This window comes from Nilaparvata lugens, chromosome 9, assembly GCF_014356525.2.
Source record: "Nilaparvata lugens isolate BPH chromosome 9, ASM1435652v1, whole genome shotgun sequence".
In the NCBI taxonomy this organism is placed as follows: Eukaryota; Metazoa; Arthropoda; class Insecta; order Hemiptera; family Delphacidae; genus Nilaparvata; species Nilaparvata lugens.
The window spans coordinates 40,609,074-40,681,162 of NC_052512.1; the positions used below are offsets into that span (position 1 = coordinate 40,609,074).

At 34.8% G+C, this 72,089-nt stretch overlaps 3 protein-coding genes across 5 annotated transcripts in view; all 3 read right to left on the reverse strand.

Annotated features, from left to right (window-relative positions):
• Nucleotides 1-16,446: 16,446 nt before the first annotated feature.
• On the reverse strand, nucleotides 16,447-26,386 carry LOC120353151 (neurofilament medium polypeptide-like). Its single transcript, XM_039435877.1, has 3 exons — nucleotides 26,343-26,386; nucleotides 20,120-20,656; nucleotides 16,447-17,988 (listed from the first exon to the last, which is right to left on the reverse strand). The coding sequence occupies exons 2-3, from the start codon at nucleotides 20,615-20,617 to the stop codon at nucleotides 17,167-17,169; spliced, it is 1,320 nt and encodes a 439-aa protein (XP_039291811.1). The 5' UTR covers nucleotides 20,618-20,656; nucleotides 26,343-26,386; the 3' UTR covers nucleotides 16,447-17,166.
• Nucleotides 26,387-32,297: 5,911 nt separating this feature from the next.
• Nucleotides 32,298-43,543, reverse strand: LOC111051924. Of its 3 annotated transcripts, XM_039435880.1 has the most exons (5): nucleotides 43,397-43,543; nucleotides 39,711-39,719; nucleotides 39,242-39,414; nucleotides 35,883-36,148; nucleotides 32,298-32,574 (listed from the first exon to the last, which is right to left on the reverse strand). In XM_039435880.1, exons 3-5 carry the CDS (start codon nucleotides 39,314-39,316, stop codon nucleotides 32,310-32,312), a joined length of 606 nt encoding a protein of 201 aa, XP_039291814.1. In that variant the 5' UTR covers nucleotides 39,317-39,414; nucleotides 39,711-39,719; nucleotides 43,397-43,543; the 3' UTR covers nucleotides 32,298-32,309. The 3 variants fall into 3 exon arrangements, with proteins under 3 accessions (XP_039291814.1, XP_039291813.1, XP_039291815.1); XM_039435879.1 differs by lacking the exon at nucleotides 39,711-39,719 and having other exon boundaries at nucleotides 39,242-39,418; XM_039435881.1 differs by lacking the exon at nucleotides 39,711-39,719 and having other exon boundaries at nucleotides 39,242-39,418; nucleotides 43,336-43,543.
• Nucleotides 43,544-61,068: 17,525 nt separating this feature from the next.
• The window catches only part of LOC111062116 (semaphorin-2A), a 303,344-nt gene continuing 292,323 nt past the window's right edge, over nucleotides 61,069-72,089 (reverse strand). Inside the window, exons 8-11 of the mRNA XM_039435336.1 lie at nucleotides 70,203-70,354; nucleotides 66,417-66,608; nucleotides 63,257-63,500; nucleotides 61,069-61,757 (exon numbers count right to left, since the gene is read on the reverse strand). Of these exons, the coding sequence (XP_039291270.1) occupies nucleotides 61,674-61,757; nucleotides 63,257-63,500; nucleotides 66,417-66,608; nucleotides 70,203-70,354 (672 nt within the window). The 3' untranslated portion in view covers nucleotides 61,069-61,673. The remainder of the gene's footprint in view (nucleotides 61,758-63,256; nucleotides 63,501-66,416; nucleotides 66,609-70,202; nucleotides 70,355-72,089) is intronic.

Sequence of the window (72,089 nt, forward strand, 5' to 3'; positions counted from 1 at the left end):
ATAATTCTCCATGATAAGATGTGAATATAGTATATAGTGAGGTCCATGCAAAGACCTTAAAGATGCATAGACTCACATGCAGCGCTAGTGTCGTATTTGGAATTGAAATCCGCCATTGAGGGGGCAACCCATAAGATTATTACATACCAATGCCACCAATGCCTTTGTGATCTATTGTATTACAAATATATATAGATATAATATCTCGTGCTAAAATACCCCAATGGCGGCTTTCAATTTCAAGTAAGAGCTATCATTGGGAAGGCATAGGTATTGTGGGTCTATATCTCTTTAAGGTCTTTGGGTCCATGTTACAAATAATGGCAGTGAAGAAAGAATGATAGGAGAAAAACGTTGCCAAGTCTCTGAATTTTGCCACTGAGTGTACACAGCTGTTATTCAATTCATCCCATTAAATTTGATCTAACAATAATTATCATTTCCTTGATTAAATGATCAATTTAATGTCAAATTAATCAAGAAATTTTTTTTCCATAATTTGATTCAAAAGTTTGCTTTTATAACTGAGATTAGATTTTTATTTTTATACAAACCTGAAATGGCGGCTAATTTAAAAAGCTGTGATACAACAATCTGAATTTCAAAACAGCAGAAATTGAGTTATTTGGTAGATATTCTATCTCCAATTTCTTTTAAAAATAATAGAAAAATAGAAATTGTACCATATCTCAAATGAGTAATTTCAATGGAAATAGTTCTGAAATAACTTTTCAATATTATTTATACCGGTACGAGTAGGCCTAGGTCTAACCTATACGTGTAGGCTAACTGAAGCATGGATGAAGTCTAGGATGGTTAGTTATCAATATGGAATGAAAAAGACTAAGAAATTGTCAAAAAACCACTGATTTATTGATAATTAGAAAGACCGGTTTTGGTTATTACACCATTGTAACTCTTTGTACAGTCACTGTCAAAAGTAAAAATAAAATATTCTGGCAAACTGACAACATTGCAAAGCTAGAGAGAGATAGCGCTATCAGTTTTGTTGTATGATAGAAAAGGACAGCAACAGTATTGTCAATCGTACACTGCTATTATAACATGGACCTCACTATAGAACCACTTTTACTTAAAAAAAGAACAATAAGTTCTTATGAGTACCGGGGTGACTTTGTCTACCCCTGGGTGACTTTGACCCACCTTGCAGAAAAATATTCAAATCAGTTTATCACCGTTTCATGTGAAAACATTACAGTAGTACCTCAACTTTTGCATATTTCATCGTTTTTCTTGCTGAATATTATTGTAGAACTCATTAGTTTAATATGATCATAGAGAAACAATAACGTAAGTAGATATCCCATGGTATAGGGAGTTTATGTCGTGGCTTTTACTGTTATCTCAAGCCGATAGTCCACGTAATTCTTTCCCTTGAAGCTGTGTGACACTGGTAGTCTCTCATATTGTGCCGTTCAAACACTCTCACCCCAACAAAACAGTAAAAATCGACAATAATCAACAATAATTGGCTTGAGATAACAGTAAAAGTTACGACATAAACTCCCTATACCATGGGATATCTACTTACGCTATTGTTTCTCTATGATATGATTCACCGTGTCATTTTACCGCTGGAACGTAAGTTATGTTATGTTTTGTTAAACACATGAATAAAGGAATCTGAATCTGAATCTCTGTTATCCGAAATCGATGTTCAACATTGATAGCCGTAGCCCTGATCATTATCGAGATTCTACAATCGATATCTTGTCGAATCTCGATATATTAGTTGAATTATCAACATAAAACCAAACTGCTTGCTTCATCTTGTGATTTTGTTGTCGGAAAACTTTGTATTGGAAAACTTATTTCTAAAATATTCATGATATGGGTGAGTAGCCTGCTACATATTATTCTGACCTTTCTATAATATTTCAATTGGTATATAATATCATAGAGAGACTATAGCGTAAGAAGATATGCCATGGTCAAGGGCGATTATGTCGCAACTTTTACTGTTATCTCAAGCCAATTACTGTCAATATTATTGTCGATTTTTACTGTTTTGACTGAGTAAGATTGTATGAACGGCACAATATGAGAGACTACCAGCGTCATAAAGCTTCACAGGAAAGAACTACGTGGACTATCAGCTTGAGATAACAGTAAAAGTTGCGACATAAACGCCCTATACCATGGGATATCTACTTATGCTATTGTTTCTCTATGATAATATCCATAGTTGAACTGGTTAGGATTTTGTTACTATAACAGTACTACTTGTTTCAGTTAAAAACAAGGAGGTTACTTCTAGGTTAAACTTGGGGTGACTTTGTCCCAGTATAAAACTTGTGATATTATGCAGAATATGATGCAAATACAATTCAAAATATGATAAATATAATGTATTCTTCCTAATAAAACAAAATATTCACTTTCTTCGAGATTAATACAATTTTAATATTCATTTTTAGCCGATTCTCCAGCTCGAGCCAACATGCCTTGACGCTAAAAAAGATCTTTACGCAGCAGAAACTAAAATATTTTTCAAAAAATAATTTGTGATTATTTGAAGTAGATTCCATTTTTGTTTTCAATGTCATTATTCATTTTAGAGGTTAACGCAGCTGGTCTCACTTTGTTTAACTCTTGAAAATGACATTTTTTGCTATATATTTTTCAAAGTGAGACAAAGTCACCCCAACTGTTGGTTGACATTGTCTCCTAATTTAAAAAAGTATATAATATCTTTGTTAAAAGTGGAGAAAAATACGAGTTTTTTTATAATGATTAATACGATTTTAATATTCATTTTTAGCCGATTCTCCAGCTGGAGCCAACATGCCTTGACGCTAAAAAAGATCTTTAGGAAGCAGTAACTGAAATATTTTTCAAAAAATAATTTGTGATTATTTGAAGTAGATTCCATTTGTTTTCAATGTCATTATTCATTTTAAAGGTTAACGTAGTTGGTCTCACTTTGTTTAACTCTTGAAAATTACATTTTTTGCCATATATTTTTCAATGTCAGACAAAGTCACCTCAACTGCTGGTTGACATTGATTCCTAATTTGAAAAAGTATATATCTATGTTAAAATTGGAGAAAAATACGAACTTTTTATAATGATAAATACTCTTCAAACATTGCGAATACAATAAAAAATATTGCAAGAGATTTGTTGCAACTCAAGTAGAGATTGCAAGTGGTTGAAAATCTCAACTCTCCAAAAATGGGACAAAGTCTACCCCGGTTTACCGGCATTGAGAATTATTAGAATAAAACATATCCATTTCGGCAACTATGCCATCATCTGATACAGAAATAATCTAGGGTTGGTAAAACCCCTCAAAAAAATTATCCAGTCCGTCATTAGACAAAGTAGAAAGTTCTATCCTTTTCCACCTCTGCACTGTTACCAAATCGTTTGTTGACATTGAAGAAATATAATAAACTATCACAATATTCAATCTTGATTATAAGAATAATATTCATTACTGGATCATCAGAGAATATAATTGACCGAGCGAAGTGAGGTCTAAGATTCAAGTCGACGGTTTGGCATTTCTCTTAATGGTTAAATGTTTTAAGGTTTCGCCGCATTTACGGCGGAACGCGGTAATAGATTTTCATGAAATTTGACAGGTATGTTCCTTTTTTAATTGCGCATCGACGTATATACAAGGTTTTGGAAATTTTGCATTCCAAGGATAGTATAAAAGGAAAAAGGAGCCTCCTTCATGCGCCAATATTAGAGTAAAAATCAGACTATAGAATTATTAATCATAAATCAGCTGACAAGTGATTACACAGATGTGTGGAGAAGCCAGTCTATTGCTGTATTTCCATAAGGTCTATAGTTTCAATCAGGTACTTGTGGATGAGAATACTACGTGAGGTCTACTGTTCACAGAACTACTAGTGTTATCTTGACTGATACATTGTATTATTTGAGGTAGACTTGTTATATTATTAATGAGAATCAGCAATGAACATAATATCAGGTATTATAAATTAAATTGACTCAAATTACATTGAATTAATATGCATTGAATTGGATATTATTATAAATGCAGATAACTTCAATCACAGTTATCTACTAGTAGTTCTGTGAACAGTACACCTCACGCAGTATTCTCATCCACAAGTTCCTGATTGAAACTAGACTTTATGGAAATACAGCAATAGACTGGCTTCTCCACACATCTGTGTAATCACGTCTTGTCAGCTGATTTATGATGAATAATTCCATAGTCTGATTTTTACTCCAATATTGGCGTATGAAGGAGGCTCCTTCTTCCTTTTATATTATCCTTGGAATGCAAAATTTCAAAAAACCTTGTATATACATCGACGCGCAATTAAAAAAGGAACATACCTGTCAAAATTCATGGAAATCTATTACCGCGTTTCACCGTAAATGCGCAACATAAAGACATTTAAACATTCAAACATTTAAACATTTAGAGAAATGCCAAACCGTCGACTTGAATCTTAAGCTGCGTACACATACTCGTGCTTCCAACCCGCACCGAGCACGCTCCTCCCTCGTACCGCCCTCGTACCGCCCTCGTTCCTCCAACGAACCACAGTCGCACCGCCCACGCACCCATCATGAACGTTACGGATGATGTTAGATCTTCTCGCGTTCCCCGGTCGAACCATTGTTGCTCGCCGGTCGATCATCAATCGCTCTGCTGGAGTGACGTTCGGTTGCGGAGCAGAGCGACAGTCTGTACGCACCTTTAGACCTTAGACCAAATATAGGCTACAAGGCGTTGGTAACAGAGAATTTACAACTCTGTGGTCTTATCATTTCAAAATCATGGCGTGATTTTCATTATAAAGTGCGAAATATGCTATCAAATTGTTGATTGCTTCCTCTCAGCTTTTCGTGTACATTTATTTCTGTGAAAATCTGAACTATATTTTCTAAAATTTTGTTAGGAATAGAAAAGGCTATGTCTGTTTTTCTTCCACTACATATTTTTGAAATTGAATGAAATAAATGAATAAGTCTGGCGTGGCACAGCACTACCGCCGTAAACAAAGCCGTAGTGCATTCGTGTGACGTCAGCACAGGTAGGGCTCCCACACCAATAAAAACAAGAGCTGATATAGATCAGCTGAATAAAAATTCATTGATTTCAGCTGATCTATATCAGCTCTTGTTTTTATTGGTGTGGGAGCCCTACCTGTGCTGACGTCACACGAATGCACTACAGCTTTGTTTACGGAGGTAGTGGGCACACTCACACAACTTTCCTTGCCGATATGAAAATTGATCAACTGACGCTAGTGCTCCCGCGCATCTCAAGTCTACTATTCAAAGATCTAAGCCAGCTGGTGACAGGACAAAAACGCTGGAGACGCAAGAAGTCTGCTATCTCTTCATAGTAAATGATTTAATAGAATCGACAGTTGGCAATTTTATGATCTTATTTTCTTGAATTTCGAGCTTATCTTCAATTTTAGGTGAAAATGTTACTGAACATTAATTGTAGAGATTTTTATGCTAAATCTTTTACACTTGAAATGTTTTGTTTAAATTGTATCTGAAGCCTGATAATTGGGAATCTAAAATCAAACTTTGCATAAATGGGGCGGAGCTCCAATGAAATTTTTACAGATATAGGACTTGTGGCAGCTGATGGAGCTTATCAATGACTTTTTTAGGTATAAATTTGATAAAAATCGTTGGAGCCGTTTTCGAGAAAAACCCCTGTTTTTGACAACATTTTAGCCATTTTATCCGCCATCATTCATTGCATTTGATCGAAATTGTTCGTGTCGGATCCTTATAGTGCAAGGACCTCAAGTTCCAAATTTCTAGTCATTCCGTTAATTGCGAGATGAGATATCGTGTACACAGACGCACATACACTCATACACACACATATACAGACCAATACCCAAAATCTATTTTTTTGTACTCAGGGGACCTTGAAACGTATAGAAATTTAGAAATTGGGGTACCTTAATTTTTTTAGGAAAGCAATACTTTCCTTACCTATGGTAATAGGGCAAGGAAAGTGAAAATTTTGTTAGAAATAGAAAAGGCTATGTCTGTTTCCTTCCACTACGTATTTTTGAAATTGAATGAAATAAATGAATATATAGTATATTTCGCACCTAGAGCAGAAAATGAGATTTTTCCGGCTCGAAATCGGTTTTCAAGTCCGAGGCCGTAGGCCGAGGACTAGAAAAGATTGAGAGCCGGAAAAACATTTTTGCCCGTGGTGCGAATGCTATTTTTCGCCACACACAAAAATAAACAATATAATATATGAGAATAGTTGTTTACTAAGCACTTCCGAAAGCAGAAGTGGAAGGTGATAGCTCTAGCAAATCTGAGGTAATCTGAATATCAGGAAATTGTCCAAGTATTTTTATTTTTTATTCTGATTTGTCTAAATAACCTAAAAGATGATGTTCAATTATGTGGGAGGTTATACATTTTTATTCTTTCAAATGACAATAAGATAATATTATTATAAATGTTTTAATTATTGAATAATGAACACAAATAATGAAAAGTTTTTTGATCAGTTGTTTTTTGATCACCTTTCTTAGTTCCATGTTAGCGGCTGGAAAGAGTACTCTTTCCGGCCTAGGCCGGAAAGAAACCTGTTCTGACATCAGACGAGAGTCGTCTGCAGACAATGTCTTTCAGATCTACGTAGGGACTGGAAAACAGCTGCTTTCTGTGCAGTGTGGCGAAAAATAATAATTGTTGAATGTGTATTATGCTTATTGACTCGAATGATCAAATTTTGTGACTCCTGCAATCAGTATTAATTTGTTTAAACTAAATTTACAATATTTCTCCAATTGTAGTCTAATAGTAAATAACTGTAATTATTTACTCACTTTCAGCTTGTCATCCAAATCTGCACCGGTGTCAATAGTGCCAGAGTAAACAAAATGTGCTCTGTTAAGTTTTCCAACTCTCACATTTGACAGGAAATCATATTTTCCTCGCTTTTCACATTGTTCAATGTGATGGAAAATCACATCGTAGGATGTCTGCACAGCAATAGATTAACAAACCAATTAATTAATTGAACGAGCGTCAGCGAGTTCTCACTTTAACCATAGAGAAACAATAGCGTAAATAGATATCCCATGGTATAGGGAATTTATGTCGCAACTTTTACTGTTATCCCAAGCCGATAGTTCACGTAGTTCATTCCCATGCAGCTGTAGTCTCTCAAATTGTGTCGTTCATACACTCTCACCCCAACAAAACAGTAAAAATTGACAATAATCGGCTTGAGATAACAGTAAAAGTTGCGACATAAATTCCCTATACCATGGGATATCTATTTACGCTATTGTTTCTCTATGCTTTAACTTACTGATGGCTACAGTCGTTGTCTGTCTGTTTGTATGCTCTACAATAACTTTAGAAAAAATTGATCAATCAGCTTCAAATTTTGAACACATATTCTTCGAACCTCTTTACAGGTCAAGTTCGGTCAATTAGGGAAAATTCAATTCGGTTATTTGACCTGAATTTTCAATTCAGGTCAAGTTCAATCGGTTACATGTGTCGTCACCAGGTCATATGGGACATAATATTAATTTATCTCATATTGATTAGGATTTTAGAGTTTTTTAATTAAAAGTTCAATGAACAATATTATGTTTTTGAGCAATCTTTTGTCATCGACAGAAAGATTGTTTATTTTATTTGTTGTCAATATTAACGTTAGCTTCTCTCTGTTTTAATAATAAACGTTCGCTTGTGCGATACATAGAAATATGCACTTGAGATCAAATCAACTCAAATCATTCTTTATTGTTGTAAAACATTACAATAATGTTAAGAACAAACGTCATATAAGTTAAAAGAAAGTCAGTCCAAAATTATACAAAAGAAATAAAGACGTCAAATTCCTAATAGCCTGGCTAGTCAAAACAATCTTAAAATATAAGATAACATGAATAGCATGAATATAAGATGGCTTTCATGTTTGGCATTGACTGAGTTTATATTAATACCCAAAATTTAGCTTTTGGGGGGAGCTCGTTCGTTAGGACTCTGTAAAGTCCGGCTGATCCAGTGAAAAAGGCTAGATTTCGTTTCGTTTTATAATACAGTTATTCTGTCACAGATTGGGCAGTTTAAAAATAATTGTATTATCAAGGGAGACAGGTTCTGAACCTATCCATTAGTTTAGTTAATTTTGTTTTTAAATACTAACTGTAAAGTCGCGTTTCAACCAGTGTATGCAAAAGGGGGAAGCCATCTTCGATTACTGGATGAGATCTATTTCTTAATTTTTCATAACCACAAATTATGATTAATTATTATATATTATTATTTAATTATTTCTTAATTGACGAACATAATCATTAATATTGTTATAATTATTACCATTCATTATTATTAATATCGGGGAACGAGCTTCGCTCTGGAGTACAAAAGCATAAAAAATTATTACGAAAGAAGAAATAATTATAATAACATTCAAAGTTCATACAGAAATGTTATATCTAATCACAGTAAATTGAGATTAATTCCCAGAGGAATGCGAAAATTTCCCTCACAATGGCCCGGTTGCACAAAGGCCGTTTAAATTTCAATCCAGATTAATTTCACGTGAACCAAATCAGAGAAGACCATTTAAAAAACTGGAATTAATCAGGATTGAGAAAAACCCTGCTTTTTTGCAACCGGCACTAAGTATCTGATTGAATGATTACAAAAGTTCAACTGCTGAGTCATAATTTTGATACAGTCCCACACACATGAACTCAAAAAGATGGATCCACTGGAATAATTAATCAGGATTGAAAGTAACCCTGCTTTTTTGCAACCGGCACTAAGCACCTGATTGAATGATTACAAAAGTTCAACTGCTGAGTCATAATTTTGACACAGTCCCACACACATGAACTCGCTCACTCACTTCCATCATCAACAGACGACGAAATAATTATTATCAGCTGTTTTTCAAGGATGAATAATAATTATCCTTTTAATGTCGTTCAGCGAGTTTTCCCAGGGATGAGACCTAGTGCAATCGAATTTTTATGTTATAAACCTACTATCATAGAGAAACAATAGCATAAGTAGATATCCCATGGTATAGGGAATTTATGTTGTAACTTTTACTGTTATCTCAAGCCGCTAGTTGATGTAATTCTTTCCCGTGAAACTTTGTGACACTGGTAGTCTCTCATATTGTGCCGTTCATACACTCTCACCCCAACAAAACAGTAAAATTCAATAATAATAGACAGTAATCGGCTTGAGATAACAGTAAAAGTTGCGACATAAACGCCCTAGACCATGGGATATCTACTTACGCTATTGTTTCTCTATGCTACTGTTCTGAATTTCGTGAGAATCGTTGGAGCCGTTTTTGAGATCCGTTAAACATAAATAACCAGATATAAAAATAGCCTGATATAAAAATAACAAGATATAAAAATAACCAGATATATAAATACAGAAATTGCTCGCTTAATATAATAGGATTATTTATTATTGTACTCACCCCCAATTGGCCCAATTCATTCAATATCGAAACCGCATATGCTCTTACAATGAAGAAGAAGACTATCAATGAATATAATTTTGAGAGACTCATTTCCTCAAAATTCTTTGTAGTTGAGTTATGATTCCTTTTCTTACAAATGAACTACTCAAATTATTTATGTGAAGTAAAAGTTCAACAAAAATTTTTATCAAAAATTAAAATCTTGCTCCATTAGATAAAAAATAATTATTATCATTGTCATAACTTGTTACAGCCATGCTATAATAAAGGACGAGAATGTAATAATACACCGGATATCCTGTTAGCAGATTCAAGTTGTAAAGTCAGCATCGGCTTGCTATCCTTGTCTTTCATTAAACACAACATAATTTCTGTATATTTATCCTCCTCTATCCACGCACTGTTGCCAAATCGTTTGTTGACTGTGAAGAATCATCATAAACTATCAAAATATTATATGTAGATTATATGGAAATGTATTATATTTAATCATGGGAAAAGAGTTTTCATTCCAAATAAAATAGAACCGATCATAAATAACAGGAATCAACAATTAATACTAGTAGTTCTGTGATAATATCGCTGAATATGAATATATCGCTGTCATTTCTGTGGTGCTAACATTGTTTTATTTTTATTGTGAAGTGTATTATTATTTTATGATGTAGGCTACCACTGTGATTGCTTGTAAGACTTGTGAAATAAATAACTTCTTGAATTGAATTGAATTAAATTGTGAACAGTAGACCTCACGCAGTTTTCTCATCCACAAGTATCTGATGTCACCTGTTCTAGTTGATTCAGTTGAATCACAATTAACAGTTGAATCATAATTTACTCTTAAAAACTGTAATTTGTTTTCTCCAAGATCAAAAACTCACTTATGATGATAAACTCAGTTCACGTTTTAATTTGCATCCCATTATGATCATTTATCCAGTTCCGTGATAATCTTTCCATCTGATAAGAAATTTCTCAACTATTTTAAAATTAACTTTTTTCAATCAAGAATATAATAATTTCTTCAGCATTATTCAGGCCATTTAATCATTTTATATTTTATTTTCAATCACCTATTAGATTTGTTTTTCAAATGTGAGAATATTGATACTGATGGGCACGCATCATAAAAATGTATCTGGGCACCCAAAGACCTTAAAGATGCATAGACTCACATGCAGCGCTAGTGTCGTACTTGAAATTGAAATCTGCCATTGAGGGGGCAACCCATAAGATTATTACATACCAATGCCACCAATGCCTTTGTGATCTATAGTATTACAAATAAATAATATATAATATCTCGTGCTAAAATACCCCAATGGCGGCCTTCAATTTCAAGTAAGAGCTATCATTGGGAAGGCATAGGCATTGTGGGTCTATATCTCTAGAAGGTCTTTGGGGGCACCGAGCTTCGCTCGTTATTTTTATTTATTGATAAACAGAACACAATTCTCTAAAATGATCGTATTTATATTTCACAGCTGGCTATATGTCATCCTATGAATTTTGGGGATGCGATATTTTGATTTTTCACATACTCACTTTTTTACTATCCACAGCTGCTTCAGCCAAGGATGAATCATCCTTTTAATGTCGTTCAGCGAGTTTTCCCAAGGATGAGACCTAGTGCAATCGAATCTTTATATCATAAACCTACTATGTTCCAAATTTCATGAAAATCGTTAGAGCCGTTCTCGAGATCCGTTAAACATAAGTAACCAGATATATAAATACAGAAATTGCTTGCTTATAGGATATTGGTACCCTACCTTATAGAAATAGACACGGCCAGACATCTGTGTAATGCATGCAATAAATAATCCACTTGTCTGCTGATTGATTATGAATAATTCTATAGTCTGATTGATCCTTTCTTTAAAGTAGATTATCTATATCGTGATATCAGAGTATGGAGAAATTCCTTTTATTTTCATATTATCTTAAAATGGAAAATTTCAAAAAACCTTGTGTATACATCGACGTGCAGTTGGAAAGGAATATTCCAGCCAAATCTCATAGAATTCTATCAACGCGTTTGGCCGTAATCGCGTTACATACAGACAGACAAAAGAAAATCAGAGTTAAAACATAGACCTCACTACGCTCGGTCAATTATATCAGACGATGGCGTAATTGCCAAAAGATATGTTTTATTCTAATAATTTTCATTACTCATAAGAATTTATTGTCATTTGAAGTAAAAGCAAAAAAAAAACTGCTACATCAAGTGGAATTATCTTCTCTTTCAAAATTTATCTTTTCGAAATTTCTGAGGAAACTTGGTCAGAATTAAATGTTATTTGAGAATTGATAATATGTAAGATTATAAAGAAGATCTCCAACTTGAATACCACTTGTTTTTCCTCCGAGAGTTGTAACTTCTTCTACATTTTCCATTTCACAATCACTTTTTCTCCTTCTATCACACACGGCCCCAAGCAGTTCATCAATAGAGGCAACCGACTTCTACGAGTATCTATAATAAGAGAGAGTATGGTCGTGTTTGTTCGTGTGTTCGTTTGTTCGCATCAAAACATGTCAACTTGTGGATTGCGTACCGGAAAAACGGGAATGATTTAGATCTCCAAATTTTGCACATAGATTCTAAAAATATCAATCTCGTGCATCTGGAAGCCCAAATTCTAATTTTCCTTCTAGATTTTCCAGAATTAATGTTTAAAATTCATTAATGGTACATTCGATTTCATTAAAAAATCACCAAATCATATGGTCGAAAAGGAACATCTGTTTCTATATTGCTTTCTACCTGAAAAACATAGTTTTGAAACTTCGTTTTCCTGATGCAATGTTTAGGCCTACACGTTGCATGGATTATTAATTTTTCAGCTAGAACAATTTTTGAGACAAAGTGCTAAATAAACGTCTACAGTTTCATCAATGCTGTATCGGCAATATGAAAACGCATGCAGTTAATATGTCTTTGAATGGAGGTGTTGTTATTTACATAAAGAAATTATATTCTTCCATTTTTATTTAATTAAAATTTCAAAATTATTCGAGGCCTGATAGAATGACTGACTCACTGTACAGTCAGTCGAAAATTTTAATATTGGAATGAGGGGTATTTTGGCAAGCTGAGCAAAAAAATAAGGTCATATGCACCTTTTCGTTGTATCTTCAAATGAAAAATGAGTTTTGTGGGTTGTCAAAACTCCCTCTGATAGGGAAACTATTCAAGTTATTCTATCTTTTAGTAAAATAACAATGATCATCCATCCATGTATCATCTTCTATACTATAATAAAGGAAAGAACTGGATTATAAACGTGGCATATACAGATGTAAAGTATAGGGAAATTATGTTTGACGCATTATCACGTCAGAACTACTGGACTGATTAACTTGAAATTTTGCATATAGATTCTTGCTTAACGAGGGTGGTTATAAACCAATTTTAAATTCTTCAAGATTTGATTACATCAAGTTTCCAGTTTGTCAAGTTTTCAATTATTTGTCATGCTTCCAGTTTGTATGGAAGCAGCAGAAGATTTCTCTTAAAAGGGAAATTAGAACATAGGTATGATTGGGGATCCTTTTCGAATGATAAAAACATGTTTTCCGTCACACCCAAAATTTTTCCGCCATTTTGAATACAACTTCTTTTTTTAATTGAAAGGTGGTCATACTGATTTACTTGAAATGCAGCATATAAATTCTTAATCAACCGAGGATTCTATTTTGAATTCTTCTAGATTTCATTACGACAAGTTTTAAGAAAGACCCTTGCGAAGCACGGGTTACCTGCAAGTAATATAATAAAGGAAAGAATTATTGGCTATTAATAAATTATACACGTACGGGACAGGAAATTCACGACTGACATATCATCACATCTCAACTACTCAACTGATTAACTTGAAATTTTGCATATAGATTCTTAATTTACCGAGGATGGTTAGTCTATAGGCCTATTTCAAATTCTTCAAGATATCAGTAGGTCAAGTTTTCAATTAGACACTTACCAGCTAGTTCTGAATAAACTCTTCAGAGTAGATATGCTTTTTAAAATAGTTCGAATTAAGTTATAATTTTTACACTAGTAGTTCTGTGAGCAGTAGACATCGCGCAGTTATAAACCACAGCCTCCTCTTATACTGTGCAGCAGGGTAAATCCTGTCTGTATGTCGTGTCGGCGAGATAATGGTGTGAAAACGGCTAATAGCTGTTGGGGTTGGAGTATCAAAAATGCTAACATCAAAAGCTAATCTCCTTCAAGACATACCGGAAACAGGTCAGCCGGAATTGAAAGCAGAGAAAGGTCGAGAGAAAATAATATGTTACTTTCAGTTATTAATTGCATGCGTCATCGCATGGAATTAATATTGCATAAAGATTGCATGCAATGACGCATGCAATTAATTGACCGAGTGAAGTGAGGTCTAAAAGATTCAAGTCGCCGGTTTGGCATTTCTCTTAATGTTTAAATGTATATATGTTGCGCATTTACGGCAAAACGCGGTAATAGATTTTCATGAAATTTGACAGGTATGTTCCTTTTTTAATTGCGCGTCGACTTATATACAAGGTTTTTGGAAATTTTGCATTTCAAGGATAATATAAAAGGAAAAAGAAGCCTCCTTCATACGCCAATTATTAGAGTAAAAATCAGACTATAGAATTATTCATCATAAATCAGCTGACAAGTGATTACACAGATTTGTGGAGAAGCCAGTCTATTGATGTATTTCCATAAGGTCTATAGTTTCAATCAGGTACTTGTGGATGAGAATACTGCGTGAGGTCTACTGTTCACAGAACTATTAGTATTCCACACGACAGCTGATTCTTTTACATAGTTACATTGAGATATTAATAATTGCATGTAATGACGCATCCACTCGACAAGATGAATAATTCTAAAGTCTGATTTTCACGGTGATATTGGCGATCGAAGAAGACTCCTTTTCCTTTTGTATTATCCTTAAAATGCAAATTTTCAAAAACCTACGTCAACGCGAAATTCAAAAAGGATCATACCTGTTAAATTTCATGAAAATCTATTGCCGCGTTTCGCTGTAAACGCTGTAAAACATGAACAGAAATGCAAAACCGTCGACTTGAATCTTAGACCTCACTTTGCTCGGTCAATAACCTCTAGACTGTGTATTCCAAATTAAGGTTTAGAGCAGTTTTGACGAATTCCTGTTAGTTTTACCTGGATTTTATATAAATAAATAATATTTGTCCACCATTTTTAGAACTATTCTGTATATTATGACTAGTAGTTCTGTGAACAGTAGACCTCACGCAGTTTTCTCATCCACAAGTATCTGATTGAAACTATAGACCTTATGGAAATACAGCAATAGACTGGCTTCTCCACACATCTGTGTAATCACTTGTCAGCTGATTTATGATGAATAATTAATTCTATAGTCTGTTCACCGGCTTCTCCCGACATCTGTGTAATGCATGCAATGAATAATCCACTTGTCAGCTGATTGATTATGGATAATGCTATAGTCTGATTAATCCTATCTCCAGAGTCGGTAGTGAAATCGTGGTATGGAGGAAATTTATTTTCTTTTCATAGTATCGTTAAAATGTAAGATTTCAAAAAACCTTGTGTATACATCGACGCGCAGTTAAAAAAGGAATATTCCTGCCCAATCTCATAGAATTCTATCACCGCGTGAATGCGTTACATACAGACAGACGAAAGAAAATCCGAGTTGGAACATAGACCTCACTACGCTCGGTCAATTATACTAGTAGTTCTGTGAACAGTAGACCTCAAGCAGTATTCTCATCCACAAGTACCTGATTGAAACTATAGACCTTATGGAAATACAGCAATAGACTGGCTTCTCTACACATCTGTGTTATCACTTGTCAGCTGATTTATGATGAATAACTCTATAGTCTGATTTTCGACTATAGAGCGTATGAAGGAGGCTCCTTTTTCAGAGTTAAAACTTAGACCTCACTGCGTTCGGTCAAGTAGCCTAACTTGCAGTCCTACCACAATCTAAAACAAAAAACTCAATTTTTTCTTGAAAGGTACTTAAATTCTCTGCTATTTACGAAGAATAGAATAAATGGAACTCCTCAATGTTTCTTTCCATTGAGAACTGTTTAATTATGATCACTTCCAAATACTTAAATTATGACATAACAGTCTGATTTCAGTTTCGATTTCTGATATCTGTTGTTGTATTTTAAAGTAAAATAAAATTCATATTCCACTCAAACAAATAATTTAATTTAACATAAGTACAATTATTTAATATTTTAATAATGATACATTCGATGGAATGGCAATGAGTGATATCCTAGTCATATTCTTCTTTTTCATACCCACCTCACACATTCTCATCTTTTTCCCTCTTTTCTCTTCTGAAGTATACCACTGGTCTCTTTCTCTCTCTATCTCCATTTACTGAATCATTCTCTCTACTCAGACTTTTTTCTCTCTCAATCAGCCACTTTAAGGCTGTGCAAAAGCTAAAAATAAACTTTCTACTGGTGATATTTTTCAAAGTTTTTTGATTTGCTATCAAGCTATCAAAATGAAAAGTTTTCTCAGAAAAACTCTTCTTTCCGATCATTACTTTTTGAGATATGAGCGCCTAAAGTTCAAATTTTTGGGACAGAGCATTTGAAATTCGGTATGAGATAAATCCATGTGATTTAGAGGATAGATTCTTCATGATATTGTTGATCTAGTAAAACAAAAATCTTCTGAAAATATCAATTTCTAAGATAGTTATTCAATTTACTAAAAATAACAAAAAATAGCTCAACAATATTTTTTGTTATTTTTAGTAAATTGATTAACTATCTTAGAAATTGATATTCTCAGAAAATTCTTGCTTTTCTAGATCAACAATACCATGAAGAATCTATCCTCTAAATCGCATGGATTTATCTCATACCGAATTTTAAATGTTCTGTCCCAAAAATTTAAACTTTAGGCGCTCATATCTCAAAAAGTAATGATCGGAAAGGAACGTTTTTCTGAGAAAACTTTTTCATTTTGATAGCTTGATGATATACAAATCGAAAAACTTTGAAAAATATCACCAGTAGAAAGTTTTTTTAGCCTTTGCACAGCCTCAATCTCTGTTTATAACTCACCATTATTTTTCCTCTCCCTCCCTCACTCGCTCTCTCTCTCTCTACCCACCCAAATTGCTCTATCCCTGTCAAGCTAAGTTCTGTTAGCCTACCACTTTCCCTCTTTCAATTCACTTTTTCTTGTTCTTTTATTCTGTATTTCCTGAACAATCCTTCCACAAGATATTACAAAAACATGTATCATTATTTCAAGAAATTCTCTCCTAACCTTGAAACTACTCCTACATTCTGATCTTTTTCTCGATACATGTTTCATCTGCTTCTTATCAGCATCAACGTGTGATATCTCTCTCTCTCTCCCTTTTATCTGTTTATCTTCAGCTCCATTTGAACCCTTCATCCTCTTTCTTTTTTTTCTCTCTCTCTGAGACTCTTCTTCATTTTCCTCCCTTATCCTCCGCATTTTTCCACCTTCCACTTCTTTCTTTTCCATGTTTTCTACTGCTTCTTCTTGCTCCAACCTATCAGTCAATTATACATTTCTCTCTTTTCTCTCATCCACCCTTCTGCATTATCACCCACTATTCTATCCCACCCACTTCTCTCCATCTTCCATCTTCCCTACTCCACTCCTTTTCTCCTTTACTCTCTCCTCAATCCTCCCCTTCTTTCTCTACAACTTCATCTTCATTTTTCACCTCTCCTTCCGCCTCTACCCCCTCCACAACCTCATCTACATCCTTTCCTTTCCCCTCATCCTCCTCCTTTCCCTCCTCATAATTGATCACATCTGTCTCCTTCTCTCTCTCCTCCTCTCCGCCATCCGCCATTTTCTGCATGCTCAATTCTGCCTTCTTACTCCATTCACTTCCACTCTTCTTCAATTCTTTCTTGATTTTCCTGAAATCGTCAGCCTGCTCCTGTATGCGGGCCTGCCACTGTTTCCAGTTCTCTTTTGTGAACTTCCGTTGTGATCCTCCGGGCCGGATATTTCCTCCTTCTGTTGCTCCTCCAGCGTTCTGTTGGGCCAATTCGGCCGTGGCCACAGTTTGATTGATCCAACTTGTCCATTTTTCTGCCACATCAGCAACTTCAACCGCCCAGCGCGACCATTCGGCCATATTTTTCAGATTCAACGGACTTGTTGAATTGGGTCGGTCAAACAGACCGGGCGCTTTCCTTGGTGGTTTTTCACGACTTCTGGCTTCAGCCACTTTCTCAGCAACAGTCTGGGAGCTCAACTGGCGTACATTGTAGATGCTTCCATCCTCTCTGGTGATCTGATAGACAAAGCTCTTCTTCCTGAGTGCTGTGGGGGGTATGAGGGGCGGAAGAGGAGGCTTCACCATACTCTCAGTCTCTGAAAGTATGTTCATTATCATGTCAGACAATTTGTCAACCGTTTCTTTATCGGCCAGCTGATCTTCCAAAACTTCTTTGATGTCATCAACTTGCAGCTGATCTCCTTGATCGACCTGCAGGGAAGTGAGGAAGATGAAATCAATCACTGGTTATTAACAAGAATTTTTTTTTATCATTCATCAAAACATCAATGTTTAATCTTGTGTTTAGAGATACATAAATGTACAGTCTGGGTCCTGTAGCCTATTGCCTATTGGTGGAGGGCCACTAGACTACAATACTACCCCTTCAAAAACATCCAACATTCTCGAAAATGTATCTTTTCATGAGCAACTGATGCTCTTTTGTATCTTATCAAAAGCAACGTGTTGCATTCGAAAAGATACACAAGGAGCTTCAGTGTATCTTTCCATAAGCAATTGATGCTCTTTTGTATCTTCTCAAAAGCAATGTGTTGCATTCGAAAAGATACACAAGGAGCTTCAATGTATCTTTCAATAAGCAACTGATGCTCTTCTGTATCTTCTCAAAAGGAACGTGTTTCATTCCAAAAGATACACAAGGAGCTTCAATGTATCTTTCCATAAGCAACAGATGCTCTTTTGTATCTTCTCAAAAGCAATGTGTTGCATTCAAAAAGATACACAAGGAGCTTCAATGTATCTTTCAATGAGCAACTGATGCTCTTTTGTATCTTATCAAAAGCAACGTGTTGCATTCGAAAAGATACACAAGGAGCTTCAATGTATCTTTCCATGAGCAACTAATGTTCTTTTGTATCTTCTCAAAAGCAACATGTTGCATTCGAAAAGATACACAAGGAGCTTCAATGTATCTTTCCATAAGCAACTGATGCTCTTTTGTATTTTCTCAAAAGAAACAAGAGGCTTCAATGTATCTTTCCATAAGCAACTGATGATCTTTTGTATCTTCTCAAAAGAAACAAAAGGCTTCAATGTATCTTTCCATAAGCAGCAGATGCTCTTCTGTATCTTCTCAAAAGAAACGTGTTGCATTCGAAAAGATACACAAGGAGCGGAGCTTTTTGGAGGCGAAGCTACAAGACGAGTACGGTACATAGTGTAGTATAAACATCATACTTGAAAGTTTGAAAAATGTTGTGGGGAAAATAAAAAAATATAATGCTGAATGTTTACTCTAATTTCTTATTTTTCATTCTAAAGTCATCAATAATTCATATAATTTTGAATAATCAAAAGTTTTTATGGAAATACTTGAAGCTATCACGGTCAAACACACTTAAAAAAATATTATTTATGATGAGATACACTTTTTGATTGCTACAACAAATGATATTGTATTAATTGAAGAGACTTTAGATATTGTAAAAAATCGACTTTAGTTATTGAATATCATCATAGAGAAACAATAGCTTAAGTAGATATCCCATGGTATAGGGCGTTTATGTCGCAACTTTTACTGTTATCTCAAGCCGATTACTGTCTATTATTGTCGATTTTTACTGTTTTGCTGGGGTAAGAGTGTACGAACGGCACAATATGAGAGACTACCAGCGTCATAAAGCTTCACAGGAAAGAACTACGTCGACTATCAGCTTGAGATAACAGTAAAAGTTGCGACATAAACACCCTATACCATGGGATATCTACTTACGCTATTGTTTCTCTATGATATCATGGTGTAACCCAAACACTGAAACGGTTTGCTAGATATAGCAATAAATTAAAGGTTGTGAAAGCCTTAAGTAAATTTTCTTTGAATAAGTTAATGATCAATATATCACTACAATTTGACTACCGTATCACATCCACTATCAACTTACTAGTTAGAGAAGTCATACAATAATATTATACACAAGGAGCTTCAATGCATTTAATAAGCAACTGATGCTCCTTTGTATCTTCTCAAAAGCAACGTGTTGCATTCGAAAAGATACACAAGGAGCTACCATATAATATTATTATGATTAGGGAACAATAACAGTCCTATAGTGAGGTCCACGTTATAATGGCAGTGGATAAAGATAGAAGAATAGCGATGCCGATTCTCTGCATTAATTAATTATATTTCTACACTGTCAAAAACATAATTGTCATCGTTGTGGACCTAGAAAAGGATAGTACCACCGGCTTTGTCGAATATTAGACAAGGATAGCAATTCCAAAGTTGAACAAATACTGTCATTATAACGTGGACCGCACTATAGTAGAAAGTTTTTTTTTAGCCTTTGCACAGCCTTAATAGTAAAAAAGTTCAACAAACCTCTTCTTGTTCTTCTTCCACTGCCACCTCTTCGGCTTCACCCTCTTCTCCTTCTCCTTCTCCCTCTTCCACAGCAGCCTCAGCATCACCTGCTCCTTCTTCCTCCTCTTTGGCCGTTTCTTCCTCTGCTACAGCTTCTTCTTCGACTTTTTCCTCTTCTTCCTCCACCTTCTGTTTACTACTCTCTTTAGATGGCGTTTTCGTTGACGCCTTAGAAGAGGCTTTGGATGGTGCCTTCGAACTCTCTTTCGAAGCTGTTTTCGAAGATTTTTGACTACTGGCTGGAGATTTTTTCGGTTTCTCTTCTTCTTCCACCTCCTCCGCCACCTCTTCTTCTTCCGCCTTTTCTTCTTTCTTCTTCTTTTTCTCCTTCTTATCACCATCCTCTCCCTCCCCTTGTAGTTTTGCTTCAATCGATTTATCAGCTGTATCTTTTGATTGAGCCTCTTTCATAATCGAATCCAACCAGATCGCTATTCTATCAGCTATAAACACCATCAGTTTTTGGAGTCTAGTGTCTGCTTTTCGAAGAGTCACCTGAAAAATATTGGAAAGTTTTCATGTAGAATTAAAAAATAGTTTAGAACCTGATGTAGGATAATGGGTCATATGAATAAAACCAGAGCAAATGCTCATGAGCAAGAGCATGGAGCATAAGGTTTTGCTCATGAGCTAAAGGTAGAAGCAAAAGCATTTTTGCTCATTTTTATATGAATAAGCTTTACCTTAACTACTACCTTATGCTCCTGAACTCTGGAGCAAATGCTCACGTATTTTAAAGATTTTTCATCAGCTGATTCGCTTTTGTAGCCTTACTTTGTTTTTATAGCTCACGGAAGCGCTAAATATGCAAGTAGGGGGCACCGCTTGTGTTTGTGTCGTCTGCTTTGTTTTTTCTATTTATGAATACTTTTAGGTTAGTTGAGTTTAAAATTTTGAAATAATAGCGTGAAAAAATGTTATCTCTATAATAATCTTCAGCATATTCTTTTAATATCAATAGCCTTCTTATAATCGTCTACACTCTCATCTTCTTAAATGCCTATTTCCTATTTTGTTATGGCTATCTTTATATCAGGTAAGCTATCTTTTGTAACAATAATGGTGATATATCATGGTTGAATCTAAAAAGAGTTTTATAGTTCTCAACTATTGGTTGTGATCGTATCTGGTATAGTTTCCTCTTCCTCATACGAATTAGTTGAGCCATTGTACTATGAGCAAAAGGTGATAAGCTGCTCTAGACTAGACTCACCTTTTTTGAAGCATTTGCTTCAAAAGTTCAGCAAATGCTCTAGTTTATTCATACAATTTTGAGTATAAGCTTTTACTTTTGAGCAAATGCTCAAACTATTTTTTTTGATGAGCATGAGCAAAAGGTTTTGCTCACGTTTATTCATAGAAAATGAAGCAAATGCTCCATATTTTAGAAGTATAAGCAAATGCTCAACTTTATTCATATGTCCCAATAACTATCCTATCGATTATTATCTGGTATGATTATTATTCATAACTAGCTGGCCCGGCGAACTTCGCACCGCCAAATAGTTAATGCATCTCATGACAAACTTCAGCTGGATGCACACCTGAGGAGGCGCGATGCGGCATTTTGCATCCAGGTGCTTCTTGCTAAAATTGGTTTGAATGAAACAACTCACACACACTGAATCGTCGAACGGTGTGATTTTATTTCAATTTCAATACACATCTCATTAAATACAAAATTCATATATATTTTTAATCCCTCTAGCTTTAAGCTATTTGAGGAATATTTAAAAAAAATACTAAAAACATTTACTATGTTGCAATAACTTACATAATAAACAAATATAAATATATAATATTAAATGAATGTTATTAACAAAGCAAATTGGAAATTCATAAATAATTACTTATAATAAAATGTAAAACCTTCCCATATAACTATTAAATGATCGCTAGTCTGAGAAACTATTGTGAGCTTGCATTCTTACTGTAAATCCAACCATATGTCATATGTTAATCATCAATTATTGCAATGAAAAATAATTTCAATTTTGTCCGAACTTCACCCCTTCTTTGTAAATTTCGCAATTCCAGAGGCAATGAGTTCAGAAGATATGGTATTCTGCACTCTGGAGTTCTTTTACCATAATTATTGTTGAATCTCTGTGGTCTAAATACTCTGTTTCTCAATTCATAGTTTATTTCATTTATTTCTCCAAATTGGCTTATGAAATAATTCCTTGTCAAATCAGTGTAATTGGCTAGGGCCCCCATGGACATAATTCTCAATAGCTGGCGATCAATACCATTAAAAAGAGTTCTTATTATCCTTTTTACAATATTTTGTAATGGCTGTTTTATATATTTCGGAGCTAAACTGTATATTGAGATACCATAGTACAGAGTACTCTGTATCATTGAATAGTAAATAATTCTTTTAGTGCCAACCGGAAAATAGCTACTTATTCTAGAACACTTATAAAGTGCTGCTCTCATTATGTTTTTTAGTGAATCGTTGTGTGATTTGAATCTCATATCAGAATCGAAAGTTATTCCTAGGTGTTTTATACTTTTACTGTAATCAAGTTTTTGGCAATTGCAATCATTCATTCTTTGGTTTATCAGGCATACTGTTTCATGGCAAGTCAATTTAACAACTTCTCTTTCATCAACATTAATTCTTTGATTCTTAAACACTATGGCCTTTGTCTTTTAGGCATTAATTTTTATACTGTTATTAAAGAAGTACTTAGTTGCCAAATCAAGATCCTGTTGTATGAGTCTCAAACCAGTTTCCAAGTCTTTGTGTATTACATAGAATATATTGTCATCAACATATTGCAGAATTTTACTTTTAAAATTTAAACTAGCAAAATCATTCACATAATGAATAGGGTAGGTGACAAGATACTGCCTTGAACTAATCCACATGTCTGCTCATAGCTGCTACTAATATAGCTACCTATACCTGCATGCAAAGTTTTATCCATGAAATAATTCTCTAATAATCTTCGTAATTTACCCCCAATACCTATTTCACTTAATTTGCGAAGCATGATTTGATAATTCACAAGGTCAAATGCCATAGTCAAATCAGTTGCCACTGCCATTACAAACATATTATCATTCAGAGATCTATTAATGTCACCTGTCATAGTTTCTAATAAATCAATAGTTGATTTTCCGGGAATGAAGCCATGTTGAGCCTTGTTTATTATACTATGTCTGGATAGATACTGTTGCAATTGCATTCCTATGAAGTGTTCCAGAATTTTCATAACAACTGATATCGATCCTACTGGTCTGTAACACCCCACATTTTTCTTTCATCCTTTTTTAAAGATGGGTCTAAGATGAGTTACTTTCATTGGTTGTGGTATATTACCAGTTTCAACAATTCTGTTAATCAAATGAATCAATATTAGTCTCAGGTAAAATATATTGCTTATTACATCTCGTGGTCTAATCCTATCTGGTCCTGAGGATGACTAACTATTCAGTTTATTGATAGCTAAATACAGAGAATGCAAATTCATGTTCTTGAAGTTCATGCTTAATTTATTGCCTATTGAATGATTTCCCTCTTTTAAATGCTGAGATAAGTCAAAGTGTTGCCCATTCATCCCATCATTAACCTCTTCAATTGTCAATTTAAATTTTTCCTTAAATTTCTCGGTTAAGTCATGCATATGATTTTCTTCAGTTACTTTGAAATTATTTTTGATTGATTCCATTATGGTTGGTCTACGTTTTTTATTGATAAATTGATTAATAGTTTCCCAAGTCTTTTTTGTATTATTAAAATTATCGGAAAATAATCTATGATAATAAAGTCTCTTCTCCAAGCGAATTTTATTTGTCAGGTCATTTCTAATGGCCTTGAATTGGTTTCTTAGTTCTAAATCATGTTTGTCCTTTTTAAGCCGCAAAGGCAAACATGTGCGGTTTTTTGTATCTATTAGTTGCTTGATAGTATTATTAATCCAGGGATTCCTATCTTGTTTATTGTTGACTTTTATCCTTATTGTACTATTATCATAAATGAATTCAAATTTCTTAACAATTTCATTGTAGATATCTGATGGGTCTCTAAGATCTAGGATAGGCCACCAGTTTTCATTTCTAATTAATTCATTAACTTTTTTTGTATTGATAACACTCTTATAACCATTATCTATTTGTCTATCTGAGGATTTATTCATACTGATCTTTACCCCTGTCCAATAATGGTCGGAGATTTTGTTCTCAACAATGAAAGAAGTATATTGATAAGGCAATCTCCATAAAATCAACACTTAGTATCACCAAGCCGCGCCTCCTCAGGTGTGCTTAGCCTTAGCTTAATCTGATGTACTATATTTTTATGAAAATTATTATCCAACAATCAGTATTTAAATTTATATCTCAATATGGACTCCCTTTGTGCTTGGTTCGTTGTGCAGCAGTTTGTATTTTTAGATATAGTTGAATGCAGCTTGCTGGGAAATTGAATGGTATATCTCCTTGCTGCTGATTTTCCCGTGCATATTCTAAATTTACAGCATTTCGAGTTCGTACCGCGGCATTATTATTAAAATTTTGTGAATCAGTGGAAAGAAAATAGACAAGTAGTTCTGTGAACAGAGCAAAGCGAGAAAGAGATAGCGATATCCGCTTTGTTGAATGATAGACGAGGATAACAATATCATTGCTAAACAAACACTGCCATTATAACGTGGACCTCACTATAGGCTGAGGCTCAACTCATACTTACGCGACTCAGGTCGAGAAGAGACTCGACTCTAGTCGACAAGAGACTCGACTCCAGTCGAGAAGAGACTCGACTATAGTCGAGAACATACTCGACTCTAGTCGAGAGCATGTGTTTCCTAATGGTGACACTCAGACTAGTCGATTCTAGTCTCCGCTAGTCTCCGTGACGTCACCATTTGAAAACATATGCTCTCGACTAGAGTCGAGTCTCTTCTCGACTGGAGTCAAGTCTCTTCTCGACTAGAGTCGAGTCTCTTCTCGACATGAGTCGCGTAAGTGTGAGTTTAGCCTTAGAGTATTAGGCCACTCCTGGCTCAGTAATGGGAATCCTTACCATATCCAAAAACCACAATGTTGATCATCATTAACCTTCCGGCAGTCGCGCTGTTGTAAAAAGTACAACAGTGTCATTTTTTGTAATTTTTTGCTGCACAAAACTATTGAATGGGGTGGTGTCAGTGAATGAATCACCTATGCATTCCAAAACTTTCCCCCCATCACTCCACTGAGTTGCAGTATCAACCGAGCAATGCAATGGTTCAGTCTTTAGGTGCCATTTAGTCGCGACTGTGCATAAGATAGGGAAAGACTGTATACGGGGACTGTAAACGAACCAATAACATAAAATTGATGGCTTGTACCTTATTGGGCTATAAAATGGTAATCATTCAAATGTTCATAGGCGTAAAATAATCCAAGAAGATGGGAAAAGTATTTATACAATCAATTAATATGTTTTGACAGTAAACAGAGTACATAACACTTGGAAAATTGGATGTTGTACAAAATACAACACGCGACTACTTGTGTGACCGAGTAGGGCGCGACTACCGGAAGGTTAAGCCGTGTCCATACTGAACAAATGTTCGACAAACATGTTTGTTGAAACAGTTTGGGCAAATTTTATTATGTTTGACAAACAATGTTTGCCTGTGGTCAGTGTAGACGCGTCACCAAACAAAATATTTGTAAGTGGGGAGAACAGGTTTAAAGTTTCACAGAAAACACTGAAAATGTTTGGGAAATCAGTAATTTTTACTTTCCTTGCCCTATTACCATAGGTAAGGAAAGTATTGCTTTCCGAAAAAAATTAAAGTAGCCGATAGTTCATGTAATTCTTTCCCGTGGAGCTGTGTGACACTGGTAGTCTCTCATATTGTGCCGTTCATACACTCTCACCCCAACAAAACAGTAAAATTCGACAATAATCAGCAGTAATCGGCTCGAGATAACAGTAAAAGTTGCGACATAAACGCCCTATACCATGAGATATCTACTTACGCTATTGTTTCTATATGGAATAGTAGACTTGAGATGCGCGTGTACACTAGCGTCAGGTGATTAATTTTCATAACGGCAAGGAAAGTTGTGTGAGTGCGCCACACCAGATTTTTTTGTTTGACAAACAATGATTGTCCAAACTTTTTAAAATGGTTGCCCTGAGCTCCTCAACAAACATGTATGTCGAGACTAAAACAATATTCACCTTCTCTCCAGTGATGTCGGCGAAATGCTTCAGAATGACTTGTGGCAGTTGATAGAGCCTTCTTGATAGAGTTGATAGATAGAGATTTTATCAATGACTATTTCGGGTATAACTTTAATCAAAATCGTTGGAGCCGTTTCCGAGAAACCGCGAAAAACCCGGTTTTTGACAACATTTTCGCCATTTTAGCCGCCATCTTGAATCGCATTTGATCGAAATTGTTCGTGTCTCATACTTATATTGTAAGGACCTTACGTTCCAAATTTCAAGTCATTCCGTTAATTGGGAGATGAGATATCGTGTACACACACACACACACACACACACACACATACAGACCAATACCCAAAAACCACTTTTTTGGACTCAGGGGACCTTGAAACGTATAGAAATTGGGGTACCTTAATTTTTTCCGGAAACCAATACTTTCCTTACGGTACCTATGGTAATAGGGCAAGGAAAGTAAAACTAAATACAATACTAAACGGGTGTTTCTAAACTTCCTACTAAAAAAAGACAATCAAAACTGAAACTGCGACAACAGTCGTATAGGAATGTGTGAAATAGTCGAATTATACATGAAATGAAAGATAATTTAATGTTCTACAAGCTCGTAATTAGCACATGCTTGTTCCATTAATTGTTGAGAAGTTATAAGAGTTGAAAGAGCGAAAAAATGAAAGAAAAACTGGTTTTTCGAAAATGCATCACTTTAGAACATAAATATCTCGAAGAGTATCGGATCTATCGAAAACCTCTACAAAACAAAACTTGTAGGAAATTTATTAAGCTTCATTTTTATGTAGTTGAATATGTCAATATAACCATAGCCACCTCTAATACAAGGCCGCGGCCTATGATATTGCAACGTTGCAGTGTAGGCCTAGAATCTAATACATGATCGGTGAAAAAGATTTTTAAAAATACCAGCTGATCTTTTTCACCAATCATGTATTAAATTCTAGGCCTACACTGCGACGTTGCAATATCGTAGGCCGCGGCATTGTATTAGGCCCTTGTTATACGGACAGAAAAAACGCGACAGATAAAACGCCAACGATGAACTAACAATTCAGTGCTGTTATACGAGCAGCAATAACGTCGCGTCGTCGACGCCAGGGAGCTGTTATACGAGCAGCAAAAACGCCGCGGCAGGCTCCGAGGGAGCCAATAGGGAGAAGTGTACGCCCGGAGGAGTATGGTGGGGGAGGAAGTACGGATCTGCCGCGTAAAAGCTGCCCGTATAACAGTACTCGCGTCATTTCTATCGCGTTTTTTCTGCCAATTTTTACCGGTCCGGTCGCGTTGTCGACGCTGACGCCGGGTTTACAGGGTCCGACGCGACAGATAAAACGTTCGTATAACTTGCACACAGTGACGTCCATTGCTCGGTAGGCTTGGCGTCTACGTGGCGAAAAATCTGTCGCGTTTTTTCTGTCCGTATAACATGGGCCTTAGAGGTGGCTATGATTTAACGCATGTTCCAAGATATAAGCATGTAAGTAATATGTGGAAAATGCAACTCCCAAACCACCCTCATCCCTTCAGCACACATGATGTAGGGGTTGGGATTTTTGATATGCTCACCTCCAAACTAGTCTCAACAAAGCTGCAAAGTCAAAAATTGTGTTCCAAACATTCCCTTCAAATTACATTGTCAACTAATCTATTGTTGCTGAACAGGAAATTTTACTCTCAACACTAAAACTGCTGCAGTGCTGGTAGGGAAATTCGTAAAATAGTGTAAATATACATCAAATTGAAGATAATTCGATGCTCTATCAGCTTATAATCAGCGCGGGTTTTTTTCATCAATCGTTCAAAAATTATAAGACCGAAAATATGAAAAAAATTGGAGGCAGAAGTGTTTTTCAAAAAAATGTCTCACCTTCAAGAGCGGATATCTCAGAAACTATGAGAGTTTTTTCATCAATCGTTCAAAAATTATAAGGCCGAAAATATGAAAAAAATTGGAGGCAGAAGTGTTTTTCAAAAAATGTCTCACCTTCAAGAGCGGATATCTCAGGAAATATGAGAGATCTGGAAATAATGTAGAGGACAAAACTTGTTGGAAATTTTGTAAGCTTCATTTTTGCACAGAAGACAAATGTTCATAGGATGCATAGTTTCCGAGATATATGCGAAAAATGAGAAAATGGTACTTTCAAACCACCCCCACCCCTTTAGCACAGTGGATAGGGGTGAGGACTTTTGATATGTTAATCCTCTAACTACCCTTAAAAGAGCTGTGGAGTTGAAAATTTTGTTCCAAACTTTTCCCTCTATACCTTTATTTGAGCATTCGTTGCCTGGACTAGAGGAGTCACAATATATAAAAGTTAGGCTGGGCCCACACCGATTAGTCAAGACAAGACTATAAATAAGTTTGTGTAAAATAAGTTGAGACTTGGCCCTTCATCCGAAGAAATTACAGGGTTGCCAAATCGTGTAAAATTGCAACTTTCTCAAATTTCCAATTCAACGTCAGAATTGGATGTATAATATCATCCCCGATATCCTAGGAGCACTAGAAAAGTTTCAGGGTTGAAGGATTAAAAGGAAATTCAACTTTCATGATAAAATTGGAATTTATAGTATTTTGACATTATTATGATTTGAGTTAAGGAGGCAGTTGTGGGTTTCGACCTGTTGTCTCCAAAGAAATATTGTAAAATAAATAAATAAAACATCGCGAAGATTTGTTTTTCTTTTGAATATCACTTCTCTCAGAATCATGGGGCGTCGTAATGCGTAATAATTTTATATCAAATAAACGTGGACAATGTCTCCTTTCTATTGGTGTCTGGATCATTTTTATCCGACTTATGATTATTTTTTAATTAATGATTGATTATGTTCGTCAATGTCGAGACATTTCAAGCAGAAAACATGAAATTTTCGACATGCTAGAAACTTGTTTGTTTCAAAAGATAAGTAGGTGGTGAGAGCGAGAAAGTTACTCAGAAATAATTGAAATTAATTTTCCAATTATTATTGTCAAACGTTTAATCACAATACTTCACATTGTTGCTTATGACGCAACTGACACTGATTAGTCATTGCAATTAGACATATCTTCATAAGCAACTATGTGAATTATTGTGACTAAACGTGTCTGATCATGTCTTGTCTTGTCTTGACTAACTGGTGTGCGCCTAGCCTAAGGCTGGGAACACACAAATTAGTCAAGACAAGACTAGTCACGTTTAGTCACAATGTTTAACATTGTTGCTTATGACGCAGCACAAACTGATTAGTCATTGCAATAAGACATGTCTTCATAAGCAACTATGTAAAGTATTGTGACTAAACGTGTCTGATCATGTCTTGTCTTGACTGACTGATGTGTGCCTAGCCTAATCAGTGTGAGTTGAGTCATAAGCAACTATGTGAAGTATTGTGACTAAACGTGACTAGGTCTTGTCTTGACTAATCTGCGTGTGCCCAGCCTAGGCTAGGCGCACACCAGTTAGTCAAGGTAAGACAAGACATGATCAGACACGTTTAGTCACAATAATTCACATTGTTGCTTATGACGCAACTCACACTGATTATTAGTCATTGCAATCAGACTTGTCTTCATAAGCAACTATGTGAAGTGTTGTGTCTGATAATGTCTTGTCTTGACTGACTGATGTGTGCCTAGCCTAATCAGTGTGAGCTGCGTCATAAGCAACAATGTTGAGTATTGTGAGTAAACGTGACTAGTCTTGTCTTGACTAATCGGTGTGTGCTGTGTCATAAGCAACTATGTGAAGTATTGTGACTAAACGTGTCTGATAATGTCTTGTCTTGCCTTGACTAACTGGTGTGCGTCCAGCCTAAGGCTGGGAACACACAGATTAGTCAAGACAAGACTAGTCACGTTTAGTCACAATGTTTAACATTGTTGCTTATGACGCAGCACAAACTGATTAGTCATTGCAATAAGACATGTCTTCATAAGCAACTATGTAAAGTATTGTGACTAAACGTGTCTGATCATGACTCGACTAACTGGTGCGTGCCTAGCCAAATCAGTGTGAGTTGAGTCATAAGCAACAATGTTAAGTATTGTGACTAAACGTGACTAGTCTTGTCTTGACTAATCTGTGTGTGCCCAGCCTAGGCTAGGCGCACACCAGTTAGTCAAGGCAAGACAAGACAAGAATAGTCACGTTTAGTCACAATAATTCACATTGTTGCTTATGACGCAACACACACTGATTAGTCATTACAATTAGACATGTCTTCATAAGCAACTATGTGAAGTATTGTGTCTGATCATGTCTTGTCTTGTCTTGTCTTGACTAACTGGTGTGTCCCTAGCCTTAGTTGATGCAATTTTCATGTATAATACACGTCCCATAGATTTGCCTCTGTGCATTGAAACTAGGTACATATAGACAAGGTATGGTTCACGGGTTGATATTCCTAGGTACTTTAAAAAAACATACGATCCAGAGTAGCATATGACACCTAGATGGAGGAAGCTCCCTACAAAAAATTTGATGTTCGATGTTTTTGAACGGGTAGTATTGTAGTCTAGTTGCTCGCAGCTGATAGCCAAAGCTACAAAACCCGGACTGTACAAGTCAACCAAATAAAATGGAGTAGAAAGGTATATTGAAGACCAAATTTAAATGATCAAAGTCTAAGAGAGGATATAATAGAAGTTCAAAGTTTATATTGTGCAAAATGATGTGGGGATAATTCATGAAAGGATCACAAGATATGACAGTGAGTTGATGCAATTTTCATGTACAAATCAAGCGAATGGAATGGAGTAGAAAGGTATATTATTGAAGACCAAGTTTCAATGTTTAAAGTGTAAGATAATAGAAATTTGAAGTTTATATTTTCCAAAATTAGCGAATAGCGTGGGGATAATTCATGAAATGAAGCAATAAATGAATTCTTTTTTAATTCATTCATGAAATGAATTGCAAGATAAAACAGTTAGTTAATACAATTTCCATGTACAGTACAAATCAAATGAATAAAATGGAGTAGGTACAATACGCGTCTCGGTGACGGCATATAGGCAAGGTATGGTTCGCGGGTCCAACATTAAGTTGGCTCTCCACTTAAATATTTTTGAAATCTCTCAACGCCATCGTTTTGAGCTCGTTTTGAGCTGATTTGAGCAACTTTTATTTCGTTTTGAGCACCCACCGTTCTCGAGATATGACGTCTCAAAAATTGGAGAGCCAACTTAATGCCAGCTCTCCACTTTTCGAAATCGAAAAACTAAACACGCCATCGTTTTGAGCTCGTTTTGAGCTGATTTGAGCAACTTTTATTTCGTTTTGAGCACCAACCGTTTTCGAGATATGACGTTTCAAAAATTGGAGAGCAGCTCTTCACTTTTCGAAATCAAAAAAACAAACACGCCATCGTTTTGAGCTCGATTTTAGCTGATCAAATTGGATCAAACAGCTGTGTACACTCAGTGGCAAAATGGAGAGACTTGGCAACGTTTTTCTCCTATCTTTCTTCACTGTCATTCAAAGACTTTAAAGAGATATAGACCCACAATGCCTATGCCTTCCCAACGATAGCTCTTACTTGAAATTGAATGCCGTCATTGGGGTATTTTATCACGAGATATTATATCTATAATATATTTGCAATACTATAGATTACAAAGGCATTGGTATGTAATAATCTTATAGGTTGCCCCCTCAATGGCCGATTTCAATTCAAAGTATGACACTAGCGCTGCATGTGAGTCTATGCATCTTTAAGGTTTTTGCTGTCATTATAACGTGGACCTCACTATATAGGAGAAGTGGAGACTGTAAAGATAAAAGTATAGTGCCCGGTTGCACAAAAGCTGGTTAAATTTTAACAGTGATTAATTCCTCAAAAAACCAAACAGAGAAGGTTTTTTTCGAAAAGAAGGCTTCTATGACTGGTTCTCAGGAAATTAATCATGATTAAAATTTAACCGGCTTTTGTGCAACCGGGCACAAAGTTCGATGTCACTTACTGTTCACTCATGCCAAACTCTTCAACGAGCAATTTCTTCAGGTTGTCCACCATATCGGGAGGCAGGTAATTCCAAACTTCACCGAGAAATCGGCCGACATAACGTTGGTCGTCCGGTCCGATATGCTTCTCTGCCGGCTTAATACAGCGACGGTCCGATTTACTTGCGTTTTTAGCGTCAGCATCTCCCGAGCAGCCCACTCTTTTTCTTCTTGACCTCTTAGTGCAATACCGTGCGGCGCGATCAGGTTCCCAGCGGTATCTGGCACAAAAGCAGAGCAGAAAAGTAATCAATTTTCGCCACACTGCACAGAAAGCAGCTGTTTTCCAGTCCCTATGTAGATCTGAAAGACATTGTTTGCAGACGACTCTGACGTCTGACGTCAGAACAGGTTTCTTTCCGGCCTAGGCCGGAAAGAGTAAGTACCCTTTCCAGCCGCTAACATGGAACTAAGAAAGGTGATCAAAAAACTTTTCATTATTTATGTTCCTCATTCAATAATTAAAACATTTATAATACTATCATCTTATTGTCATTTGAAAGAATAAAATAGTATAAACTCAACCTCCCACATAATTGAACATCATCTTTTAGGTTATTTAGACGAATCAGAATAAAAAATAAAAATACTTAGACAATTTCCTGATATCCAGATTATTGAATGAAAAAGACTAAGAAATTGTCAAAAAACCACTGATTTATTGATAATTAGAAAGACCGGTTTCGGTTATTACACCATTGTCAATCTCTGATAAACTAAAACTAAATACAAGAGCAGCAGAATTTATACTAGTAGGCGAGTACTGCTATTGGTCGAGGGCATGAACGCCTGGTCTATAGACCATACTATTGAAAGCAGCAAGTTTGTGAGAAATAGGATGACAAGAATGAAGAGGAATGATAACATCAGTATGGGTTGGTTTTCTGAAAATAGAAAACTTGTGAAAACCAGTGCTATGATCTATTCTTAAATCTAGAAAATTCAATACACAATCCTGTTCTACCTCTACAGTGAATTTTATACTCTGATGTAATCCATTCAGATAGGAAAGAAAATTGTCTAGTTGTCTGTTACTTCCTTTCCATAAGCAAATAATATCATCAACATATCGAAACCAGTAAACAATTTTATCTTTAAAATGACTATTTTCAATGATTCTACTTTCTAACTTATCCATAAATAATTCAGCTAGGAGTGGTGAATTATAGCACTGGTTTTCACAAGTTTTCTATTTTCAGAAAACCAACCCATACTGATGTTATCATTCCTCTTCATTCTTGTCATCCTATTTCTCACAAACTTGCTGCTTTCAATAGTATGGTCTATAGAGCACTAACAATACCTATGAGCCATCATGATTTTGATATTGAGATCACTAAAATTAAACAGATAGCTGTCACAAATGGGTATGAAGGAAGTATGGTGGACAGATTATTGAGTAGAATTAATAGAAACATTTCAATCAATTCTAGCTTTGTAGGCTCAAACTGTGAGGAGGAGACTTGGATAACAATCCCATATTTAGGTCATGTATCTGATAAGATAGGTATGGAATTGAAGAGGAATGGATTTCATGTTGCTTTCAAGACCAAACCTATTTTAAATAGTCTATTTAGCTGGAGTAAAGACAAAATCGATATTTGGGATAAAAGCGGGGTGTACAAACTTAAATGTGATGATTGTAATGCTTGTTACGTGGGTCAGACTGGTAGAAGTTTCAAAAGTAGAATTAAAGAACACATCAGAGATTGGAATAAACAAAATGGGGAATCTAACTTTGCAGAACATTTGATAACAAATAATCACAAGTTCACAGTTAAGGAGAATGTTGAGTTTCTGCATGTTAATAACAAAGGCAGAACTTTGAATATTCTAGAGGCTTTAGAAATAACAAGAGTAATTAAGGAAAATTCCCAGTATAGTTTAAATGACCAGATTCATTTCAACCAGTACAACACTACGAATTTAGTTTTATCATAAAATTGTAAGCATACATTAGTCAATAGTTTTTCCATTTACATATTTGTTTTATTATCTTTCACACTTGTTTTCTTGGTTCTTATTTTGTACTCAAAGTAAATTTTATTATCATGGCGATTCTGTTGCTTAAGCCGCCATTTTGTCACACCGTTGAGGGGGAGGAGACTGTCTAGCTAGGCCAATGGCAGGCGTTCATGCCCTCGACCAATAGCAGTACTCGCCTACTAGTATAAATTCTGCTGCTCTTGTATTTAGTTTTAGTTTATCAGAGATTGACAATGGTGTAATAACCGAAACCGGTCTTTCTAATTATCAATAAATCAGTGGTTTTTTGACAATTTCTTAGTCTTTTTCATTCAATATGAATAATTACCACAATATCAACTTCTCAACTACACTAAAAGTGAAAAAAAATATATATATATATATATCCAGATTACCTCAGATTTGCTAGAGCTATCACCTTCCACTTCTGCTTTCGGACGTGCTTAGTAAACAACTATTCTCATATATATATTGTTTATTTTTGTGTGTGGCGAAAAATAGCGTTCACACCACGGGAAAAAATGTTTTTCCAGCTCTCAATCATTTCGAGTCCTCGGCCTATGGCCTCGGACTTGAAAACAGATTTTGAGCCGGAAAAATTTCATTTTCTGCTCTAGGTGCGAAATATACTATTCCTACAGAATGATTAGTCATAAACAGTAGGTTAATAATAATAGACTGAATTATACAGGGCCCGGTATAAAAACCTGACGATTTTTGAGGGATCATAACTAAAGTGTCATTCGTACAATTAAATCATATACTAGTAGTTCTGTGAACAGTAGACCTCACGCAGTATTCTCATCCACAATTACCTGATGTCACTTGTTTTAAATGTTAACAAACTCAGTTCACGTTTGAATGTGTATTCCATTTGATATAATTCATCCAGTTCCGTGATAATCTTTCTATCTGATGAAAATTAATTTTTTACAATCAAAAATATTATAATTTCTCCAGCATTATTTAGTTCATTTGTTTATTTTTAATCACCTATTAAATTAGTTTTTTCGAATGTGAGAATATTGATACTAATCATAATAATACCATGACTGCAAAACAAAATACCTTAAAGCTGCGATTGGACCAAAGTTATTAACAAAATGTTAATAACTCATTCCTTATAGATTATTATATTAGATTGAACATAACTTATCATACACAAGTGCACATATATGTGTTTGTCAACTTCCGTTCAATCGAATAGAATCTATAAGGGTTGAGTTATCAACATTTTGTTAATAACTTTGGTGTAAACCCAGCTTAAAGATGCATACCTCTTTAAGGTCTTCAAATCAGAGATTAACAATGGTGTAATAACCGAAACCAGTCTTTCTAAGTATCAATAAATCTGTGGTTTTAGACAATTTCTTAGTCTTTTTCATTCAATATGAATAATTACCACAATATCAACTTCTCAACTACACAAAAAGTGCGTTTGTTAACATTTAAAACAGGTGACATCAGGTACTTGTGCATGAGAAAACTGCGTGAGGTCTACTTTTCACAGAACTACTAGTTAGTTTCAAATGACATGACTCACCCCCTTGGAGTCGATAGTAACATCATATGCTGCTCCCTTGTCAGAACTTCCCTCTCGATAACATTTGCCTTGAAGTGCAAATGTGGACATGGACAATATCCATTTGGGCATGCACCTTCTTCATCATCATCTGCCATTTTTGCTTTTTTGCCATTCTTTCCCCCTCTTCTCCTCATCTTCCTCTTCTTTCTTTTCGTCTTTGATTTGCTCACTCGGTCCTTACCATCCATAGCTGTTGTCGATTTGTCAGCATTTGATATCACATCCTGATAAAATAGAATTGTGTCACAAAGAATTCGACTGAGTCATTGTCAATATTGTAGAACCGGTCCATAATGAAATAAAAACACAAATATGTTGTGTTTACAAGTTTGTGTTTCTTGAATGGTTCCAAATTTTCTTAAATAACTAAAAATATTATTCGTTACAAGTGGTTGGTAATTGAGTGGAATTTTTCTAATTAATTTATTAATTCAAACCATCTAAATTCAAAATTTATAGTTTTAATGTTTATTTTGGACTAAAATTTTATAAAAATATGTACACGTGAAATTCTAACCTTATCTTGGACTTTGTCACCTATAAATTTGGATGAAAAATAGCACAAGGACTACCTTATTATTTCATCTTTCAATGTTATTACATTAGTCTCATTTGCATTGTAAATAAATAAATAATAAATAAATTTTACACAGTGTTAGAGTGTAGCATATTTGTGTTTTTATTTAATCACAAAATATTGTAAAAGTTTACACTATCAACAGAGATGTTGCGGAGTTTCTCCATATCAAGGTGTAGGCTAATAAAAACGATATTGTGAGTTCCATATAATTTATTTGAGCCAAAATTGAGTTTCAATGCACTAAGCACTAAGACTGTCTTACTGTATGGTAGTGAAACATGGGCAACTACGGTGGCGGATGAAAGAATGTTGGGCGTCTTTGAAAGAAAGATCCTGAGAAGAGTGTTTGGATTGATTGATTGATTGATTGAGTACTTTATTTATGTAGATTACAATATACTGGTTTATACACTTATATACAATAGCTTACAATACAGCAAAATTATAGATGAATTTACATAATATAGACTAAGAAAATAATTATTGAACTGTATATGATATGAAAAAGTAATTTGTAATATAATAACTATAGATATTATATTGTTATGCATGTACATGAATTGGCGGAGCTTTGGACATATCAATGTCCATTCTTCGGAAAGAATATTAAAAGTGTTTGGAGGCATACAGGAAGCAGGAGTCTGGCGTGGAGGCATAATGACGAACTTTATAGGCTGTAGCAGTATGCAGATATAGCCACTGTGATGCGAGTTCGCAGGCTGAGGTGGGCAGGACACCTGGTACGAGCTGACGATGCCTACCCCCCAAACATGGCAATGGAAGGGAAAATATATGGCCGGCGAAGGAAAGGGCGACCCAAAACAAGATGGATAGACGTGGTGGATAAGGATGCAGCAGTAATTGGGGTGCGAAGATGGAAAAGTGCAGCGGTGGATTGATTGATTGATTGAGTACTTTTTTTATGTAGATTACAATATATACTGGCTTATGCACTTATATACATTTATACAATAGCTTACAATACAGCAAAATTATAGATGAATTTACATAATATAGACTAAGAAAATAATTATTGAACTGTATATGATATGAAAAAGCAATTTGTTAGATGATAATTATATTGTTATGCATCTACATAAATTGGCGGAGCTTTGGACATATCAATGTCCATTCTTCGGAAAGAATATTAGAAATATCCTTCCCACTAACTCAGGGACAGAGATGCTTGGAGGCGGAAATTGAGGGAGGCTGTGTTGTAATGCTAAATAAGAAGAAGAAGAAGCACTAAGGCATCATTATATCTTCAGTGGTATTTTTTGGTTAGATTATAAAACACAAACAATCAAATCAAAGATGGAAATTACTGAGATATTGCAATTATTCAAATGCTAATGAATTAATATTATTGACCGAGCGTAGTGAGGTATATGTTTCAACTCAATTTGATTTTGTCTGTCTGTTTGTAACGCGACTACAACCAAACGCGTTGATAGAAATCTCTGAGATTTGGCAAAAATATTCCTTTTTCAATTACGCGTCGATGTATACACAAGGTTTTTTACTTTTTCCTTGCCAATTGAGCATGAAAATCTCTACAATTAATGTTCAGTAACATTTTCACCTAAAATTCAAAATAAGCTCGAAATTCGAGAAAACGTGACTATTCAATTGCAAACTGTTGATTCTATTAAATCATTCACTATGGAAAGATAGCAGACTTCGTGTGTCTCCAGCGTTATTGTCCTGTCACCAGCTGGCTTGGATCTTTGCATAGTAGACTTGAGATGCGCGGGAACACTAGCGTCAGGTGATAAATTTTCATAACGGCAAGGAAAGTTGTGTGAGTGCGCCACACCAGATTTTTTTTCATTTTTGCATTGGATAATATGAAAAGAAAAGGAATTCCTCCATACTCTGATATCACTATAATCTATATATATAAAAGCGAAATGGCACTCACTCACTCACTCACTCACTCGCATAACTAAAAATCTACCGGACCAAAAACGTTCAAATTTGGTAGGTATGTTCAGTTGGCCCTTTAGAGGCGCACTAAGAAATCTTTTGGCAATATTTCAACTCTAAGGGTTGTTTTTAAGGGTTTAAAGTTCGTCTTTTAGCATGTATATTCTTCTTCTCCCAATCTCTTAATTATAATTGAAATTTCCATATCATATGTTACTATAGAACTATAATCTAGATAGAGTACCTCTTCGAAACAGTTGTTAACTGGCAACTAAATTAATAATTTTGTCAGGTTGGCATTAAGTTGAGTTGACTTTGTTAGGTTGGCACCAAGTTGAAGATTCAAATGCATTTATCGCGGAAAAATTGATTGGGCACTGCTACTTCAATCCTGGGAATATTATATTACTAGCCGTCAGGCTCGCTTCGCTCGCCATATCCGTTTAGTCAGACGTTTAGTCTGGACCCCCGACTGGATTGTCCTAACATGATAAAAATTCAGGCGAGCGAAGCGAGCCTGCTAATCTTATTCTTGGACGATCCAGTCGGGGGTCCAGGGGGTGGAGCCCCCTGGCTAGACGGATATGGCGAGCGGAGCGAGCCTGACGGCTAGTACTGTATATTATTTACTTTGAAGATAGGATCATTCTGACTATAGAATATTATTCATAATCAATCAGCTTTTCAATCAACAATTCATTGCATGCATTACACAGATTTTTAAAATAGACCCTTGCTAAGCATGGGTCACCCTCTAGTCATAAATAACTTCAGATTTCTGGCAGATTTTCGAGAATTTGAGTATAGTTACCTCCTCATTATCGGTATCATCAGTTGTAAAGTCGGCATTTTCAGCGTCAGATGTCGACTGATATTCTTCTTCCATTTTTGGACAAAAATTTGTTTCTCCTCAGTCACTTGTTTCGATTCAGACTTGTTCTTATGAATGTGTGGAACGAGATGGAATGCTTTGTAACTGTTATGCGTTCTGTTGATGAAAGAAGTACATCTAAATTTATTATGAATTCGAGAGAAATAAATGATAGATGGAAATAAATAAGAACAGTTCATGAGCGAGTTCTTCAACCCAGGGGGTCTCTATAGTGAGGTCCACGTTATAATGACAGTATTTGATCAACCTTGGTATTGCTATCCTTGTCTATCATTCGACAAAGCCGGTGGTACTATCCTTTTCTATAGTGAGGTCAACGTTATAATGACAGTATTTGATCAACTTTGGTTTTGCTATCCTTGTCTATCATTCCAAAAAGCCGGAGGTACTATGCTTTTCTAGGTCCACAACAATGCCAATTATGTTTTTGACAGTGTAGAAATTTAATTAATGCAGAGAATCGGCATCGCTATTCTTCTATCTTTATCCACTGCCATTATAACGTGGACCACACTATAGTTTTATTGATTTCACAGGCATCTGCCCAAAGGGTTCCTATTTCAATTTATTCAACATTCCAAATCCAGGTTATGAACTATGATAATAATTATTATTAAACGAAAATCCAAATTAAATGCTGTAAATCAATCAATCAAAACTTTTATTTGTTATCGAACATATTTTATACAAATAAATAGAGTTAGTATCCAGGTACCAGCATTTGGAAACAATATAACATTCAAATAATTGACCGAGCGAAGTGAGGTCTAAGATTCAAGTCGACGGTTTGGCATTTCTCTTTATGTTTAAATGTTTGAATGTTTAAATGTTGCGCATTTACGGCGAAACGCGGTAATAGATTTTCATGAAATTTGACAAATATGTTCCTTTTTTAATTGCGCGTCGACGTATATACAAGGTTTTTGGAAATTTTGCATTTTGATAATATGAAAGGAAAAGGAGCCTCCTTCATACACCAATATTAGAGTGAAAATCAGACTATAGAATTATTCATCATAGATCAGCAAACAAGTGATTACACAGATATGTGGAGAAGCCAGTCTATTGCTGTATTTCCATAATGTCTTTAGTTTCAATAAGGTACTTGTGGATGAGAATACTGCGTGAGGTCTACTGTTCACAGAACTACTAGTATATATATGACAATATTACACAACAAGATACAATGTAGGTAACTTAATAACAATAATTAACAGAAACAATATTGTGAATAATTAATCAGAAAACCAATAAGAAATGACTAGGAGAACTATATGCATGACTAGAAAAATTTAATGATTTATTGCTAATGATGATTAATTCTGACCAGCAATCAAACCCCTACAACGCACTCGTTCATAAAAAATATATCAATTAATAACTAGTAGTTCTGTAAACAGTAGACCTCGCGCAGTTATTATGACGTCCCAAACCATAAGCACATCCACACTGATACACTAACTATTTATTTGATCAGATCATGCTTACACAAGATTTAATTATCATATAACGCTTTCCGGAATTTAGCGCTAGAAAACCAGAAGACATCTAGGCGCCCAGACGAGCTGTTATAAGTTCTTTGCATCCTATTATTTTAATGGTGCATAAAAATCGCATTCAATGAGGCATGCAATGAGGCATGCAATTTATAGTCTACACAGCTGCTATTTTTTTACCAAGTTACATTGAGATATTGAATTGCATGCGTCATGGCATGCAATTTATAGTCAACTCGACAGCTGATTTATGATGAAGAATTCTATAGTCTGATTTTCACTCTAATATTGACGTATGAAGGCGGCTCCTTTTTCCTTTTATATTATCCTTGAAATGCGAAATTTCCAAAAACCAATGATATATACGTCAACGCGTAATTTAAAAAGGAACATACCTGTCAAATTTAATGAAAATCTATTACCGCGTTTCGCCGTAAATGCGCAACATATAAACATATAAACATATAAACATTCGAACATTCAAACATTAAGAGAAATGCCAAACCGTCGACTTGTATCTTAGACCTCACTTCGCTCGGTGAATTATAAAAAATAGTGGCAGAGAACTCATTTAGATAAAACATAACTATTTCAGTGGAGATTTTCATCATTATCTTATCGTATATTCAAGATTAAATTTGAAAAAATTATCTGTATTTGATCTTGATATGAGTTATAAGTCCATTATCATGGATCTGATAAATAGAACGTTTTTCACATAAATATAAACATTATGAACATTTTCTGCTGAGAAATTTGACAACAATAATATCATTATTTTATCTTGATTTTGAACTACATTTTGTATATATTTCATAATGAATCGACGTCTAGAACTCTCATAAACCGGACAAGATAACAAAATATGTTCAAGATTTCTATTGCGTTTTTATTGCAACTAGGACAACGTTCGGTACAGTTGACTAAATAACTCTTTCCTTGCAGAAAAAAACCAATCATTCTTTTCGATGATAACCTTAGCTGTACTACACATCTTATTTTTTTCCATGCCGATTCTCATAATCAACTCATCTGCTAATGAAAAATTGGGGTTTATAATTTTGTAAAAAGAATGAGCTTCAGATTCCAGGGATCTATTTATATCCGCAAGCCTAAGTCTATCCCTGAATAAATTTGAAAGGATTTTTATCTCTGCTCCATCAATATTCTGAAACTCTCTATTATAGTCTTCCCATATTTCCGGACACATATCTCTTAATTGTGAAACCCAATTATTGTTTCTATTTGGTACACCTAAAAAAACTTTTTTGTGTAGTTGAGAAGTTGATATTGTGGTAATTATTCATATTGAATGAAAAAGACTAAGAAATTGTCAAAAAACCACTGATTTATTGATAATTAGAAAGACCGGTTTCGGTTATTACACCATTGTCTGAGCTCATCAGAGATTGACAATGGTGTAATAACCGAAACCGGTCTTTCTAATTATCAATAAATCAGTGGTTTTTGACAATTTCTTAGTCTTTTTCATTCAATAAAAAAACTTTTCTTGAAGAAGAGAAAACATTATTACGGGGTACCTATGAGCTGGCATTCTCTGTAAAATTATTATTAAACGAAAATCCAAATTGAATGCTGTAAATCACCCCGAAGACTTCTGCTACTGCAAATATTGACAACAGGGTAAACAGCTAGATGGAAATTCGATAAGCGCTACTATTCAATAATTATTTGTCAGCCCGTGAATCGAACCTGGTACCTCCTAATTGCCGGTCAGGAATGCTTACCCTTACACCAAACTGACAATCTCTGGATAGCAGCGCTCATTTTATACGAAGCCATAGCGGCCACCCAATCTACAGATGGAAATAAATTGGAAATTGCATTTGTTCAAATGCTAATTAATGAAAACCTAATTATTATTAAACGAAAATCCCAATTTAATGCTGAAAATCACCCCGAAGACTTCTGCTACTGCAAATATTGATAACAGGGTAAACAGCTAGATGGAAATTCGATAAGCGCTACTATTCAAAAATTATTTTTCAGCCCGGCATTCGAACCCGGTACCTCCTAATTGCCAGTCAGGAAAGCTTACCCTTACACCAAACCGACAATCTCTGGATAGCTGTGAATTTCCATCTAGCTTTTCACCCTGTTGTCAATATTTGCAGTAGGAGTTATGACAGTACCAGTTCAAAACGGATAAAATAAATTACTCAAGTTTTCTGTTTAATTAGATTATATTTTGTTTATTTTTTAAGCAATAGTTCTTTTCTCATGAGTTATAAGAGTTAGATCCTTAACCTTTCGCAAGCCAAGCGATTCTTTCATTATAAAGTGATAAATTATTCAACATTTTCATATTATTTTTAATAATTAATAAATACGGTATTAATTATTAGTCATTTATGCTTAGGCCTACATGTCAACCTACCAACCAATCTAGAAATTACCATTTTATCAGCCCCATTAAGCTATGGTAAGTTAGTAATAAATTTTACAGGTTAATGAAATAAGAGTTTTAAAAAAATGTATATAACATATTATGCTAACTTGAAAAGTACTGTGGAATAGGTAGTGTTATAAAACAAACGCTATGTTATAAGTCACTTGCCTGTTGCCTCTGTAGTAACCTACTTGAATTTCCCAATTTCAATCAAAAACTTTATTTCCTCATTAAGAATTTTTCAACTTCCAAGACATTATCAGTGGTGGTTTGTTTATCATAGTTTTCTATGTATTCATTATCTCAAATTCAGTCACCTGACTTTGAGCATGTCTTGTAGATCAATAGAGATTGGATGATCAATTTGCGTCACACAGCTGCATAGGAAAGAACTACGTGGACTATCGGCTTGGGATAACAGTAAATGTTGCGACATAAACGCCCTATACCATGGGATATTTACTTATGCTATCGTTTCTCTATGGTAATGTATACTTCTGAAAAAAAATCTAGTGTGGCGAACTCACACAACTTTCCTTACCGTTATGAAAATTGATCACCTGACGCTAGTGTACTCGCGCATCTCAAGTTTACTATTCAAAGATTTGAGCCAGCTGGTGATAGGTCAATAACGCTGGAAACACACGAGGTCTGCTATCTCTTCATAGTGGATCATTTAATAGAATCAACAGTTGCCAACAGTTTGGATAATCACATTTTCTCGAATTTCGAGCTTATTTTTTAATTTTAGGTGAAAATGTTACTGAACATTAATTGTAGAGATTCTCATGCTCGATCTTTCCCACTCGAAATTTTTTGTTTAAATTGTATCTGAAGCCTGATAATTGGGAATCTGAAATCAAACTTTACCTAGATGGGGCGGAGCTCCTGGAATTTTTACAGATATGGGACTTGTGGCAGTTGATAGAGCTTAACAATGACTATTTTAGGTATGATTTTGATCAAAATCGTTGGAGCCGTTTTCGAGAAAATTGCAAAAAACCCTGTTTTTGACAACATTTTTGCCATTTTAGCCGCCATCTTGAATTGCATTTGATCGAAATTGTTCGTGTCGGATCCTTATATTGTAAGGACCTTAAGTTCCAAATTTCAAGTCATTCCGTTAATTGGGAGATGAGATATCGTGTACACAGACGCACACACACACACACACACACACACACCAATACCCAAAAACCATTTTTTTGGACTCAGGGGACCTTGAAACGTATGAGAAATTTATAAATTGGGCTACTTTAATTTTTTTCGGAAAGCAATACTTTCCTTACCTATGGTAATAGGGCAAGGAAAGTAAAAAAGTTGAACTCAAATTATTCTAGTTGGAATCATCAGCTGACTCAATTAATAAAACACATCATAACTAGTAGTTCTGTGAACAGTAGACCTCACGCTCAGTGAGTTACATTGACCTGTTGTTATGTTTTCTCAAAAATTAATAAATAATTTATCAATTTAAAATATCTAGAAAAAATCCTAAATAAACATAGAGCTTTCTGTCCTATATCGTACCGTGACGTGTCGTCCCAGAATGTGAGTGTGAGCGCTGTTATCAGGTCTGGCTGCAACTGTCTACAACGTTGATGGAAAGATACATTTTTCAAGATGTTCGATGTTTTTGAACGGGTAATATTATAGTCAACTGTCTACTAACATTAATGGAAAGATACATTTTCAACAAGTTCAATGTTTGTGAACGGGTAGTACTAGTAGTTCTGTGAACAGTAGACCTCACGCAGTATTCTCATCCACAAGTACCTGATTCAAACTATAGACCTTACTAGCCGTCAGGCTCGCTTCGCTCGCCATATCCGTCTAGCCAGGGGGCTCCGCCCTCTGGACCCCCGACCTGATCGTCCAAGAATGAGATCAGCAGGCTCGCTTCGCTCGCTTGCATTTTTAATTTGAGCATTTTTATCATATGTTAGGACAATCCAGTCGGGGGGTCCAGACTAAACGTCTGGCTAAACGGATATGGCGAGCGAAGCGAGCCTGACGGCTGGTAATATAATATTCCCAGGATTGAAGTAGCAGTGCCCAATCAATATTTCCGCGATAAATGCATTTAAATCTTCAAATTGGTGCCAACCTAACAAAGTCAACTCAACTTAATGCCAACCTGACAAAATTATTTAATTTAGTTGCCAGTTAACAACTGTTTCGAAGAGGTACTCTATCTAGATTATAGTTATATAGTAACATATGATATGGAAATTTCAATTATAATTAAGAGATTGGGAGAAGAAGAATATACATGCTAAAAGACGAACTTTAAACCCTTAAAAACAACCCTTAGAGTGAAAATATTGCCAAAAGATTTCTTAGTGCGCCTCTAAAAGGGCCAACTGAACATACCCTCCAAATTTGAACGTTTTTGGTCCGGTAGATTTTTAGTTCTGCGAGTTGTGAACTCGACTAAAATTGTGATTTTGTGAATTTCAACAAAGTTCTTTTTTGTGTTTCAGTCAAGAAGAAAAAATAAGAAAAAATCTTTCAATGATTTGAACTGAACTCATTGCTAGCGATCAGACACGTGTCTCTGCTAGCAATTACTGCCGGTAAAATGAGTACAACTGGGATTTCAGTTATGTTACATGTAATTTATTTTTATTATTTCTAGAATAGAGTATATTCTGAATTTCTGTATGATGTACCCAATTATTATGTGAATTTGTAATTGTATAAATCTTGTGTATATGGCAAATAAATTGAATTGAATTGAATTGAGAGAGTGAGTGCCATTTCGATTTCATATATATATAGATGGAAATACAGCAATAGACTGGCTACTCCACACATCTGTGTAATCACTTGTCAGCTGATTTATGATGAATAATTCTATAGTCTGATTTTTCACTCTAATATTGGCGTATGAAGGAGGCTCCTTTTACCTTTTATATTATCCTTGAAATGCAAAATTTCCGAAAACCTTGTATATACGTCGACGCGCAATTAAAAAAGGAACATACCTGTCAAATTTCATGAAAATCTATTACCGCGTTTCGCCGTAAATGCGCAACATATAAACATTCAAACATCTAAACATTAAGAGAAATGCCAAACCGTCGACTTGAATCTTAGACCTTACTTCGCTCAGTCAATTAATTATTACAGTATTGTGATTGAACAAAACAGGCTGAAAAAACACAAAATACACAATTATTATTTATCAAAGCATCATTTTATTAAAATGTATTTTCAAATACAAAGGATTTCATCTTCTCATGTAGTAGTAATATCATATATCATACCTCAATCTTATTTTTAAATTAACTTACTTATTCTAAATATAATGAAAGAGTCTCCACAACTAGGGCTAGAACAGAATATGGAATACTAGCTAGTACTTGAGAAAAACGTTAATGATTTCTATTTTGTAATAGTTATTTTGGATATCAACTGCATCATAATACTTTGGAAATTTTAAGCTCTAGAATACCAAGGTACAAGCTGGGTATTATGAATATATTTGTATATAAATTTTATATATTTACAGTCAACAAATCAATTTCTGCTCACATTCATTCCGCTGCGTTTACACCAAAAGTTATCAACAAAATGTTAATTACTTAATCCTTAAAGATTCTATTAGATTAAACGGAATTTGACAAACACATATGTTCATCATGTGTATGATGAGTTATGTTCAATCATAGAGAAACAATAGCGTAAGAAGATATCCCATGGTATAGAGCGTTTATGTCGCAACTTTTACTGTTATCTCAAGCCCATAGTCAACGTACTTCTTTCCCCGTGAAGCTTTATGACGCTGGTAGTCTCTCATTTTGGTAGAGAGTTAGTGGGGAGGATATTTTTAATATTCTTTTCCAAAGAATGGACATTGATATGTCCAAAGCTCCGCCAATTTATGTAGATGCATGACAATTTAATTATCTATAGTTATTATATTACAAATTACTTTTTCCTCCACCTACTGTCAAAAGTACTTACTTTACTCCCTGAAACATGATACTAAAGTGTCACTTTTTCGCTCTCGGTACTAAAAAACAGAAAAACTCCCTAGGGAGTGAAAGTGACTCCATTTAAATAACATGGGAAGCATCTCTATTTTAAAAACGTACATTTGGAATAGGTCAGAAGGTCTAAGCTCAGATGAGGAAGCATATAGAGTAGTCAATAAACCAACTAAATTCAATACCTCAACCAGACATTTGATCGATATATAAAATTTATGTTTGTATGCTGAAATTATTATTACAAACTTCATATCACTATACTAAAAAAAATGTATATATTTTTTTCTTTTATTCCATGTTATTCAAAATATCAGCCAACGAATATTACTTATTAACTAATCAAATTTGAAACGGGAACTTCATCATAGCTGTAGTTTTGGCTGTCATTGTTGTTACAACTTTAGCCGACAGATAGTGCTGTCGGAGGAGAACTGTGATTACAAGCCAGCTGTTTCTGTTTACTTTTAAGATTATGTTGTAACACATTGTTTGATCACATACGTTTTTAAAAATTATTTTATTAGCAGTTTTTATAAAAATGTAGGTCGAGGAAAAATGTTGTGTATATCATGAGTGAACAATGTTTTTTCTCCCTCAGGAAAATTGTTGCCCTCGGCTTCGCCTCGGGCTTCAAACTTTTCCCTCAGGGAGAAAAAACAGCACTTTTCACTCTAGATATACAAATAACTATTTCATATCATATACAGTTCAATAATTATTTTCTTGTCTATATTATGTAAATGCATCTATAATTTTGCTGTATTGTAAGCTATTGAATATAATTGTATAAGCCAGTATATTGTAATCTACATAAATAAAGTACTCAATCAATCAATATTGTGCCGTTCATACACTCTCACCCCAACAAAACAGTAAAAATCGACAGTAATCGGCTTGAGATAACAGTAAAAGTTGCGACATAAACGCCCTATACCATGGGATATCTACTTACGCTATTGTTTCTCTATGGTTCAATCTAATAGAATCTATAAGGATTAAGTTATCAACATTTTGTTAATAACTTTGGTGTAAACGCAGCTGTACTCATCAACTTACAAGAACTTGAAAAATATTTCTATCACAATTCACTATGGGGATTTTTCGAAATTCCCAATCAAGATGTTTAAAAAATCGTTCTCAAATTTTAAAAAACCACAAATCTAAAAATCTATCAAAGAATACATAGTGAATCAGGAATTTTATTGAGAATCAACAGATGAATATGTCATACAAAATAGCACTACCCTCAGCCAATGGAGGTTTAATTTTTATATCAGAGTAATCATTCAATTAAATAAATAAATAAATTGAAATTGAAATTGTATCAGAATAATCATTCAATTACATGGAGCCCTCTCCAGAGATTCAATTTATCAAATTAAAAAATTGGTTAAGATGTCATTTCCAAAATTAATCTAGGAATTGAATTAACGCCCCCAAAAAATAACTTGTCATAGATAATTCTCAGACTATAATAGTTACAGTGAGTTCCACGTTATAATGGCAGTGAAGAAAGATAGGAGAACAACGTTGCCGATCCTCTGTCTTGTCAATGCCTTCTATAGACGGTAGCTGATACAGGTTTATTGATGTAATATGAACTGTTCATTCTCGTATAAAATTATCAATAGTTATATTTTATGTAGCAAGAAATAATATGTTTCAATAATTTCATATAATGAATTTTCATAATTGAGATAAAATCCTATTATATTAGGTAAGCAATTTCTGTATATCTGAATATATATTTATATTTGGTTATTAATATTAATTGGTTATATTCATTTATGTTCAACGGCTCCATAGTAGGTTTATGATATAAAAATTCGATTGCACTAGGTCTCATCCTTGGGAAAACTCGCTGACCGACATTAAAAGGATAATTCATCCTTGGCTGAAACAGCTGTGGATAGTAAAAAAGTGATTCTGTGGAAAATCAAAATATCGCATCCCCGAAATTCATAAGCTGACGTATAGCCAGCTGTGAAATATAAACACGATAATTTTAGAGAATTGTGTTCAGTTTATCAATAAATAAGAATAACGATCAAAGCTCGGTGTCCCGATATTATTTTGTTGATTAATTAATAACTCTACATTGTTCAAAGTCGATCTGGCAAAAGAGCTAAGCGAGAAAGAGATAGTGCTATCCGCTTTGTTGAATGATAGACAAGGATAGCAATACCATTGCTAAACAGACACTGCCATTATAACGTGGACCTCACTGCAGTAAACTGACCAATTCTAACATACGAGATTGCTATGCTAATCAAAAATGTCATTAAGTTTTACAATTCTCATTATTAACATTAAAGAGGTAAGCTTACATAAAACGTTTTTACAATAAATTATTGGGAATGCACATTAAATATTGATTTTAACAATTCCATCCACTTGCTACATTGGAATAGAGCATTATGTTTTTTCTCTTATAAATTAACCTTCCGGTAGTCGCGCCCTACTCAATCACACGAGCAGTCGCGTGTTGTATTTTGTACAACATCCAATTTTCCAAGTGTTATGTACTCTGTTTACTGTCAAAACATATTAATTAATTGTATAATTACTTTTCCCATCTTCTTGGATTATTTTACACCTATGAACATTTGGATAGTTACCATTTCATATCCCAATAAGGTACATCAAACAAAGCCATCAATTCTGTGTTATTGGTTCGTTTAGTTTACAGTCTTCCCCTATCTTATGCACTGTGGCGACTAAATGGCACCTAAAGACTGAACCATTGCTCGGTTGATACTGCAACTCAGTGGAGTGATGGGGGAAAGTTTTGGAATGCATAGGTGACTCATTCACTGACACCACCCCATTCAATAGTTTTGTGCAGCAAAAAAACTGACACTGTTGTACTTTTTACAACAGCGCGACTGCCGGAAGGTTAATGATGACCAACATTATGGTTTTTGGATACGGTAAGGATTCCCATTATTGAGCCAGGGGTGGCCTAATACTCTAAGGCTTAACTCACACTTACGTGACTCAGGTCGAGAAGAGACTCGACTCTAGTCGAGAAGAGACTCGACTCTAGTCGAGAAGAGACTCGACTCTAGTCGAGAAGAGACTCGACTCTAGTCGAGAAGAGACTCGACTCTAGTCGAGAAGAGACTCGACTCGACTCTAGTCGAGAAGAGACTCGACTCGACTCTAGTCGAGAAGAGACTCGACTCTAGTCGAGAAGAGACTTGACTCTAGTCGAGAAGAGACTCGACTCTAGTCGAGAGCATATGTTTTCAAATGGTGACGTCACGGAGACTAGAATCGACTAGTCTGAGTGTCACCATTAGGAAACACATGCTCTCGACTAGAGTCGAGTCTCTTCTCGACTAGAGTCGATTCTCTTCTCGACTAGAGTCGAGTCTCTTCTCGACCTGAGTCGCGTAAGTGTGAGTTGAGCCTTATGCCGGGTCTACACGACAACGACACTGTTGTACTTTTTACAACAGCGCGACTGCCGGAAGGTTATATGTCTTCATTTATTAGAATCAAAGAGGTACGCTTACATTTATACCAAAAGTTGTTACTATACATTATTGGGAGTGCTCATACAATATTGATTCGAACAATTTTATTCACTTGCTAAATTGGAATACAGCATTTTGTTTTTTCTTTTACAAATACGTCTTCATTTAGTTAATAGAACAAACACCATTCTCAACGCTCAATAAAACGTTGAAATAAACGTTTCTATATAGAACATTAAAAAAACACATTTTTCTCTATCCAAAAACTTACAGCACCTTTATTTTCTTTTGTTCTTTCAGCTATACAATATGTTTCCATCTAAGAATACTGTTAAACTCAAGATATTATTGTTCATTAAAAACTGAAAACAGTTTGTTTATTCAGATATGACTTTTTGACACAGTCTATGTGCCGGTTGCACAAAAGCCGGTTCAATTTTAACCGTGATTAACACTTTAACCGAAACACCGGTCTGTGAGACCGGAGGCAAAATTATTTTTTCTGTAGTGGCAAAATTGTGAATCAAAAATTGCTGCCCGCTCTAATACCTCCTCCCCCACTATTCCTCAACATTCTCCAACAATGCTCGTCAGTCCCCAACTCACGGTTATCAAGTAAACATCAATCTATTGAAAGCGTACCGGTCTCAGCTACCGGATCTTTCGGATAACGTTTATTTTTTTTCGCCACACTTGGATGTAATGAGCTGGTTTACGTGCGTCATATGGTGGCCGAAAGTGATTGTTTTCCGACCAGGCCGGTAAAACTTTACGGCCCTAGGGCTGTAAAATGACCTTGAATAACAGCTGATTCTGATTTGATATGAACGGGTTTACAAAATAGTTTTTGAAACAGAATCAGTTTATGCTTCTAGAATTGAATAAAGTATTTTGCAATAAGATACTATCATTTAATTTGGATGAATGAAATACAAATAAGATATTATAAACTACTCAAATTCAATTTTCAGAGTATAATAGAATCTAACCTCAAACCTCATAGTACTGCGTTTATCACAAAACCTGGTGGATAGTTTTGGAACTACTTGGGCAATATCCATGGTGCTGAACGTTTTAACAAATAGTTTATGAAACAGAATCAGTTTATGCTTCTAGAATTGAATAAAGTATTCTGCAGTAATATACTATCATTTTATTTGGATGAATGAAATAGAGGTAAGATATCTTCTTCTTCTATATAATAAGAGAGAGTGGGGTTGTGTTTGTTCGCATCAAAACATGTCAACTTGTGGATTACATACCGGAAAAACGGGAATGATTTAGATCTCCAAATTTTGAACATAGATTCTAAAAATATCAATCTCGTGCACCTGGAAGCCCAAATTTCTATTTTCCTTCTAGATTTTTCAGAATATTAATGTTCAAATTCATCTATGCTACCGTAGGCTAATTGAAGTTCCATAGCCCAAAGTGTGTATTTTTATCAGCAGGTTATAAGACTACCATTTACCAACGTCTAAGTAGCGCAGCGGTAAGAAGCTTGCTTACGGAGCGATGGTACCTCGGTTCAAATCCCCCGATGCTTCCCATTTTTTTGTTCTTAATTTTTTCCCTCGAAACGTATTATTATCAATTATTTTTTGAAGGAATTTGTTTTCATTACTATTGAACTTGGATTTTATCAAATAATTATTTTCAATGTAAAATTTTGTCACCAGTACAAATGAATTGGACATAGTCTTCATGCTGTAGGCCTATAATTTATTGAATTTCATAAGAAAAACATGAATAGATCACAATAAAATGAGTAATAATTTTTATTCTTCAGTTATAATGTAGGCTACTATCAGACACGAATTCCCAGTGAAACGAGTATTTTAGGTATTTTTTTTTGGAATTGGGAAAACAAGAGGCTGCCTGATTCAAATTGAGGAGGATCCTAATAGAACTAAAATTTATTGATGTATTGGAAAAATCAATATGATTCTGTGAGGTTTCCAAGTATTATGTATTCTTCAGTTTTCTATACTTTAATAACTAGATACTAATAACTATACTAATAGCTAGAGCTATGACCTTCCACTTTTGTTTTCGGAACTGCTTAATAAACAATTATTCTCATATATATTGTTTATTTCTCTGTGTGGCGAAAAATAGCGTTCGCACCACGGGCAAAAATGTTTTTCCGGCTCTCAATCTTTTCTAGTCCTCGGCCTACGGCCTCGGACTTGAAAACCGATTTCGAGCCGGAAAAGTCTCATTTTCGGCCCTAGGTGCGAAATATACTATTTCCTACAGTTACGTTGAAAAGTGGCCATTGCTGCACTGATTACAGAACGCAAAGAATCACTTTTCCGCTCTAGTGCGGGAAAAATTTTTCTGCACTCCAGATTTGCAACATGGCAACGCAAAATACTTAGTAGGTTATATGGAGCAACAGTGCAGCAAAATCAAAATGAAGTTGGTAACAGTGACTGCTGTGGCTGCTATAGTGAGCAGAGGTGCAACAAGCACAACGCGCTAATTATTATTCATTATATATTATAACCAGGACAACGAGGACTTTAGGATTTTAGGATTAAGGTTTTTATCAATAATAAAATTACACAGAAAAACATATGATGGATTTCAGGCAATTTTACCCATAATTACCCACTTTTCATATTCAATGGTAACTGTAGGAAAAACTTCATGTGAAATACGTGCACAAAGTTCCTCTGCTGCACTCAAGAAACCATTCCGCCCTCGCCTACGGCTCGAGCGTAAACGTTTCTTTCGGTGCAGCAAACTGACACTTTGCGCACTAGTTGCACAAATAACTATACCGGTTGTTTCGACTAACAGATATTTTGAGCATTCAATTTTTTCCTCTTCATTATTTCCGTATTTTATTGACACGTTTTATTTGAAAAACTAATTTTTGTAATTTAGAATAAGTTGGTTTAGGAAAATTGATGACAAAGGATGAGTTATCAACCATACAAGCCCCAGCCTTTGGAACTTGTATGAATACGATGCTTCACAATGAAGTGTCACAAAATAAACATTCACTTGACGAAATAGATGATTCCGACCACTATAGTTATTTATGAACCTTTCTTGCTAATAAAATAACTGGAGGCTGAAAACGTTTGCTCAAACAAGTTTCTTGATAACAACGAAAAACATTATTATTTTCAATGATTACCTTTCAGTTTTGCTGTAAATCCTATTTTGATAGAATATTTCTCCATGATTATTGTTCTGAGTAGTAACTGATCGCATCTTACACGGATTTTTTTACTTGTGTCTTTTCTTACATCCAACATTATACATTTATTACATAGGTATCAATGTTTCCAATTTTTTTTCTATTCTTCCATCACTTAATTTGCAACTGAAATCTATATTATACTTTACTATTATTGAAATTTACCATTGAAAAATATTTAAATTCATATTTGGTAGAAAATATATTAAATATAACACTTTAAGCAAGACCCAGTCTGTGAGACCGAATGAATAAGGATAAGAATAAGAATAAGAATCTTTATTGACCAATAAGTACATAATATCATAGAGAAACGATAGCATAAGTAGATATCCCATGGTATAGGGCGTTTATGTCGCAACTTTTACTGTTATCCCAAGCCCATAGTTCACGTAGTTCTTTCCTATGCAGCTGTGTGACGCTGGTAGTCTCTCAAATTGTGCCGTTCATACACTATCACCCCAACAAAACAGTAAAAATTGACAATAATCGACAGTAATCGGCTTGAGATAACAGTAAAAGTTGCGACATAAATTCCCTATACCATGGGATATCTACTTACGCTAGTGTTTCTCTATGATAATATTATACAATAGGCTTTGTATAACGCCTAAACTGGATGTTTCGGTTAGAGTGATTAATTCCACGAGAACCAACAGGAGAAGCCTATTTTTCGGAAAAGCCTACTCTGATTTTAGTTCTTGTGAAGTTAATCACGGTTAAAATTTAAGAACCGTGCAACCGGACCAATGTTAGTAGTGTAAAGTAATCGAGAAGTCTATACCCAATACGCTGATACATTCATTATCTTGTCAAATTGAAACATTTCAGAAATTCAATCAGAAAAATCGAGAAGAAGCTGTTAAATTATTTATGAAATAAGTAACACTCAGTCAAACTCCTGTTGGGGTTCCATCATCCATATAAAAATACCCTATACAATTTATTTTTGGACATTACATACCGCTAAATAGAAATAATAGTTAAAAAATATTTTCTAAACTAATCCAAAACTAGCTTGTTTGCGATCTCCATACAGTATCGATTAATTCCTACTATGTTAAAACATAAACAATAAAGCAAGTACAAAAATTGGAAAATGATAAAAAAAATTGTAAATGATAAATTTCTAAAATATGATTGTCATACAAAGCATTCAAACACGAGTTGGTTACAGTAAAGCTGTGTTTACACCAGAGTTATTAACAAAATGTTAATAACTTAATCCTTATAGATTCTATTAGATTGAACGGAACTTGACAAACACATATGTTCATCATGTGTATGATGAGTTATGTTCAATCTAATAGAATCTATAAAGTTTAAGTTATTAACATTTTGTTAATAGATGGAATTAAATAGAGAATGCATTTATTCAAAATAATGCTAATTAATTTATAACTATTATTCAACGAAAATCCTAAATAAATGCTGCAAATCACCCCGAAGACTTCTGCTACTGCAGACATTGACAACAGGGTTAACAGCTAGATGGAAATTCGATGAGAACTACAATCCAAAAATTAGTTGCCAGCCCGGGAATCGAACCCGGTACCCCCAATTGCTAGTCAGGAATGCTTACCCTTACACCAAACTGACAATCTCTGGATAGCAGCGCTATCCAGACTATTATATTGGCGATGCTATCCAGAGATTGTCAGTTTGTATAAGGGTAAGCATTCCTGACTAGCAATTGGGGGGTACCGGGTTCGATTCCCGGGCTGGCAACTAATTTTTGGATAGTAGTTCTCATGGAATTTCCATCTAGCTGTTAACCCTGTTGTCAATGTCTGCAGTAGCAGAAGTCTTCGGTGTGATTTGCAGCATTTATTTAGGATTTTCGTTGAATAATAGTTATAAATTAATTAACATTTGAATAAATGCATTCTCTATTTAATTCCATCTATTAACAAAATGTTAATAACTTAATCTTTATAGATTCTATTAGATTGAACATAACTCATCATACACATGATGAACATATGTGTTTGTCAAGTTCCGTTCAATCTAATAGAATCTATAAGGATTGGTGTAAACGCGGCTTAAGATTCATATATCATAGCAGCATAAATCATGTGACCAAACACCAAATTTTACTCATAAGCTTCTAAATTTTCTGGTGTAATGAAATAAAATAATATTGCTAATACCTATCATAAAAATGATACCAAATATATAAAAATTACAATTATATTCGTTAAAAATTCGTATAAGATCAGTCGAAATCTAGAAAATAAAAAGTAAAGATGAGTCCAATGTTAATTCATGTTTTCATCTTTGCTTGTTTTGTATAAAACTTCAACAATTCTCGAGTGTTTTTAATCTCAAAACAAGATTGAAAAATAAAAAAATCATTACCTATCATAATAATAAAAATAATTGGGACAATAATATAATATAATCATGATTGAATTAAGACACAAAACTAATCTTACAACTAGACAAATAATAAGAATAGAATTAGTATTGAAATTTGAACTTAATGAACTTTTAATAAGTTTTCATTCTGAGGCTAGTTTCACACACATTCGGTTCGTTTCGTTTTCGGCAAATTCCGATAAGTGTGAAACGGTGATTCGGTTCGAATTCGGCTCCGAATATAAACCGCATTGAACCGAAGACCTATTTGACTCTAATAAATTCCATTAGGTTCAAATTCGTTTCTAGCGAAGGGCTACTTTCACACACATTCGGTTCGGTTCGTTTCGTTTTCGGCAAATTCCGATAAGTGTGAAACGGTGATTCGGTTTGAATTCGGCTCCGAAAAGCAACCGCATAGCACCGAACGCCCCCTCGACACGAATAGGTTTTATCATATTCAAATTCGTTGCTGGGAAACCGGAAATAAAAAAAGTCTTTTACACACGCTCGCTTTTTACTTTCCTTGCCCTATTACCATAGGGTTTGGAAAGTGTTGCTTTCCAAAAAAATTAAGGTACCCTAATTTCAAGTTTTCTATACGTTTCAAGGTCCCCTGAGTCCAAAAACATGATTTTTTTGTTTTCATTTTAACCTGATATCATGGTTATCTGTTTGAAAATCTTCCATGTCAAAATCATATGGTCAATTCATTTCTGTTAGTTCTCTGGAGCATTGGATAGTGGCAAAATTGAAAATTGAATAGTCTCAACATTGAAACGTCTCAATGAATAGTTTGCTAAAAAAATATGAAGATAAATCAAAACTCAGGGAGAATTTTTTTTTCATTTTTCCATGAAAATTACATGATTTTATTAATAGAGAAAAGAGATGAACGTTATGTACCATGTGACATAATTCAAACAAATTTTCAATTCAAAAATCACTCTGAACGTCCAAAATTAATATAATCAAAAATAAGCTATTCAAATAGTTCACAATATTTAATTAAACTATTCAAAATTTTGTTGTTCAAGAAATTACATCTTACTATTTGAACACCAGCTTTTTAGTATATTTCGCACCTAGAGCAGAGAATGAGATTTTTTGCTGCTCGAAATCGGTTTTCAAGTCCGAGAACTAGAAAAGATTGAGAGCCGGAAAAACATTTTTGCCTGTGGTGCGAACGCTATTTTTCGCCACACACCACCAAAATTAAACAATATACATATGAGAATAGTTGTTTACTAAGCACTTCCGAAAGCAGAAGTGGAAGGTGATAGCTCTAGCAAATCTGAGGTAATCTGAATATCAGAAAATTGTCCAAGTATTTTTATTTTTTATGCTGATTTGTCTAAATAACCTGAAAGATGATGTTCAATTATGTGGGAGGTTGAGTTTATACTTTTTTATTTTTTCAAATGACAATAAGATGATATTATTACAAATGTATTAATTATTGAATAATGAACACAAATAATGAAAAGTTTCTTGATCACCTTTCTTAGTTCCATGTTAGCGGCTGGAAAGGGTACTCTTTCCGGCCTAGGCCGGAAAGAAATCTGTTCTGACGTCAGACAAGAGTCGTCTGCAAACAATGTCTTTCAGATCTACTTAGGGACTGGAAAACAGCTGCTTTCTGTGCAGTGTGGTGAAAATATTTTATTACCAGCATGAATATAACAACCCAAACACAGCTGTGTTCGAGAAGAAAATACCTAATTAGAACCGTACGAATTAAAACCTCACATGTATGAAAGCCTCATTCGTTTTCGGCAACGAACCGAACCGAATGAAACCGAATGCGTGTGAAGCTAGCCTAAGAAACATAATCAATACTAAATGAACTAAAATACAGCGCCAGCAATACTCAAAAAATATAGTAACCCAGTCTATTATACAGAGTATATAATAATAATTATGGTCTACTTATTCTTTTATACATTACACTACGTTATATTTCTTCATAACTGTATTTACAATAAAACATTTCAAGCTTAATCATATACCTTAATATAAGCCAAACATTTTCTCCGCAATCAATTAATTTTAAAACAGTTATACTGAACCATGTTTTGTTCAATTGGCTGATGATAATACAACAAATATTATAATTATATTTAAACTTGAATTTTAAAAAACACTTTTGAAGTGAAAATAGACTGACAGTCCGAATGATGACCAACAACAGGTCGAAACGATCGTCACTACAAAAGTAAGTGTATTTTCACTTCAAAAGTGTTTTTTAAAATTCAAGTTTAATTTCAACAGTGAAAAAGTATGGATATACAACAGAGCATTTATATTTGTTAAGAGAATGATTCCAATAGATCTATTTTCACAACAAAATCAATTCTGCAGAGGTTTTAAGAGTTTTGGATCAACTTTGAATAATTATTATCCTCAAAATTTGGATAATATTGAAACCAAGGTGATGATTGACGTTATATTATAGTAGGTACTCTATACTAAGATAGTAGATTCTTGAATTATTATGTCCAGAATCTGCTTTGAAAAACATTAAAATTACACTTCATTGTAAATTATTGTAGTAGGACTATTTATAAATGAAATATTGGCTTATCATTTCTTATTTTCGAACTATTTCACCCAGAATCTGCTCTGAAAAACATTAAAATTACACTTCATTGTAAATTATTGTAGTAGGACTATTTATAAATGAAATATTGGCTTATCATTTCTTATTCTCGAACTATTTCACCCAGAATCTGCTCTGAAAAACATTGAAAAATTACACTTCATTGTAAATGATTGTAGTGAATCTATTCATAAATGAAATATTGGCTCCTCATTTCTTATTTTCCTTCAACTAGCTACTTTTCAAAAATTTGAAGGTTCCACTGTTGTAACTCATATTTGACACCAATGGTTTACTATTTTATCCACTCTACTATTAGGCTACTATCTCAGGGCATCTCAAGATGGAATTCTTTGCATACAACTGATTCAATCTGTAAAGACTTTCTGTAGAATCTGTAAATAATTAATGAAATTCATTGTAAATAATGAATGAAATTCATTGTAAATAATGAATGAAATTCATTGTAAATAATGAATGAAATTCATTGTAAATAATGAATGAAATTCATTGTAAATAATGGATAAAATTCATTGTAAATAATGAATGAAATTCGTTCATTATTTGAATAAAATGAATTCATTTTTCATTCATTAGAAAATTATCTTTTATTCATTATTTCACAATAATGATTTGAACTTATTACTACCAAACAGTAGAGGCTTCTGCGCATAACCAATTTATGATATCAAATGATAGTAGAGATTCAGTCCCAAAATTAAAAGGTTAATTTAATCTATTTTTTGTCATAATCGTTCAATCTCAGCTGTTTTCCATGCATGTCAGCCGGTAAACAGCTGTTTGCAGAGCAAATAAACATATGATTCTCATTACAGCATACTCTTCTGTGATGAAACCAGATGTTTTCTTTACAGTGGAGTATGTTTCCTATAGTGAGGTCCACGTTATAATGGCAGTGGATAAAGATAGAAGAGTAGCGATGCCGATTCTCTGTAATAATTAATTATATTTCTTCACTGTCAAAAACATAACTGCATCGTTGTGGACCTAGAAAAGGATATTACCACCGGTTTTGTCAAATGATAGACAAGGATATCAAAACCAAAGTTGATCAAATACTGTCATTATAACGTGGACCTCACTATAGATACACTATTGTTTGAGAATGGTGAAAAAACAAACTAGCATAGGAGAGAACCCCTGTTTGAGAGTAGGTAGATGTGGTGTCATATTGGTACTAGTATTGAAGAGGAACCTTGTTCGAGAGTAGGTAGAAGTTTAATATTAAGGGACGTTTGCACAGTGTAAGTTTAAGCTAAAGCTCAATCGAAATCTGGATTTTTTTTGTTTAAACTAAAATTCCGTTTGCGCAGTATCAGTTTAAACTCTGGGAAAGTTTAAACCTCCAAAACAGGAGGTTCAAACCAAATAATTTGGATTAACCAGACATCTGTAAGATTTGATGGGGAAACAGCTAATAGTAAATCATTTTTCGACGGTTGTTTTTAATGCTTCTGTAGACGATAATAATTTTCTGGGTTATAGTGAATCATTATTTGAATGTAAAAATAATTATAATGGAGGAATTGATAGAATTTTCTTATGCGATTGATAAAGATGACTGTGAAGAAATTTTGGAACTGAGAAAAATTGGGCAAAAAACGAATCATTTAAATTTCTGGGATGATACCGAATTTTTTTAACGGGTTTGCTTGAGTAAAGCAAGTGCCAATTTAGTATTTGATTAAATAAACCACTTGATAGAAAATAGACAATTTTTATCAGTGGTCTTTGATTAGAAAACATGTTTTTTCTACAACTGTGCGTAAAGAAAGAATTTACACACTCAATTCTCCTCGTAAAACAGCTTATTTCTGAGGAGAATCTACTTTTTCGCTCGCTAACCATCCGCGCATGCGCAGTAGATTTACTTTACGCTCCCAAATCATTCGTGCATGCGCAGAAGAGTTTCTTTACGCTTCCTAATCAGCTGATTGTAAGCAGCTCGCCAAAAAGTCAGATCTTAACCTAAAAAGTCGGTAATTGTAACTCCGCCGATATAAGTAATTTAACAGGTTTGGGCAGTTGTAGAAAAAAATTTGTATGTAATTCGTGCGTAATGCTTCTTTATCGCTCTTGCAAAATTGACAAGCTCTTCTTCGCGTCGTGTGATAACTGTTTTGCGCGAGCGATAAAGTCGCGCATTATGCTCTTAATACATAAATAGCTATTTTGGTGCCAACTAAATATAAGTTTGTTTCTAATAGTAATATAGCATTTCATCATTTTTTGAGGAATTTCTTGATCGCTTTTCTCTTTCATTACCGTACAGATTACAGCTCTGTGGATTTTGAATGAGGAAATAGTAGCTACATAACCACAATTTACTGATGTTTTGTAAAGTGTAAACAAATAACAAATTTCCTGTAAAAATCAGCCTTCCTGATATTATCAACGATGACATTCTATTACCAACTTAACGCTAAACTGGTTTAACTTAAACTGCATTAGTAAATGCACTGAGAAAACCGATTCAAGTTTAAACTTTCAGATTAACTTAAACTGGATTAACTTAATCGAGTTTAGCATTCTATACTGTGCAAACGGCCCTAAATTATTGTACAAGTATTGGAGAGGATCCTTGTTTGAGAGTAGGTAGAAGTGTAATATTAAATGGTACAAGTATTGGAGGGGATCCTTGTTTGAGAGTAGGTAGATGTGGTGTCATATTGGTACGAGTATTGGAGAGGAGCCTTGTTCGAGAGTAGGAAGGTGTGGACCAATCACAGAGCAGCACCGTTCAGCGACGTCCAATCAGAAGGCCGGATCTTGCGAGTGGCCATCAAACCGTTGTCAAATCTTGGTGCAGAATTTCGTTGGGATGCAGGTTTTGATTCAAACTGCCATTGTGTCTTGTACTGCATTGCTAGAATTTTCAAAACATAAATATATAAATATAAGATACTACTTTAGACACAGAACATAAGATAAAATATAATTTTATTTAAGTTTTAATTTCTATAAATTCAAAATGTTTAGCTTGTATAAATGTTTGGACGAAAATTGAACGTGAAAGTTTTACAGTAGAAACATAACCTATTTTTTGGACAGGGTTAACAGCTAGATGGAAATTCGATGAGAACTACTATCCAATTTTTTTTTTTGGATAGTAGTACTCATCGAATTTCCATCTAGCTGTTAATCCTGTTGTCAATGTCTGCAGTAGCAGAAGTCTTCGGGGTGATTTACAACATTTATCTAGGATTTTCGTTAATTAATAATTATATGTATATTTCTTTCTTTAAATTTCAAGTAATTGGCATAATAAATGAGAAATTCTTTAGGTAATACAATGTTGTTGTCTATCCAGTTCCCATGACTCCCTTAAAGTAATAATAAGATATCTTCAACCCCCATCAAGGGCGGTTACAGTTGCTTTTAGTTCATTGCTGTTGAATATTATCCTAATTATAATGTAATCATAGCCACCTCTAATACAAGGCCGCGGCCTACGATATTGCAACGTCGCAGTGTAGGCCTAGAATCTAATACATGATTGGTGAAAAAGATCAGCTGGTATTTTAAAAAATCTTTTTCACCAATAATGTATTAGATTGTAGGCCTACACTGCGACGTTGCAATATCGTAGGCCGCGGCCTTGTATTAGAGGTGGCTATGAATGTAATACATTTTTTCCTACAGTTACGTTGAAAAGTGGCCATTGCTGCACTGATTACAGAACGCAAAGAATCACTTTTCCGCTCTAGTGCGGGAAAAATTTTCCTGCACTCCAGATTTTTGCAACATGGCAACGCAAAATACTTAGTAGGTTATATGGAGCAACAGTGCAGCAAAATCAAAATGAAGTTGGTAACAGTGACTGCTGTGGCTGCTATAGTGAGCAGAGGTGCAACCAAGCACAACGCGCTAATTATTAGTATTAGATATTATAACCAAGGACAACATTTTTATTCAATTTGACAATAAATTAAGGTTTTTATCAATAGTAAAATTACACAGATTCACATTTGATGCATTTCAGGCAATTTTACCAATAATTACCCACTTTTCATATTCAATGGTAACTGTAGGAAAAACTTAATGTGAAATACGTGCGCAAAGTTCCTCTGCTGCACTCAAGAAACCATTCCGCCCTCGCCTACGGCTCGGGCGTAAACGTTTCTTTCGGTGCAGCAAACTGTCACTTTGCGCACTAGTTGCACAAATAACTATTTCACCAATCATGTATTAGATTGTAGACCTACACTGCGACGTTGCAATATCGTAGGCCGCGGCCTTGTATTAGAGGTGGCTATGAATGTAATAATTTTTCTGGAATATTTTTCATTTTGTATTTTTGCTTCTTTTCAATGTAGCCTATAATTATTTGATGTGGAAAATTTGTGTTTGAAAGTGTAGGCTTACCTCTTGCTTGCGTTGCCAGTTCTTCATGGCGTTCTTGTACTTCTCGAACTCGTGACACCAGTCGGAGTAGATCTTGTGGTAGTCACGTGACTTGTTGGGCGGGGAACAGCGGTGGGTGTCGACTGTGATGTTGAAGGAGCAGAGCAGCGCCCCTCCCAGCCAGCAGTCGTAAGCGCCGCCATCTTGTTCATTGGCTGCCACGATCACAAGACCGCGCTCGCACGTCTCTATGTACTTGTCCGACCTATCAAGCGAAATACAACATAAACTGATACAAAATACATCAACTCAAATCACCTACTAGGTTGGATACATCAACTCAAATCACCTACTAAAGTGTGAGATAAATTACTTTTAACATGAAGAGGAGAAACCCATTTCTCCCTCCACAGTTTGTAGCGTAGACACAGACGGACATCCTGTGCACAATTGGATGCGCCGTGTAATTTTGCTTCATGTTCTTGTGATGAACACATCTCTGTTACATATACAAACCAATATACCTGCTGACCAGTTCACTACTTGGAACATTGCCAGCAATAGATGGAGGGGAGTGTTGCCGCATCGTGTTACAAAGCTCTCTCACTCAGACACAAAAGAAGGAGAATGCTGCTAGGTAGTGGGAGTGATTAGTGGAGGATAGAGCATCGGATCTCTCCGTCTTCGAGAAAGAGCCGTGTTAAAAGTAATTTATCTCGCACTTTAGGTTGGATACATCAATTCAAGTCACCTACTAGGTTGGATACATCAATTCAAATCACCTACTAGGTTGGATACATCAACTCAAATATCCTACTAGGTTGGATACATCAACTCAAATCACCTACTAGGTTGGATACATCAATTCAAATCACCTACTAGGTTGGATACATCAATTCAAATCACCTACTAGGTTGGATACATCAACTCAAATCACCAACTAGGTTGGATACATCAATTCAAATCACCTACTAGGTTGGATACATCAACTCAAATCACCTAGTAGGTTGTATACATCAACTCAAATCACCTACTAGGTTGGATACATCAACTCAAATCACCTACTAGGTTGGATACATCAACTTAAATCACCTACTAGGTTGGATACATCAACTCAAATCACCTACTAGGTTGCATACATCAACTCAAATCACCTACTAGGTTGGATACATCAATTCAAATCACCTACTAGGTTAAATACATCAACTTAAATTACTAGGCTGACTAAACGCAGTGTTATAAAAAAAGTCCGCATCCTGTAGCGTTGGCCTATTGACGGCTTAAATTATATATTCAGGCGGTGGGACCTTCCCGCAAGGGACTCCACACCAACAAAAGCCATCCGAATTTACTTTTTTTTTGAGAAAGTTATTCAATTTACTAAAAATTACCAAAAATAACTTTTAGTTGAGCTATTTTCGGTCATAACTGAATAACTTTCTCAAAAATTGATATTTTCAAAAAAGTTTTGTCTCACTAGATCAAAATTACCATGAGGAATCCATCCCCCAAATCTCATGGATTTATCTCTTACCGAATTTGAAATGTTCTGTCCCAAATATTTAAACTTTAGTCGCACATATCACAAAAATTAATGATCGGGAAAAAAATGTTCTCCTGAGAAAACTTTTTCATTTTGATATCTTCATAGTATACAAATCGAAAAACTTTGAAAAATATCACCAGTAAAATAGTTATTTGTATATCTAGAGTGAAAAAGTGCTGTTTTTTCTCTCTGAGGGAAAAGTTTGAAGCCCAAGGCGAAGCCGAGGGCAACAATTTTCCTGAGGGAGAAAAAACATTTTTCACTCGTGATATACACAGCATTTTTCCTCCACCTAAATTTTTATAAAAACTGCAAATAAAATATTTTTTAAAAACGTACTTGACCAAACAATGTGTTACAACATAATGTAAAAAGTAAACAGAAACAGCTTGCATGTAATCACAGTTCTCCGCCGACAGCGCTATCTGTCGGCAAAAGTTGTAACAACAATGACCGCCACAACTACAGCTATGATGAAGTTCCTGTTTCAAATTTGATTAGTTAATAAGGAATATTCGTTGTCTGGTATTTTAAAGAGCATGGAATAAAAAAATATATTTATACATTTTTTTTTTAGTATAGTGATATGAAGTTTGTAATAATTTTAGAATACAAAAATGGTTAAATCTGGTTGAGGTATTGAATTAAGTTGGCTAAATGACTGACTACTCTATATGCTTCCTCATCTGAGCTTAGACCTTCTTACCTATTACAATGTAAGTTTTTAAAATGGAGTTGCTTCCCATGTTATTTAAATGGAGTCACTTTTCCTCCCTAGGGGGTTTTATGTTTTTTACTACCGAGAGCAAAAAAGTGACACTTTAGTATTATGTTCCGGGGAGTAAAGTAAGTACTTTAGACAGTAGGTGGAGGAAATAGTTATTTGTGCAACTAGTGCGCAAAGTGACAGTTTGCTGCACTGAAAGAAACGTTTACGCACGAGCCGTAGGCGAGGGCGGAATGGTTTCTTAAGTGCAGCAGAGGAACTTTGCTCACCTATTTCACATTAAATTTTTCCTACAGTTCCCATTGAATATGAGAAGTGGTTGATTATGGGTAAAATGATGGCTGAAATCCATCAAATGTTTGTCTGTATAATTTTGTTATTAATAACAATTTTAATTTGTTTTAAACTTGATAAACCAATTGATAATTTATCAAAATTAAGAATTAAATTAATTTGAAAATTTGAATAATTTTGAGTTAATCTTAATTTCTAAATAATTTTTCAACCAATCAATTTATGAATGAAAAAAATATTATTTGAAATAATAATATTCAAAATGTATAATTTGATGAGTTCTCATTCTTATAAATTTGAAAATCAGAAAAAATATAGATAGAAGAAATTTGCATTAAAAATACACGCCAAAAATGTCAACAGCTGATTGGGATGGCTGCAAGATAATAAGCAAAGTATTAAGAGTACACAATTAATACTTTGCACACTAAAGCGGAAAAGTGATTCTTTGCATTCTGTAATCAGTGCAGGAATGGTCACTTTTCGAGGTAACTGTAGGAAAAGTTTATTTTTAGCCTTTGCACAGCCTTAATCACAGTTAAAATTCAACTCGCTTTTGTGCAAGTGGCACTGATACTTGTGGAATCTTGCAGGCACACAGTGTTGTTACTGACCTGTAGACGATCTGGTAGCGACCCTTCTCCTTGCTGTAGTGATACCAGGTGACAGCCTGGGAAGACAGCACCTGGGGCATGCGCTCGAAGCAGCTGAGATGCACACTCTGACCCCAGGTCACAGCCAGCTTCTTCTTCACCACTGAACTTTCGCAAACTCCCGCTGTGCTGTTCGTCACATCTTGCAGCAGTCTGAAAGCACAACAAGTTAGGTTAGGTTAGGTTATAGTAAGGTCCACGTTATAATGACAGTATTTGATCAACTTCGGTTTTGCTATCCTTGTCAATCATTCAACATAGCCGGTGGTACTATCCTTTTCTAGGTCCACAACGATGCCAATTATGTTTTTGACAGTGTAGAAATATAATTAATTAATGCAGAGAATCGGCATCGCTATTCTTTTATCTTTATCTACTGCCATTATAACGTGGACCACACTATAGTAGCATTGCAAAACTGCATGATATAAAATTCAATGTGAGATTATGTTAGGTTAGGTTGATACATTGAAAACATTAAAAAACTGCATGATATAGAATTCAATGTGAGATTATGTTAGGTTAGGCTGATACATTGAAAACATAAAAAAACTGCATGATATAGAATTCAATGTGAGATTATGTTAGGTTAGGTTGATACAATGAACACATAAAAAACTGCATGATATAGAATTCAATGTGAGACTATGTTAGGTTAGGTTGTAACATTGAAAACATTAAAAAACTACATGATATAGAATTCAATGTGAGATTATGTTAGGTTAGGTTGATACACTGGAAACATTAAAAAACTGCATGATATAGAATTCAATGTGAGATTATATTAGGTTAGGTTGATACATTGAAAACATTAAAAAACCGCATGATATAAAATTCAAAGTTAGATTATGTTAGGTTAGGTTGATACATTGAAAACATAAAAAAACTGCATGATATAGAATTCAATGTTAGATTATGTTAGATTAGGTTGATACATTGAAAACATTAAAATACTGCATGATATACAATTGCAAAGAGCTTGGAATGAGAATAGAGAAATTGTCAATGTTGTTTCAAAGTTTGGAATTGAATAATTATTTAAAATTGATTTAATTCATTTTAGAATTCTTCAATGTTGTTTTCCATCACAAACTGCTTATTATTAAATCACTTTTTGTTTTTAGAAAAAACGACTAGCAGTCAGATATTTTACAATAAATGAATTAATCACTGGATAACGAGATCTTTCGGCAGTTCCGCCATCTTCTTGGTTGTACTCTTAGAAAAGTAGAAGGATAGGATGGCAATTTTTAGTGTGCTGTTGGTGTCTATTGGATTAGTGTCTGTTGGTGCTGTTGGTGTCTATTGGATTAGTGTGCTGTTGGTGTCTATTGGATTAGTGTCTGTTGAAGCTGTTGGTGTCTATTGGATTAGTGTCTGTTGGTGCTGTTGGTGTCTATTGGGTTTGTTGTGGCTGAGAAGGTAATCAAAGAGGATGTGGGATTTGAAGTTGGTTTGTTCATTTAATATACATTGTCTATTGATTTTAAATTGGGTGTATATTTCAAATTGTTCTATTGTGTCTAATTCTGGTCCTTTGTTTTTTATGTGTATGATTTGTATTTATCAGTGTGTTGATCAGTATTTATGTTTGTGTGTTTGTGTTCATTTTAGAAGTATTTTTTCCTATTTTGAAAATTATTGACCGAGCGAAGTGAGGTATAAGATTCAAGTCGACGGTTTGGCATTTCTCTTTTTACATTTGACATTTAAACAATATTAATGTTTAAATGTTTATATGTTGCGCATTTACGGCGAAACGCGGTAATAGATTTTCATGAAATTTGACAGGTATGTTCCTTTTTTAATTGCGCGTCGACGTATATACAAGGTTTTTGGAAATTTCGCATTTCAAGGATAATCCTAGTAGTTCTGTGAAAAGTAGACTTCACGCAGTATTCTCATCCACAAGTACCTGATTGAAACTATAGACCTTATGGGAATACAGCAATAGACTGGCATCTCCACACATCTGTGTAATCACTTGTCAGCTGATTTATGATGAATAATTCTATAGTCTGATTTTTACTCTAATATTGGCGTATGGAGGAGGCTCCTTTTTCCTTTTATATTATCCTTGAAATGCAAAATTTCCAAAAACCTTGTATATACGTCGACGCGCAATTAAAAAAGGAACATATCTGTCAAATTTTATGAAAATCTATTACCGCGTTTCGCCGTAAATGCGCAACATATAAACATTTAAACATTAAGAGAAATGCCAAACCGTCGACTTGAATCTTAGACCTCACTTTGCTCGGTCAATAATTAGGGAACAGCTGTAGTTGTAGGGTAGGGATGCTGGGCGAGGGGGTTGCGGGGAAGGTGGTAACCTGTTATTAACAAAAGTTACCGACTCTCGATGGATAACATAAATCTTTTTAATAACAAGAAATTTTCTGTTGAAAACACGAGTTATCAACTTTTTTCAAGATAATTTTTTGTCGATTCAGTCAAGTTTAGAATTTTTTATTAATAACTCATGTTATCAACTCCGGTGTAAACGCAACTCAACATGATGTTATTAACTTTTGTAATGATAATTAATTAACATCAGTTGATAACAAAAATGTTGAAAACTTGTGTTATTAACTCTGGTGTAAACGTAGCTTAAAAGTTTCGTGTTGGTGACCTTGTTGTCTTTGAGAATAGCTAACATCTTCAAAGTTGAATACATTTAGAGATCCTACCTACATTTTTGGACTGTTGTATAAATTTTTATAATATTTTTCACTCTTTGATGAAAATATATATATACTAGCCGTCAGGCTCGCTTCGCTCGCCATATCCGTCTAGCCAGGGGCGCCGCCCCCTGGACCCCCGACTGGATCGTCCAAGAATGAGATCAGCAGGCTCGCTTCGCTCGCCTGCATTTTTCATTTGGGCATTTTTATCATATATTAGGACAATCCAGTCAGGGGTCCAGACTAAACGGCTGGCTAAACGGATATGGCGAGCGAAGCGAGCCTGATTGCTAGTAATATAATATTTCCAGGATTGAAGTAGCAGTGCCCATCAATTTTTCCGCGATAAATGCATTTAAATCTTCAACTTGGTGCCAACCTAACAAAGTCAACTCAACTTAATGCCAACCTGACAAAATTATTAATCTAGTTGCCAGTTAACAACTGTTTCGAAGAGGTACTCTATCTAGATTATAGTTCTATAGTGACATGTGATATGGAAATTTCAATTATAATATTAAGAGATTGGGAGAAGAAGAATATAGATGCTAAAAGACGAACTTTAAACCCTTAAAAACAATCCTTAGAGTTAAAATATTGCCAAAAGGTTTCTTAGTGCGCCTCTAAAGGGCCAACTGAACATACCTACCAAATTTGAACGTTTTTGGTCTGGTAGATTTTTAGTTATGCGAGTGAGTGAGTGAGTGAGTGAGTGAGTGAGTGAGTCAGTCAGTCAGTCAGTGAGTGAGTGCCATTTCGCTTTTATATATATAGATATCGATTTGGATTAGAATTGGTACCGTTTTGGGCGTAAGCCTGTGGTACTGTTCTGAAAGTTGTGTAATTCATTTCATCTAATTAATTCATAGACAATAGATACAATGCAGGTAAAAACAACAGGCATTTGCCCAAGACTGCTTCAAACCTCAATTTTTTGGAATACACGGTCTAGAGGTTATGTAAAAATGGTAACATAATTCACACACTATTTTGAGTCCAAAAAATGTAAGTACTTACAAGGACTTACTCAATTCTTAAGGAATAACTAAATAGAATGAGTTACCCGGGCTGGAAGGGCCGACAGGTGTTGGAGTCCTTGTCCCAGCCACAGTAGGGGTCCCTCACACACCGCAGGCAGCTGTCGTAACGGCGGGTGCACATAACCAGGTCGATCTGTCTCACACGCTCGTCACTGGCTATGTACAGCGATTTGTGCTGCAACACAACGTCATCAAATTAAACAGTTGCCGATAATCAACTTAGAACTTACACTATAGTGAGTTCCACGAGCAAATACTGTCATTATAACGTGGACCTCACTATAGAAAAGGATAGTACCACCGGCTTTGTCGAATGATAGACAAGGATAGCAAAACCAAAGTTGAGCAAATACTGTCATTATAACGTGGACCTCACTATAGAAAAGGATAGTACCACCGGCTTTGTCGAATGATAGACAAGGATAGCAAAACCAAAGTTGAGCAAATACTGTCATTATAACGTGGACCTCACTATAGAAAATGATAGTACCACCGGCTTTGTCGAATGATAGACAAGGATAGCAAAACCAAAGTTGAGCAAATACTGTCATTATAACGTGGACCTCACTATAGTGCAAAATATTGCCATGGAACGCCATTTCAAAATCGTTGGTTCAAGCTTTTGGCGCGCACTAAAGTTGATTTACACCAACTTGTGTCGTTTACTATAGTGAGGTCCACGTTATAATGACAGTATTTGCTCAACTTTGGTTTTGTTATCCTTGTCTATCATTCGACAAAGCCGGTGGTACTATCCTTTTCTAGGTCCACAACGATGCCCATTATGTTTTTGACAGTGTAGAAATATAATTAATTAATTAATGCAGAGAATCGGCATCGCTATTCTCCAATCTTTATCCACTGTCATTATAACGTGGACCTCACTATAGGAACTGAGATATTGTGATTTTCTCCATATTATTTATTTATTTATACAATATGACAATTTCCATTGAGTCTAACAGGACCCATAGTGGTACGAAAAAATAACACTGTGCTTGAATAAAAATAGTTATTTGTTCAACTAGTGCACAAAATGACAGTTTGCTGCACTGAAAGAAACATTTACGCCCGAGCCGTAGGCGAGGGCTGAATGGTTTCTTGAGTGCAGCAGAGGAACTTTGCGCACGTATTTCACATTAAATTTTTCCTACAGTTACCATTGAATATGAAAAGTGGGTAATTATGGGTAAAATTTCCTGAAATCCATCAAATGTTTGTGTGTGTGATACTGTTATTAATAAAAACCTTAATTTATTTGGAATTGAATAATGTAGTAGTAAATGAATGAAGGCGGCTGTTGCTGTCCTCGTTGTCCATCGTTATTATTATAACGTGCACCACAACACTATACCACAGTCACTGTTACCAACTTCATTTTGATTTTGCTGCACTGGTGCTCCATATAACCTACTAACTATTTTGCCATGTTGCAAATCTGGAGTACGCAAAGTACTCACTTTGCGCACTAGTGCGGAAAAGTGATTCTTTGTGGCCTGCAATCAGTGCAGAAATTGTAACTTTTCATTTTGATTTTGCTGCACTGGTGCTCCATATAACCTACTAACTATTTTGCCATGTTGCAAATCTGGAGTACGCAAAGTACTCACTTTGCGCACTAGTGCGGAAAAGTGATTCTTTGTGGCCTGCAATCAGTGCAGAAATTGTAACTTTTCAGGGTATCTGTGGGAAAAAATGCTTTCCTGAAAAAACTTTTTCATTTTGATAGCTTTATTATATACAAATCGAAAAACTTTGAAAAATATCACCAGTAATGGTTTCTTGAGTGCAGCAGAGGAACTTTGCGCACTAGTTGCACATTTAATTTTTCCTACAGTTACCATTGAATATGGAAAGTGAGTAATTATGGGTAAAATTGCCTGAAATCCATCAAATGTTTTTCTTTGTAA

What these genes read in the sequence shown, in the direction of transcription:
- LOC111051924 (XM_039435879.1), bottom strand. Translation starts at nt 39,316, where the DNA reads ATGGAAGAAGAATATCAGTCGACATCTGACGCTGAAAATGCCGACTTT. An exon ending in ATGATACCGATAATGAGGAG is followed by an intron (nt 36,149 to 39,241) that starts GTAACTATACTC and finishes CTATTTTATCAG; the next exon opens with GATGTGATATCAAATGCTGA. An exon ending in TTACTATCGACTCCAAGGGG is followed by an intron (nt 32,575 to 35,882) that starts GTGAGTCATGTC and finishes CTTTTGTGCCAG; the next exon opens with ATACCGCTGGGAACCTGATC.
- LOC120353151 (XM_039435877.1), bottom strand. Translation starts at nt 20,617, where the DNA reads ATGGTGTTTATAGCTGATAGAATAGCGATCTGGTTGGATTCGATTATG. An exon ending in TGGAAGAAGAACAAGAAGAG is followed by an intron (nt 17,989 to 20,119) that starts GTTTGTTGAACT and finishes ACTTCCCTGCAG; the next exon opens with GTCGATCAAGGAGATCAGCT.